This window comes from Henckelia pumila, chromosome 1, assembly GCF_033568475.1.
Source record: "Henckelia pumila isolate YLH828 chromosome 1, ASM3356847v2, whole genome shotgun sequence".
NCBI lineage: Eukaryota > Viridiplantae > Streptophyta > Magnoliopsida > Lamiales > Gesneriaceae > Henckelia > Henckelia pumila.
In genome coordinates, this window is record NC_133120.1 from 45,802,862 (window position 1) to 45,874,950 (window position 72,089).

Genomic DNA, 72,089 nt, shown 5'->3' on the forward strand with positions numbered 1-72,089 from the left:
GAAGAAGCTAAGGCAGATCAGTTCATCAATGGTTTGAACCCCGACGTCTTCACGTTGGTTAACACCAACAGGCCTAGCAACTTTGCGGATGCCATGAATCACGCAAAGGGAGCAGAAGCAGGCTTGTGGAGGCAAAGAGGTAATCAGGTAGCACCTCAGCAGCAGAGGCAGTATCAGAACCAACCATCTCAGTATCAGAATCAGCCACCGTAGCATCAGAACCAGCAGCAAAGGTATGAAGGTGGAAACAGTGGGGGAAACAGAAAGGATCAGTACAAGGCAAGAGGTAAACAGTTCAAGAGGCAAGGAAACAGTTCGTCCAGTTCCAGTGGTTCGAAACAATTTGGTTCAGGACCGAGTTCTGGGTCATCATCCTTGTACTGCAGCAAGTGTGGAGGAAGACACTCACCGGATCAGTGTGTGGGAGTCTTCGGCAATTGTAACACCTGTCAGCAACCGGGACACTTCTCTAAAGTGTGCCCACAGCGTAACAGAGATAGAGCTCAGAGTGGGAGTTCGTCTAGATCTGCAGCTCAGCCTGAGAGGCAGTCTTCTGCAGTGCACTCTTTCCAGCCTCAGCAGCAGAACAGACAGGGAGGTAGTACCAGTGCAAATCAGCCTCCGAGACAGCAGGCACGAGTCTTTGCATTGACAGAGGATCAGGCTCAGGCAGCACCTGATGATGTTATAGCAGGTAACTGTTCGATCTTTGGTCATTCTGCTCATGTTTTGATAGATACAGGTGCTTCCCATTCCTTTATATCTGAGAAATTTGTATTATTGCATGCTTTGCCAACTGAATTGTTGCCTACAGTAGTAGCTGTTACTTCACCTTTGGGTGGGGGAATTGTTTCTGTCAGATTAGTCAGGAATAGTGAGCTCTGTTTTGAGGGAAATTTTCTAGAATTTGACTGTATTGTGCTTGTACTGTCAGATTTTGATTGTATTGTCGGTATAGATGCTTTAACCAAGTACAGGGCAACAGTCGATTGTTTTCAGAAAGTTTTCAGGTTCAGAACTGAAATGGCAGACGAGTGGAAATTCTTTGGTAAGGGTTCTCGATCTAGAATTCCTTTGATTTCAGTGTTATCTATGACTCGTTTGCTACAGAAAGGTGCAGAAGGATTTTTGGTGTATGCAGTTGATGTACTGAAATCTAGCCCAGCTTTGGTAGATTTACCGATGGTTAGAGAATTTGCGGATGTGTTCCTGGAAGATGTTCCTGGATTGCCGCCTATTCGAGAAATCGAATTCAGCATTGACTTAGTGCCAGGTACTCAACCTATTTCGAAAGCTCCTTATCGTATGACACTTGTTGAATTGAGAGAGTTGAAGGAGCAGCTTGAGGATTTGATTGCCAAGGGATACATCAGACCTAGTGTATCGCCTTGGGGTGCTCCTGTTCTATTCGTTCGAAAGAAGGATGGTTCTATGCGACTCTGTATCGACTACCGCCAATTGAATCAGGCTACAGTCAAGAACAGGTATCCTTTACCCAGAATAGATGACCTTTTTGATCAACTACAGGGTTCTTCTGTCTATTCTAAGATTGATCTAAGGTCAGGCTACCATCAGCTGAGAGTGCGAGAGGAAGATGTTCCTAAGACCGCATTCAGAACGAGGTATGGTCATTTCGAGTTTATAGTCATGCCGTTCGGATTGACTAACGCTCCAGCGGTTTTTATGGGTTTGATGAACCGTATCTTTCAGCGTTATTTAGATGAGTTCGTCATCATTTTCATCGATGATATTCTTATCTACTCGAATAACCGTATTGACCATGCAGAGCACTTGAGGACCGTACTGCAGATTTTGCGAGTTAAGCAGTTGTTTGCCAAGCTGTCTAAGTGTGAATTCTGGTTAGATCGAGTTGTCTTTCTCGGTCATATTATTTCTGAAGATGGGATTTCTGTCGATCCCAGCAAGATTGAAGCGGTTATGAATTGGCCTAGACCTACTTCAGTGCCGGAGATCCGAAGCTTCATGGGTTTAGCTGGTTATTACCGTCGTTTCATCGAGGGTTTCTCGTCTATTGCCAAGCCAATTATCCAGCTGACTCAGAAGAATGCGCCTTTTGTTTGGACTCCAGATTGTGAGGCTAGCTTTGTTGATCTGAAGAGGAGACTGACCAGTGCTCCGATTCTTTCTATTCCGAAGGGTACTGGAGGTTTCACAGTCTATTGTGATGCTTCTAACCGAGGCTTGGGTTGTGTTCTTATGCAGCATAAGCATGTGATAGCGTATGCATCGAGGCAACTGAAACCGCATGAGACTCGTTATCCGGTTCATGATCTGGAACTAGCTGCGATTGTTTTTTCTTTGAAGATATGGCGTCACTATCTTTATGGTGAGTCTTTCGAGATCTTTTCTGACCATAAGAGCCTTAAATATTTGTTTTCCCAGGCAGAGCTGAATATGAGACAGAGAAGATGGTTAGATCTGTTGAAGGATTTCGACTGTGAGATCAAGTATTATCCGGGGAAGTAGAATGCAGTTGCAGATGCCTTGAGCCGAAAGCTGTGTGCTTTATCTCTTTCTACTATCGGTGTTTCTCAGTTGATCGATGATTGTTGCACTTCTGGTCTAGAGTTTGAAACAGATAGGAAGACTGTCAGAGTGTTTGCTATTCAAGCCGAGCCGAAGTTGTTTGTTGCAATCAGAGAAGCACAGAAGTCTGAGCCGAGCATTCAGGTTTCAGTAGAGAAAATCAGATCTGGGCATCAGTCAGAATTCCAGGTTAGAGATGACGTCTTGTTTGTGAATAACCGTATTGTTGTGCCTGATATTTCGGAGTTGAGACAGCGTATTCTCCGAGAGGCTCATTGCAGTCGGTTCAGTGTTCATCCTGGAGGTCGTAAGATGTACAACGATCTGAAGAGTCAGTTCTGGTGGAAGAGAATGAAGGGCGATGTTGCGAGATTTGTATCTCGGTGTTTGAACTGTCAGCAAGTGAAAGCAGAGCGGAAGCGACCAGGTGGTCTATTGCACAGCTTATCTGTTCCTGAATGGAAATGGGATCGCATTTCTATGGATTTCGTCACGAAGCTACCACGATCCGTTCGAGGATGCGATGCCATTTGGGTAGTGATCGACCGATTGACGAAGTCTGCGTGTTTTATTCCGTACAGGATGACGTATCGTCATGATCAGATGGCTGAGTTGTATGTTAGCAATGTCATGAGATTTCATGGTGTGCCGAAGTCGATCGTTTTAGACAGAGATCCTAGATTCACTTCTCACTTTTGGCACAGTCTTCAGGGGGCATTTGGTACTCGATTGCATCTGAATACATCTTATCATCCTCAGACCGATGGACAGTCAGAGCGGACTATCCAGACGTTAGAGGATATGCTGCGAGCGGTAGTGCTAGATTTTGGCACTAGTTGGAAGGATTCTTTGCCTCTTGTCGAGTTTTCTTACAACAACAGCTTCCAAGCGAGTATCGGTATGGCGCCTTTTGAGGCTTTGTATGGTAAGAAATGGCGATCTCCGTTGTTTTGGGATGATTTGTCCGAGTCACCAGATTTGGGACCGGATATGCTTAGAGATATGGCAGAGCAGGTTAAGATCATTCAGACCAGAATGAAGTCAGCTCAAGATAGACAGGCGAAGTATGCGAACGTCAGACGTAGACCTCTGAGTTTTGAGCAGGGAGACCGCGTTTTGCTTAAGATTTCTCCGTTCAGAGGCACTGTCAGATTCGGTAAGAGAGGGAAGTTATCTCCGAGATTCATCGGTCCGTACGAGATTCTCGAGAAGATAGGCGATCTTGCCTACAGACTTGCACTTCCTCCGTCTTTATCTGGTATTCACGACGTTTTTCACGTCTCTATGCTGCAAAATTATCATCCAGATCCTTCTCATATCCTTCAGCCTGACGAAGCCGAGTTAGACGAGACTCTGAGCTATTTTGAACGACCGATTCAGATCCTTGATCGGAAAGAAAAGCAACTCAGAACCAAGTCGATCCCGTTAGTTAAAGTGCAGTGGAGCCGTCACGGAGTCGAGGAAGCGACTTGGGAGATAGAATCTGACATGAGACAGCGTTTTCCAGAGTTATTCAGTTGACGTGAGTTCTTCTTACTGTCTTTAGTTCTTTATTCTAGCTTATGAGTTGTGGTTCTCGTTGATTTCGAGGACAAAATCTCTTCTTAGTGGGGGAGAATTGTAAAGCCCCGTTTTTATCTTAATTGAATTTATTTGAGTTAATCAGAGATTACAGAGTTCCCGAGCTGGTTTGATTTTGATCAGGGTCCTTTTTGTAAATTTTGGAAATTTCAGGGACTAAAAAGCAAATTTTTATTTTTATATATTATCTACACATGGATTTTAATTTGGAGAAGCCTCCATCTTCCTCTCCAACCGTGAGCCTCCATTAGAGCCGCCCCTTTGGAGTTTTGAGCTTTCAGATTTCCTCCCGAGCTCGATCCGTCCGTTGGAATTTATTTCTGAAGGCAGATTAGTGATCACTGCAGTGAGAGCTCTGTTATATCGTAAGTTCTTCTTCGATCCGATACATTCTAGTTTTTGGATATTGTTAGAATCGTTCTAGATTCGAGTATGTTGTTCTTGACAGAGTTCTGATCGTTTATTATCTGTCGGTTTTGAAATAGAACGACGTTCGGAATTGTTATGATTTTTGGAAGCCATTTTCGAAAATCATGGTTTTGAGATTTGTTGGGTTTGTCTTGTTGTTGTTGTATTAGCATTGAATTGAGTTGTTATCGGTATTGAACTGCTGTCTGCGTTGCCGGTTTGTTCAGTTATAGCCGTTATGCCGTCGGTTTGAGTTTTGGAGATTTCGAACCGTTTTTGAGTTATGAACTTGTCTTGTAAGTTGATCGTGGTTATTGATCAATCATCTCTTGTATCTGAACAGATTCGTTTGGAGTTTTCAAGCCCAGAGTTAGCAGCTGTTTGATCGTTTCCGAGATTTGAACAAAGAACGGTATAGAGCATTTCCTTGAACCGTTGCCTTGTTGTTGTTAGATTGTATAGTTGTTGATACAGTCTCTTTTGTAGCGTATCCAGAGTTGGAAGATACTGCATTGAAAGGTAAAAGCAGTCATCGTAGCGGGATAGCATACTCGGGACTGTGGTTCTCGAGTTTTCCCTTTTAAATCACATACTTGCATTTACACTTGTTCTAGCATGAGGAACTTGTGTCTTGTTTGATTGTATTGGCTTTTGTTAAATGACTTATGTGTTATATTTATGTTATGCATTCATCTTGAGCCAATCTTGTTTTCAGCGGGCAGAACCGCCCTTTTTGTTTAGACGTTTGGGAACTATGATTGAGTGGCCTAGGTTGTAGTATTTCGCCTAGTGCTAGCATACTCATTATGGTTGCTCAAAGTCTAGAGGAGTGGGATACGTGGCACCACCTCGATTGGGAGAGTCGGTGAGTCGTTACGTGATCTCAACCTCGGGATCCCAAAAGCACAGCAGCAATCCCTCGTTTATCAGATTGATATCCCGGTTTAAAAGACATGCATTCATTATGTTATAATTGATTTCCTTGTTGTATTGAAAGCATGTTGATTGTTGTATTAATTGTTATGTTGCTTTTGCTGGAAATGTCGTTCTCACCGGTTATCTGGCTGTTGCTTTGTTTTGTATGTGTACTTGGCAACAGGTTGGGCAGGATCAAGTCAGAAGAGGCATGGTTAGCTCCGAGGGAAAGTTGTAGCAGTGAGACTCGGTTTAGAAGTCGTGTCAGCATGTCTACCTAGTGTTGTTAAAACATGTTTAGATAACGAACTTCATTATTATGTTGTATTGTCATGCAAGCTTTGCCGTGTTGTTATCGTGGCATATTCTACTTTGGAGTAGTTGTTAGACACTAACACTTCATGTATTAATTGGAGGTTTCGTGTTTGTAATGCATGCTTTCGAGTTGATGCATTGGATTAGCTTTTAGCTTGAGTTGCTATGAATTTTTCTGCTGTTCTGTTTCTGCTGTAGGAGGGCGCCCGAGCTGCATTTTTTAGCAGCCCGAGCGCACCCCTTTCCGTGTATTCCAGTAGCGCCAAGGAGTAGGGCGTGCTCGAGCGGCAGTTTATGGCCGCCCGAGCGCGGCCCCTTTAAAAAAAAAAAATATCTTTTGTTTTGGCTTTGCTTTTAGTTCTTGGATCCTGTATGTTTATTTATTGTTTACTCCTTAATTAGATGTTTAGAACCGAGGTCTCACACGACAAGTACCGTAGAGCTTCTGGAGCTTGTTTTCGTTGTGGAGAGACTGGTCACATCCGGAGGGATTGTCCACTATCTGGGGGAGGCGGTTCTGGTTCTGGTTCAGGATCGGGTTCTCAGGCCACCGTTCAGCAAAGGTCGCAGGGACAGCCTGCTGGAAGTTCTCATTTGAGGCCACGAGCTTCTGGCCAGGTGTTTGCTCTGAGACATGATCAGGCAGTGGAAGAGAATGAGAAAGTCATCGCAGGTACATTTCTGCTTTATGGTATACCTGCTCTTGTACTTATTGACACTGGTGTATCTCATTCCTTCATTTCTGCACGTTTTGTTAAGAGGCATAAGTTACCATGCATTGCACTAGACGTAGTGATGTCTGTTTCTACTCCGACGGGCCAATCTACTTTGGCTAAGCGTCTAGTGATGGGTTGTCCTTTAGAGTTCAAAGGGAACATTCTGTTAGCGAATCTCATGGTCCTGGCGATGGACGACTTTGATTGCATTCTGGGAATAGATATGTTGACTACCTATCGAGCTTCAGTGGACTGCTATCAAAGATTAGTACGCTTTCATCCGGAGGGGAGTGAGAGCTGGTTTTTCTATGGTGAGGGAGCGCGACCTCCGATGCCTTTGGTATCATCTTTGAGAGCCTGTCGAGCTCTAGAGTCTGGCGGGGAAGGCTACCTTATCTATGCAGTTGATTTGTCCGCTGAGAGTATTGGGATAGAGAGCATTCCTGTTGTGGATGAATTCCCAGATGTATTTCCTGATGAGATTCCGGGTTTTCATCCTGCTAGGGAAGTCGAGTTTGGCATAGAGTTGATGTCGGGTACTTCGCCTATTTATAGAGCACCGTATCGTCTAGCTCCGTCAGAGATGCGTGAGTTGAAGAATCAGCTACAAGATATTTTGGACAAGGGGTACATTCGTCCTAGTGTATCTCCTTGGGGAGCTCTTGTTCTTTTTGTAAAGAAAAAGGATGGGTCGATGCGGCTGTGCATTGACTATCGGCAGCTGAATCGAGTCACTGTGAAGAACAAGTATCCGTTGCCTCGTATTGATGACTTGTTTGATCAGCTGCAGGGTACGTCAGTTTACTCCAAGATTGACTTGAGATCTGGGTATCATCAGTTGAGAGTCTGTGATCAGGACGTAGCCAAGACTGCATTCTGTACTCGCTATGGGCATTACGAGTTTCTAGTAATGCCATTTGGTTTGACTAATGCACCGGCTATATTCATGGATCTGATGAACCGTGTTTTTAGGGAGTATTTGGACAAGTTTGTCGTGGTATTCATTGACGACATCTTGGTGTATTCGCGTAATACGGAAGAGCATGTTTCTCACTTGCGGTTGGTACTACAAACTCTTCGGGATGAGCAGTTGTACGCCAAGCTGAGCAAGTGCGATTTCTGGATGGATCGAGTGGTCTTTCTTGGCCATATCATATCCAGGGAAGGGATTTCTGTTGATCCAAGCAAGATTGAAGCGGTACTTAATTGGTCGCATCCGACGACAGTTGCTGAGATCCGTAGTTTTTTGGGTCTAGCAGGGTATTATCGTCGCTTCATTCTGAACTTCTCTCAAATAGCTCGACCTTTGATGCATCTTACCCGCAAGGGTGTGGATTTCAAGTGGTCCTCCGAGTGTGAGGAGAATTTTTGTGAGCTTCAACGGCGGTTGACTTCTGCGCCGGTGTTGGCATTACCATCAGGATCTGGAGGATATGTGGTATATGCGGATGCTTCTCTTCAGGGGTTAGGTTGTGTCCTGACTCAGAATGGGCATGTGATCGCATACGCTTCTAGACAGCTGAAGCTTCACGAGGACAACTACCCAGTCCACGATTTGGAGTTAGCAGCCATTGTGTTCGCTTTGAAGATCTGGCGTCATTATCTGTATGGCGAGAAATTTGAGATCTTCACCGACCATAAGAGTCTCAAGTATTTGTTCACTCAAGCGAAGTTGAACATGAGGCAAAGACGTTGGATGGACTTGCTTAAAGACTATAATTGCGAGATTAAGTACCATCCGGGAGCTGCTAATCTCACCGCTGATGCCTTGAGTCACAAGGTGCGACTATCCGCACTTCAGACTTGTTCGATATCTAGTGCGATCAGTGAATGTTGTACTTCAGGTTATACCTTCAAGCATAAGAAAGGTATGCAGAATATCCAGATGTTTGCGATACTATCTGAGCCAGCTTTGTATTCGTGGATTCGAGATGCTCAGATGTCTGATTCGAAGACCCAGCGTTTAGCTCGTCTAGCTAACGAGGGTAGCTCGTCTGGATTTCATTATCAGCCAGATGACTTTCTGTGTTTGTCTGGTAGGCTTGTGATTCCGCAGGATGAAGAGTTGCGAGAGGAGATTTTGTCTCAGGCACATCGCACTAAGTTGAGTATTCATCCTGGGAGCAACAAGATGTACAAGGATCTACGTACTCGTTTCTGGTGGAAGGGAATGAAACGCAATGTTTATCAGTTTGTTTCGAGATGTTTGGTGTGTCAACAGGTCAAGGCAGAGCACCGACGACCTGGAGGATTGCTTCACAGTCTGCCTATTCCTGAATGGAAATGGGAGTTTATCACAATGGACTTTGTGACCCATTTGTCGGTATCCCCGAGGAACTGTGATGCTATCTGGGTTGTGGTGGACCGACTCAACAAGTCAGCGCATTTCATTGCCTATAGCCGAGAGTACAATGTGGATCGTATGGCTCGGTTGTACATTTAGGAGATCGTTCGACTTCATGGAGTGCCTGTGAGCATTGTCAGCGATCGGGACCTCAGGTTCACTTCTAGATTCTGGGGGAGTGTTCAGCGTGCGATGGGTACTACTCTCAGTTTGAGTACTGCCTATCATCCGGAGACTGATGATCAGTCAGAGCGCACTATCCGTACTTTGGAGGATATGTTTAGAGCGTGCGTCATGGATTTTGGTTCAGCCTGGCAGGATCATTTGCCGTTGATCGAGTTCGCGTACAACAACAGCTATCATACTAGTATTGGGATGGCACCTTTTGAGGCATTTTACGGGCGACGTTGTCGTACTCCACTCTTCTGGGAAGAAGTGGGGGAGAGACAGGCTGAGGGACCAGAGTTTATCCAGCAAGCGATAGACATTGTTGATCAGATCAAGAAACGGATTAAGACTGCACAGGATCGTCAGGCCAGCTATGCTAATACCAAGCGTAGGCCATTGCAGTTCGATGTCGGGGAGAAAGTATTTCTGAGAGTGTCACCTTTTCGCAAGATTCTCAGATTTGGCCTTAAGGGCAAGTTGTCTCCCAGGTTTATCGGTCCGTTTGAGATCTTGGAGAGCATTGGCGATTTGTCTTATCGGCTAGCTTTTCCACCGCATCTTTTCAGTATTCACGACGTGTTCCACGTATCTCTGTTGCGACGATATGTGGCGGATGAATCTCATATTCTGCAGCGGTCTGAGGTTCAGGTGAGCAAGGATTTGACTTATGTTGAGAAACCTATTCGTATCCTAGATTATAAGGATAAGGTTTTGCGGAACAAAGTCATTCCTCTGGTTTTAGTTCAGTGGCAGCGCCGAGGCACTGAGGAAGCTACTTGGGAGCTTGTGGACAGGATGCGTGAAGGCCATCCTGAGTTGTTTTGATTTCATTCTTAAGTTGTATTCAGTTGCAAACTCTGTAAATGTTTGATTGGAATAAAGAATATTTCTGATTTTTGTATTTCATTCGGTACTTAAGATCTGATTTCGAGGACGAAATATCTTAAGTGGAGGAGAATGTAGTAGCCCGTAACCCAAAATCAATAATTAAGAAATTAATCATAATTACTTGGGTAGAGTTCGAAAGCTCCGAAGGTGAGTTCGGAAGCTCCGAACAGGATCGGAAGCTCCGATGGTATTATGTCAGGCATGACGTGTGGCAAGATCGGAAGCTCCGATCACCCCTATTCAAAGTCAACAAGTGATATTTTGACACGTGGCAGATCAGGATCTTTGGAAGCTCCGATGGCAGGATCGGATGTTCCGATCGAGGTTCAGACATTCCGATCGAGGATCGAAGGTTTCGATCGTTGTCTATAAATAGAAGGCCGAGAATTCATTTTCAATTGCCAATTCCGGATTTCCTCTCTACTCTAGTCGTATTTGAGTTGTTCTAGCCTTCCTAGGCTTGCCCCGGGAGTCGTCGAGGCGTTCGATAGTTGTAGCGGAGTTGTGCCCAAGTTCTGGAGGCATCGGCATCAAAGGGCTAACGACGGACGAAGGTATAGCTTTTGCTTCCTAAAAATATTTAGGAGTATGCTTTAGCTTAGTTAAGGCTTTTAGAGCGCTATAATGATAGTAGTATCATTTGGCAGTGTAGAGCAGACTATAAGCGTGGACCTAGAGTTGGTAGAGCTTGCACAGATTTGAGGTACGGAAGTACTGTTCAAGATATCCTGACTGAGTATGCATGTATTATGTGACTACATGATTTATATGTCATTGATTTATGCTGCATTCATTTGCATATTGAGCTATCTCCTTCGAGATGTCTGTTAGTAGGGTTTTTCCCTATCCTGTTAGTGGTTGGACTCCCATCGATTTGGGTCCGGCATATCTACTGGTATTATGGTATGGGAGCCACCTCCTGAAGCGACGGCACATCGTGCTACATACCAGGGCCCGGTCTGTCTCTGTTATCTGATCCTTGACCTCGAGTTTATAGGGAGTTCACTTTGCATGCATGTATACTCATACTCTCGTACTGAGCGTTTTATGCTCACGTCTCGTACTCTGTGTTTCTGGACACCCTATTCCATGAGGCAGGTTTGCGATTGGACGAGGCTGGGGGATCCAAGAGGGGCTAGGCAGTGGTTGGCCAGCTGGAGCTTCGTCTAGGTTTTATTTCTGTTGTTTTGGGTTGATACAGCTATTCGATTTGGTTGTATAATATTTGGATAAATTACGGATTCCTTTCCTTGGGAATGTATTTTTATTTATGGTTTCCGCAAGTTTATTCTGATATCTGTTTTATTAAGTTAATTGCATGCCTAAGTTCTGTTTCGTAGGTGATCCGGGTAAGGGTCACTACAGGTTTGCTATTACTATTCACGTTTTAATATTTCCGCTGCATGTTGTGTAGGATGTTGTCAACACCTAGTGACAACATCTGATTTTGATAATTTTTATGAGCCATGATATCCCTTACAAAGACCTATGTTGGTATAGTGGAGACAATCATCAGACGTTACATTAATTTTGTTCCAAGTTAAAATCATAAAAATTTCACCATTTTAAATGATTATACATGTGCACATCAAATATACAAAACATTAGAATATGTACTTTTTCTGAAGAGTACGTCTTTTGTGAGATGAGTCTATGTCCATATTTACAAATTATAAATAATACTTTTTATGAGTTACTAAAATAAAATATCTATCTCATAAAATTGACACATGAAATCGTCTCACATAAGGTTTTTGTATTTTTTTGAATTATATTCACATAATTTCGAGAGGTATTTGGAAAGATAATTATGAAATGTTGATCATGGAATTTTGGGGGGCAAAAAAAAAATTATTATTTTCTTGTTTTTATTTTATTTCAATGAAAACCAAATGCAAGGTTATATTCATTTTTATATATTTGGAAAAAAACAAATTCATTCAGATATGTATATATAAAAATTAATTTACTAAGATATATATATATATATATCTTAATATAATATATTATTAAAGAAGAATATCATTTATAAACGAATTAGAATTGATTTGGTGAAGTCAAAAGACGACATATCTAAAATACCTTTCACAAAACAGGAAAGAAATCTCTATCTCTATTTTAAACTTCATGTGTCCATGATTTCTATATTTTTTTTTACTTCCATTTTAATTTTAAATTTAAATTTTGTAGAAATAAAAATATAACAACAAAAAAATAATTAATAAATATTCATATTTTAACAACTCATGCATTGCTTGTGTGAATGCGACTAATATATATATTAATTCTCCAAATAATTAATTTACCATGCAAAAATTGTAAGATTATTATTTAATTTACTAACTAGTTTCTCATCAACTTAGAGATTTTTTTTACATAAATATCATCAAATGCTCATTTTTTTAACAACCTATCAAAATTATCTTGAGAAATATCTTATCACTTTTTTCATTATTATTTATCTGTAGGACCGAGCGCTTGCTACTTTACTAAAAACTATAGTTGGTGTTAACGATGTAACTCAAATCTTTTAAACCGCACAGCAGTCCAAGCGCCATTGTTAGATCGCTCTATCAAACATGGACAATTATTGCATCTCAAAAATCTCCCTCTTAATAATTGCACTCCTTGCAATCATGATGAGAATCGAACCCATGACCTTGGCTCTGATACCAATTGTAGGACCGGTCACTTACTTCTTTACCAAAAGTTATAGCTGGTGGTAATGGTGCAGCTCAAATCTTTTAAACCATAAAGCAGCCCAAGTGCCATGGTTCGATCGCTCTACCAAGCATGGACAATTATTGTACCTCAACATTATCACATTTTATCTAAAATTTTAAAATTACCAAATATTTTTTAATCTTAATTTAAACTTTTGAATATTTAATTATCATATCAATCCTCAAAATAACCTAAAAATTAATTAACATAACAATTATGTATTAATTTTTTTTATGTCTATGCATTAATCACATACAAAGATCGTTAATATTAATCAGTGTTCCAAAAAATATCGCCCAGGACCACCCCGATTTTTAGAAAATTGGTTCATCTAGGCAACATTAGAAAAATCATCCGCCTAGGAGGCTCAAAACTCGCCAAGACGTGTAACAAACTGCATGGTTGCGCAGTTCGATTTAATTTTGACTTTTTAAAAAATAAATAATAATTTTTAAAAAAAAAAAGTTGAACAAATTTATGATATTTTGTTGAATACATAATGCACGTAAAATACTTATGCATAACATGATTGAGAAAAAGTAATGAAAATTTTGAGCAAGTTTATTTATATTTCGACTATCTTCGGATATATATTATATAATATTTTATATATTTGATAATTTATAATTGATTAAAATATATAGAGAAAATTGTCTAAACGTTGTCTAGGCGACATATTAAGCGACTAAGAGCCAAGTGAAAACAAAGGTGTAAAAAATGAACTTGATCCTTCAACTTAGCCGAGTAGATCCGAAAAATATCGGTTTAAGATTGAGGGTTTTTGGGTTCGGATAAGATCGGATTGGACTGAAAAAGTAATCAAGATTAGGAATGACAATGAGTCAAGTTCAGACAGGATTCTATGTCTCCGTCTCCATCTTCATTTATTGTATCTACCTCCATATACATCCTCATCTCCATTGGGTATTCAATTTTCATCATCATCCCCATCATCATATCCGTCGGAGGTCGGATATCCATACTCTATCCAAATTTTCTAATACGACCTACAATTGTATTTTTTTTTTTTCAAATTTGAATTATTTTGATCAAATTATGCTTAGTTACCAAATTTTTAAGAAACGATGAGAAAAAATTAAAAATAAAAAATAACAATATGTTAAATTAGGTGTTAAGAGAAGTAGTTTAGACAATCATAAATGTCATGTATGATTTGTCATATAATCATGCTTATCTTGATAGTTTTATACAACATTTTTCACTAGGTCGATAAAAGGATTGACACAATTAACTCATTGTTTTGATAAACAAGGAATTGATAGAATTACGAATGGGCCACATCTCTTCTTATCTCTTTTTTTTTTATTTATCTTGTGTATCTAAACATCATATAAGAAATAAAAAAATATTATAAATAATTTATTCAATACTATTATCTTACAAAAATAACATTAGATTTATAGTAATAAATTTTTTTGACCACCAACTACCATCATTCAAAAAAATAAATTATAATTAACATTTCTTTAATATAAATAAACACGTAAATGTATGTGCATATATATATATATATATATACATATATATATATATATACATATATATGCATATATATATATATATAGTTCTTTTATGGTGCCCACCACTATATGCCCACTTCATGCCCACCATGTACAAGTCAACTAATCTATTGTACCGGTCAAGTCAACTAATCTATTGTACCGGTCAACTCATCTATTGTACATGATGAGCATGAAGTGGGCATATAGTGTTGGGCACCATAAAAGAACTCATATATATATATATATATATATATATATATATAATCGGGTTTTGGGTATGGTATGGGTAGGATGTTACTACATTCGTCTACATTTTCAAACCAAAAATCCTCAAACCCAATTATCCATTTAATCGGGTTCAAAAAATCCTTCCATGCTCTCTTTCAGTCGGATGTCGGATTCTCCGTCGGGTTCGGAGAAAATTATCATCCCTAATCGAGATCACCTGATTTTTTTATATATAACTTTATTTTGATAAATCTTATGTTTGAAATTTTTTTTTATATTGATAGCATAAATTTTCATGTAATATTTATTTCGTAAAATGTTTATCATCATCATTGTCTATACTATATATTAACTATTGGTGAAGTCTAAATGAAAATTATACTTTTATTATCTTCTATATATGTAATATATTAATAAGGTTAAGGAGTTTAGAGTGATTAATTTATTTATAATTTTGTTATTTTTACTATATTTTATTTACTTTTTTAATTTAAAAATTGTTAAATATTATTTCATATTTACCTAAACTTTTTTAATTTTTAATTCATCGTATCACCCCGAAATTAACATATATATATATATATATATATATATAAACTTTTGAATATGTAATTTATAATGTCATTATGAAATTAATATGAAAATTAACAAAAAAACATTATATATAAGCACGCAGCGCATGCAAAGAACATTATTTATTATTATGTGTCTTAAGTTTTCATCTAATTATTTTGTATTTTTTAAAAAAAAAATCAGATCAAAATGTCTTGGGTTCGGAAATGCAAGCGATCTTGATTTCGATGATAACAATCTAAGCTGGATTTCTGGAGAGTTGAAGTATTTTGATGATATCTCATAGCTCGGTGATTCAAATAACCAGCCGCTAAAACCGTCGCACAACCAACTCGAAAATCTACTGGTCATATTTCAAACCAGGTGGACCAATTTGGATGTTTGCTAGGTCAAACCATTGTTTCAATATAGAGGTGGACGAAATTGTAGCAGCAAATAAATTGACATACCAGCTTTGGTTTAATGGCCATATCTCTTGGCTCCATCATCCAAATGGAACGATTCAGTATGAGTTACAAAGCTATCTACAAATCAACTTCACAAGTCAAAGTCTAAATCGGATCTTAATAAGCTGATAAATCACGTTGAAGTTTTTGGTTCTGCACATGTTGCTGATAAAGCTCAATATTGTACACAGTCTGGTATTTCGAGCATATCTCTCTCATAGAAACTCGAAATTGAGTGATTCTTGATTCCATGCAAAGCTAAAACAAAGGGCTATTGCTCACTTTGCCAAAAAAGTTGATGAATCAAGAGATATAATCACTCGACTGGACCACATTCATTCGTCTTTTTTGTTCTCGACTATTTTTTAGCAAGTCTGATAGTGCAAGCATAACTTTCTCATATGAAATCCAAACTGAGTGATTCTTGATGCGTGGGAAAGCAAGACGAAGGGATACAAATTTAATTTTCATCACATTGCCAAAAAATCAACGAATCAAGAATTATAAGAACAAGAACAAACATCATTCACTCATCCATTTTAGCTCTACTCGACCGGTGAAGCCCTACTCGATGGGTGAAGCTCTTCTCGACCGCTATGCCTTCTCAACTTGTTGAGCACTAAGATGTTTTCTTCTCACTTGTTTGTTAAGCAACTGTCCAGAAGCGCAAATATGATTGTTTTGTTGACAGAATTAAATAGTACATAACCTTTTTCAACGATCATATTCTTGTATCTAACGTCTATATCACTCTTAGAGGATATAAATACAATATTTTGTAGATCAAACAAGAGATTTTGGATGCAGATCTAAAGCATGAGTAGATTATACAAGAAAAACAAGCTAGAATGAAAGCAAGCCTGAGAAAATGAGGTGTGAGGAAAAATACAAGAATGAGATTTGAGAGATAAATCTTCCACAACAAAATGAGTTTGTAAAACACTCTTGCATGTTCAAGTATTGAAGAAAACATCATTTGAAGAAAACTCACTCACATAAAAGATATATGTATTTCATAGAATAGTTGAGTGAGAGCCTTTGCATAAAGACATTAAAGAATGTGTAATCTTTGTATTTGGTTGTGAAACTTGTTGTCCCAACCATAGTTGAGAGATGCTAGGAGTTCCGATTTAGGCGATGAGTAAGTCCTAAAATTGGAGTGGATTGTTACGAAGAGTTGTAAAACCAAAGTCTTCTGGTGAAATTTTTTCGGCAACGGAAAAAGAAGAAATGTAGAAGGATTTGGTTTTTGAAGTTCCATAAACAAATTCATGCCTCTTTATTTCATGGCATTTACTTATTGTTGATGTTTTTGAACGGTTTGTTGAAGCATTTTATGTGCTCTCTAAAATACCAATATCTTGCATACAAAGTGTTTGATAAAATGCTTCAATCAAAATTTTTTTTATTATTTTAACTTGCAATCTTTTCAAACGATTTCTAAAATGGTTAATCGGTTTTTAGAGGGTTATGTTGAGTGTCTTCCGCTTGGTTTTGTAACCAAACTCAATACAATATCTCGATGTTCGGTTCATTTTTTGAATATTTCAAGAATTATAGCTCAAAATATTTTAAAAATATATATTCACTGATCTGCACACATTTTTGATACCAAAAAATTGATTCCAGTGCGAGTCAAGTTCGGGTTGAGAAGCATCGAGTTGCTCTAGAATATTTGGAAAACCTGTTTATGCCAGATGAAGCTCAATATGATCCAGTGGTATCTCACATTGTTCCTAAGGTAACTGAAGAGCAAAATTCTAGCTTGCTGGCCCCTTTTATTACTGAGGAATTTCGTGCAGCTCTATTTCAAATGCACTCGGATAAAGCTCCGGGGCCTGACGGGTTTAACCCATCCTTTTTCCAGCGCTTTTGGCATATTATTGGCGAAGATGTGGTCCAAAATTGTTCTAAATGGTTAAGAAGCTGCTCTTTCCCAGAATCATTGAATGATACTATTATTACGTTGATTCCAAAGTGCACAAATCCAACGACGATGAAGGACTTGCGTTTAATTTATTTATGCAATGTTCTTTATCGTATTATCGCAAAGGTGCTAGCAAATCGACTGAAGAAGGTACTTCCCCATTTGATATCAGACTCTCAGGCGGCTTTTGTGCCTAACCGCTTTATTAGTGACAATGTTATTGCAGCGTTTGAAATTATTCATTATATGAAAAGAAAATGTAAGGGCAAAACAGGTGATGTTGCTTTGAAAATTGATGACAGCAAAGCTTATGATCGAATAGATTGGGGCTTTTTGGAAGCGATGCTTACAAAGCTTGGTTTTGCCAACGAATGGGTACAGTTGATGAAGCTTTGTGTTTTTACCGTGACTTACTCAGTTAAGGTGAATGATGACCTTGTTGGGCCGATAAACCCGGGACGTGGTCTGCGCCAAGGTTGTCCTCTTTCGCCCTATTTATTTATCATTTGTGCACAAGGATTGTCTACTCTCATTGACAAGGCTGTCCGACATGGTGAATTTTACATGGAACAAAAATATGTCCTGGTGCTCCGATCATATCACACTTATTCTTTTCCGATGATATTTTTTTCTTTTTCAGAGCATCAAATGATGAATGTTACAAAATGAAGCACATCCTTACTATCTATGAATAGGCAAGTAGTCAGGCAATAAACTTTGGGAAATCTGGAATATTCTATAGTCGGAATATTGACCAAAATTTGAAGGATGCATTATTGGGTATTCTTGAAGTCTTAAGCCCACTATATACTGGCAGATATTTGGGACTTCCATCATTGATTGATAGGAGAAAAAAGGCTGTCTTCAGCTATCTTCGGGAGAGGCTTTGGACACGGTTCCATAACTGGAAAGGTAATTCTCTGTCTATGGCTGGATGCGATGTGCTACTTAAATAAGTGGCTCATTCTATCCCAACTTATTGCATGAATTTCTTCTTGCTACCAAATTCTTTACTAGATGAACTTCAAAAGATGATTTACTCCTTTTGGTGGGGTTCCAAAACAAATGGTGCAAGAGGAATCAGATGGTTGTCTTGGAATAGTTGTGTATGCGCAAGGAACATGTAGTGACCCAGCATTGAATCATCTATTAACTGGCAACTATGTCATGCATTAAACATAATTAAAGCATAAATACTAAATAGAGAAAAACGTGCGGAAATATAACCCATAATTTACATATCAACTTAGTACAAAATTTCCAAGCTTATTATCAGTAGTGATACAATCATATCGAATAAACTTAAGTAAAAACTGTCTGAAATATTATACAGCTATATCGAATTCTGCTGTATAATAAAACCCCTGAAAGCTCTGGCTCTCCTAGTCCTGCCTCAAACCACCATCTCCATCCATCATGCGACCTGCCCCGTGGAATGGGGTGTCCAAGATAACAACTAGGACGTGATCGCTAACGCCCAGTACGTAAACATGAGTAAACATATATATATATATATATATATATATATATATATATATATATATAATTCATGCGACCGTGATGACTGGTAAAAAGGTCATCTGATAAGTCATGCTCAATACAGGTGCCACATGAGTGCTGTAACCTCACGGATCAACCTCTGGATACAACCACACTCGTCTAGAACACCAGAGTATTTAGACAGACATGTCCCCACTGTCGCGGTACTCTCAATGACAGACTATCAAGTATAGAGCTGAGCGGCTCTATAATCAGGGTATAACAAGGTACATGCTCAACATATATGTGCACATGACATATGAATATAGAAAGCGGTAAAACATATATCATGCCACGTAATAATGTCAAGTAAATGCAACATATAAACATGTATACTCGCTGGCAATCTCAGTCAATGTGTACGCACATAACACCAAAGTCTGAACTAAGCTGGAAGAAGACAACCCCTAGCTGTCCTAGGTCAAAGCCCGACCCGACCCGACCCGACCTAATCAGCACCTGGTCAAGACTGACCAGACCTGACCTCTTGGTCCGACCCCGAGCTCTTCCTTCCCGAACTCCCGAGCTACTCTTTCCCGAACTCCCGAGCTACTCCTTCCCGAGCAGAAATATGAAGTGAGATGGAAGTGGTATAAAAATATCAGGGAAATCATGAAAATACCTCTGCCATCAGTTGTCGTTGAGGATGTACGAGTGTGGCATTTTAGTCAGAATGGTTGCTATACAGTCAAATCTGGTTACAATATGCTTATGGAAGATATCACAGGCTCTAGTGGTGCGTCGATGATAACCGGCATGTGGACTCCACTATGGAAAATTTAGGTACCATAAAAAATTAAATTCTTTCTCTGGCGTGCTGTGAGAAATTGCATCCCATGTCGTCAAACTTTTATTTAGTCGAGGTATTGATGTCCCCTCTTGTTGTGTGCTTTGTGGATCCGAAATTCAAAATACATGACATTTATTTGTTGATTGTCTGTATGCACAAACTTGTTGGAATTTGGTACACTTGCTGCCCTTTATGAATGAATGCGCAAATAATTCAGAGTCATTTGCACAATGGTTGTTTCGTTGCATGGAAAAGTGTTCATCTCAAGTACTCCCCACTCTAAGTATGATCTTATGGAGTATTTGGAAATATCGGAATGACAAACTATGGAACGAGGCGTGTAGATCAACAAGTATTAACATTTCCCTCGCCTCGGATCTACTACAACAATGGCTTGATGCTCGAGAACCTCCCCAAAATCAATTTATATTAGCGAATGCAAATGAGGACAGAGTTAATTGGCAGCGACCGCAAGAGGGTTGGATGAAATGTAATATCGACGCAACTAATTTCAAGGAAACCCATTCCATTGGAATTGTAGCTGCCATTTGGGACAATATGGGAGAGTTTATGATGTGCAGTTTTGATCACATGCACCCTAGGGTGCAGGTGATCATTACTATATATATATATATATATATATATATATATATATATATATACGATTTCGATCTCCTGCACACCATTTTTGTGAACTACTGTGTATACCGCTGAGCTGGCATCTACATGTCAGCCACATATTTTAATTTTTTTTTTTTAAAAAAAAAACAAAAGATGACTAATTAAAAAAATGTGACCATTCAACCGTTCTGAAACTCTCTCAACAAGGTCTCCAAACTCTCTGGAGCGATTACCACCATCTCAGCTGCCTTGCCGCTCCGATGGCCGTCCAATCTCCGCCATGGTTTTTCCGTGTCGCCGCACCACTGTTGTCCCCACTTTGATTTTGAATCTTTCAACAAGGTATGCGGGATTACTATTTTTCTATCAGCATGTGAAGCTATATTTTTCAGTTTATTTGGATTAGTGTTTCTCGATTTCTTTAGAAAATCAGTTTTTTTTTTTGTTTAGAATATATGAATTAATCCTTTTATTATATTTTCCATTGGATGGCAAACAAACTCCACTCAATTTCGATTAATTGAAAAATATCGCATACAAGTTTAATCGTGATGTTTTTCTTTTGCCTTAGGAGTTAAAGGTGTAAAATATTAATTTGACATATGTTATGTTCTTTAATACAATCTACCATTCCAGTATTTCCTAAAGTTGATCGTATTTAATTTTGAATGATATAGGACACAATTTGTCGGGTCGCAACAGGTGAGATCTTACTAGAAGAATGTTTTGACAAAGAGGCTGGAATCTGATGGGTCTGGGCTCTTTATGAAAGTGAGAATGGATGGAGCTCCATATCTAAGGAGTATTGACCTTAAATGTATACAAGAACTATTTGGATCTACTCAATGCATTGGAGAACATGTTCAAGTGCACCATAGGTGTTTACTCTGAGATGGAAGGGTACAATGGATCTGAATTAGCACTAACTTGTGAAGATAAGGATGTGACTGAATGCTAGTTGGAGATGTTCCATGGGATATGTTCATTGATTCTTGGAAAAGGCTGAGGATTATGAAGGGATTTGAGACTAAGGGATTTAGATGCTTGTAGATTCGCAAACAAAAAAGAGATTTCACAAGCTTCTCAATTTCATGGAAGAAGAAAAAAACTCTTTTGGCAAAAGAGATCCTTTCTAATCAAGAAATTCAGTTATTTGTTACTAGGAAGAGAGTGAAATTTCAAGATTGAATTTTATGCCTCTGTGGTTTTTTGCTGATATATGGATATATAAAACTTTTTTCTATACCGATTATGTATAGATTGGTAAGAGAAATTGATGCTCTACTTCAATTTTTTATACCTTTTGTTTGATTACTGTAGTAGCATATCTGTATTCAGAACTGAGGTCTGGAAATGGCCGAACATGAGATTTGAAGAATTTATTTCAGCATCCTTTTCTTGTTCCCATATGAAATTGAAATCAACTCGATCCCCCATATCCAGATTCAATGTTCTTAGACATTAATAATTGGTAATGGTGTAATCAAACTCAAAAGTAAATCAAGGGTATACATGACACCTATACCCATCAGATAAAATAAATTTCAAATTTTGTGTAATATTACAAAAAATACAAATTTCCAAAGAATTAATACTAATCAATCTACATTTGATTATTGAAATTGAGTGGGCATTCATAATTATAAGGTTTATACTATGTCATATCCTATTGTGATCTTTTAATGACCTTTTAATGATCTCCAAAGTTGGAAGTATTCAATTAATTGAATCATATAACACAGATGGATTAGATCAATATCCAAAACCAATATAAGAAAAAATAAAATAAATACCATATTAAATTCTATGCACGAGTTATATTAATGTATGAAAATTGCCACTATAGGAATTACAAATGGGAGAACAAGAATGTCTAAAACACAAATGGTAGGACTAAAGGCACAACCAGTTCTTATTGTTGTATTCTAAAAAAATGTGCTGGAAAATTAAGAGAAATCAAGTGATATTGTATCATAGTCGAATATATCTAAAATCATCAGCAGCCCACACCATCCAAAAAAAAATAAGTTTCTTATGCTTCTCCAGGAGGATTAAAGTGCTTTTATCATTATTGTCACCTGTGCATAAATACCAAAATCCAGATTACTAGCAAGAGAGAAACCAAAACAAAGTATTTCAAAGATAGGAATAACAATTGTAATAAAACTATCAACCTCATGCACTATCACTAGAGAAAAGATCAATTGTAACTCCATATAAACAAACACATTTCAGAGTTCGAAAGAAGTGTATAACTAGCAGATCTACAATGCAGCAAGTTTAAAAACAAAAGCAGATCTACACATACAATGAACTTCAATCATTGAAACACACTCCAGTTGTCTTCATGTTGTTAGAACCTGCAGTAATAAAGACAATTATTAATGTAAAAATATCAATGAAACACTATCTTTTAAACAAATGAAAAATTTAAAGTACCAGCTATCGATTCAAAATCTTCTTCATCTGTATTGTCATCATTGTTATGATGATTATCTACAATTGATCTGTTAAACGAAACATTGTCATATTTAAAATAGACAAAATTTGAAATCAATTCGTTCAAAAAATATTAAAATATACAAAATTAATCGACACATACCCATCACACAAATTTGGACAGTTACGTTTGTCATGAGACACACCTCGACGCCCACATCCATGACATAGCCTGGTCTTTGAGGTTGATTTCTCCTTTGATGATTTTAATCTCTTACCACACCCTTTTGTTCTCACTTCAGAAGGATCAATTATACCAAGGGTCTCATCCCTGGTTTTCTTCATTTGAATTCCACTGTTGAATGTTCTACTACTGTTAATCTCTCTAATTTTGCTATCAATATAATCAAATTGTTCATCCAAGAATCTTGTTCCCTCATTAGTCAAAGATGCATTATCAATTAATACAGAAGCTCTATATGATAACTTTGAGTGTCTTGAAATCAAACACCTTTCTGGATCTTCAATGACATTTTGCTCAGGCATATAACATATTGCTCCAACTTTTGCATCTCGTGTCCATCGTTTGAGTATATATTTTTCAGGAAATTGAGACACTTGGTTAATACGAAAAAAGCTAACATATGTCTGCATGGAATGCCATCGAATTCAAATTTCATACAACTGCACGATACATATTCCTTCTATTTATCATGCGTAAGCACCCTTGGCTTGTAGGAAGAACAACTTTGAAAATTTATCACATCGTAAACCACTAACTCAACTCCTATAGATGTTTTCTGTAAATGATAACCATGACTCTCGTTCATTTCATTTTGAAACTCCATCCATTTCTTTTTTGTGTACACTTTAACCATTTGAGTTTCCATTGGCCATATTGTTTTAGTCTTGGGATGCTCATTCATATCAATATGATTGGCAACTAACTCATTGTGCCTTTGATGTCGGAGTGCTCTATTGAAATGAATGATAAAATTCATCAATGAGTTCTTATTTGAGACATACCTCTTGAAAAATGCATGTGAACTTTCAGATCTCAGACTACTTGACATTCCAGCTGAAAATATATGGTTAAAATATGCTGGCACCCACTTGTGTCGCAATTCATACATCAATGACAACCAATCATTTTTCTCCAAGTTAGCATACTTTATAACCTCTTTCCAAGAATTCTCAAATTCATCAGGTGCTATAGAATTTGCAATGACATTCTTTATGCTTCGGTAGTGGTCACGAAAATTTATAGGGTCTAATTTATCAGTGAATTTGTTCAATATATGCCACAAACAATATCGATGCACTGTTTGCGGGAAAACCTGTGCAATGGCTTTCGTCATAGCAGGATCCTGGTCAGTAATGATGATGTTTGGTTTATCTTTAGACATGGCTTCTATGAACTTGTTAAACAATCAAACAAAAGACTCAATTTTCTCGTCACTTAGAAATCCGCAACCAAAAACAATTGTCTGATGATGATGATTAACCCCTACAAATGGCGCGAAAATCATCCCATATTTGTTGGTGTTATATGTTGTATCAAACACAACTGCATCACCAAATACACTGTATGCCCTTCTTGATACAGGATCTTCCCAAAAACACCTAATAAATCTATTATCTGAATCAGTCTCATAATCAAAGAAAAAAAATCTGAATTCTTCTCTTTCTCAAACTCAAATAGCTCAATCAGTGATTCGGCATCGATACCCTTTTGTTCATCTCTTAGAGTTCTCTCAGAGTTTCTGATATCTCTTTCTGTGCAACCTACATGTTCAGGTCCTCCGTACTCTATCTCCAATAATCACATTTGTTGACAAGTTGGCACATTGGCTTCTGAAAACTGTTGAGTTAGTGCTTTCTTTGCTGCCGAAAAATTACGATGTGAGCGTAGCAAATGTACCTTTGAAGGAGTCGAGAGTGGATGATTATGACTTTCCATGAAGGTACTGACAACCCAATTATTACCAGTTTGGTTCTTGACAACTGAAATCTTTGACTTACATCCAGTTCTAAATTCACCACGAGCTCTTTCTTTTTTCGGTTGATCACATTTTACCTGTTTATTTGACCGAGTTTCATCTGTATGCCCTTCTTTAAAACATACATTTTTTTTCCAAACAACTTCATTTGTCTTATTTTTCTTGCTATTGCTTATTCTCGCACTAAATCCAGATTCTTGTGCATATTGGTTATAGAATGAAAATGCCTCCTCTAGTGATGCAAATTCCATCCCAATTTTTGGTTTTCGATCATCTACAACTTGGGGAATGTATAGCTGATCATCACCGCTATTTCCTTCCATTGCTTGAAAAAATGGTTAGACAAAATTTTACAAGTTAAAACCTCAGGCCGTCAAATATTTTTTACAAATAGGAAGATAACAGAATGATTCAGCCCAAATCAAAATGAATATGTATATGTGCACCAACGAATCCAAATTTTTTTTTTAAAAAAAAGAAAATCATACCCAATTTTTTTTTAAAAAACAATACAAATTCAGACAAGTGACGAAAGAGAAAATTAATCAATATTTCATAGCATGCAAAGGAATAGGGAAAAAAACAGAGTCAACAAAGAATTAAAACAGAAAATTAAAAAAAAAAAAAAAAAAGCGAGCCTTTTACCATCTTAGAGTAAACTACCACACAATATGAGAGTCTAACTCTATCATACAGTAAACTACCCACATCCAATCCCCCTGCATACCTCGTTCAAAAATTCAACTTGTATGAAATATTTTTCAATTAATCGAAATTGAGTGGAGTTTGTTTGCCCTCCGAAGGAAAATATAATAAAAGCATTAATTCACATATTCTAAACAAAAAATTTAAAATAAAAATTGATTTGCAAAAGAAATCGAGAGGCACTAATCCAGATAATCAAAAAAATATCGTTTCACATTCCGATAGAAAAAGAATAATCCCGCATATATATATATATACATATATATATATATATATATATATATATATCAATTTTGATCTCCTGCACACCATCTTTGTGCACTACTGTGTATACCACTGAGGTGGCGTCCACATGTCAGCCACGTATTTTAATTTTTTTAAAAAACAAACAAACAAAAGCTGACTAATTAAACAAACGTGACCAAGAAGCTTCTGAAACTCTCTCAACAAGTTCTCCAAACTCTCTAGAGCGATTAACACCATCCCAGCCGCCACGCCTCTCCGCCCGTCGTCCAATCTCTGTCGTGGTTTTTTTCGTGTCGCCTCACCACTGCTGTTCCCACTCCGATTTTTTTATTTTTCAACAAGGTATGCGGGATTATTCTTTTTCTATGGGAATGTGAATCAATATTTTTTTAATTATCTGGATTAGTGCCTCTCGATTTCTTTTGCAAATCAATTTTTATTTTAATTTTTTTGTTTAGAATATGTGAATTAATGCTTTTATTATATTTTCCTTTGGAGGGCAAACAAACTCTACTCAATTTCGATTAATTGAAAAATATTTCATACCAGTTGAATTTTTGAACGAGGTATGCAGGGGGATTGGATGTGGGTAGTTTACTGTATGATAGAGTTAGGCTCTCATATTGTGTGGTAGTTTACTCTAAGATGGTAAAAGGCTCGCTTTTTTTTTTTAATTTTCTGTTTTAATTCTTTGTTGACTCTGTTTTTTCCCTATTCCTTTGCATGCTATGAAATATTGATTAATTTTCTCTTTTGTCACTTTTCTGAATTTGTATTGTTTTTTAAAAAAATTGGGTATGATTTTCTTTTTTTAATTTTTTTTTTTTGGATTCGTTGGTGCACATATACATATTCATTATGATTTGGGCTGAATCATTATGTTATCTTCCTGTTTGTAAAAAATATTTGACGGCCTGAGGTTTTAACTTGTAAAATTTTGTCTAACCATTTTTTCAAGCAATGGAAGGAAATAGCGGTGATGATCAGCTATACATTCCCCAAGTTGTAGATGATCGAAAACCAAAAATTGGGATGAAATTTGCATCACTAGAGGAGGCATTTTCATTCTATAACCAATATGCACGAGAATCCGGATTTAGTGCGAGAATAAGCAATAGCAAGAAAAATAAGGCAAATGAAGTTGTTTGGAAAAAATTTGTATGTTTTAAAGAAGGGCATATAGATAAAACCCGGTCAAATAAACAGGTAAAATGTGATCAACCGAAAAAAGAAAGAGCTCGTGGTGAAGTTAGAACTGGATGTAAGTCAAAGATTTCAGTTGTCAAGAACCAAACTGGTACTAATTGGGTTTTCAGTACCGTCATGGAAAGTCATAATCATCCACTCTCGACTCCTTCAAAGGTACATTTGCTACGCTCACATCGTAATTTTTCAGCAGCAAAGAAAACACTAACTCAACAGTTTTCAGAAGCCAATATGCCAACTTGTCAACAAATGAGATTATTGGAGATAGAGTACGGAGGACCTGAACATGTAGGTTGCACAGAAAGAGATATCAGAAACTCTGAGAGAACTCTAAGAGATGAACAAAAGGGTATTGATGCCGAATCACTGATTGAGCTATTTGAGTTTGAGAAAGAGAAGAATTCAGATTTTTTCTTTGATTATGAGACTGATTCAGATAATAGATTTATTAGGTGTTTTTGGGCAGATCCTGTATCAAGAAGGGCATACAGTGTATTTGGTGATGCAGTTGTGTTTGATACAACATATAACACCAACAAATATGGGATGATTTTCGCGCCATTTGTAGGGGTTAATCATCATCATCAAACAATTGTTTTTGGTTGCGGATTTATAAGTGACGAGAAAACTGAGTCTTTTGTTTGGTTGTTTAACAAGTTTATAGAAGCCATGTTTAAAGATAAACCAAACATCATCATTACTGACCAGGATCCTGCTATGACGAAAGCCATTGCTACAATTTATCACATCCAATAGAATAGTGTCACATCATTGGTGGGCATGATAGGTGGGCACTTGAAAGAAACTCTATATATATATAAAAAAAATTTCAGTTGCCCAACCAATGATGTCCAACTCGTCTCCAACCACTAAAACCCGGTATCGTGTTTTAGTTATGCAAAAAATAAAAAAAAACTAAAACCCGGTATCGGGTTTTAATGATCGGGGACGAGTTGGAGAAATAGTGTTGGGAAGCTGAAAAGTCTTATTAGATATATATATATATAGAGAAGTTTTCAACTCCTCAACAATTCTTGCCCAACTTGTATCCGACCATTAAAATTCGATACCGGATTTTAATTTTTTTTTTTTTTTTTTCATATCAACATGGTACCGAATTTTAGAGGTCGGAAACATCTTTTGTTGGGCATCTCAAAATATATCAAAATTTCTATATTCTATACATGTATATACTGCAAAGTGCAAATCTGGTTTCCATCGCTCGTTTGGCTTCCCTTTGACATCTCGTTCTCGCTTCACCAATTTTTCTTTCTTCTTCGGAATTCCCTAAATTAAAAACGTAGGACTCCTTTATCGATTTTTCATGCGTTTACAGTGAATTATGTTGTATTCATTATCATTATCATTATCATAAGAATAATTATTATTACAATTTTTTTGGTTTAGTGTGTGTGGATGGCTTCATCAGTCAGCTCTCTTGCCTCTTCTGCTCCCCTCCATCTGCAAGATCATGTTAAGGTATAAACTTATTCTATTTTGCTCTATTGAGGGATACCCTTTTAATCTGCTGAAAGTAGATGACAAGAATATTGTTCAAATATGTCTTTATTATCATCAATATGATTTGGCAGGCAAATATGAGTCTTGGAACTTCCAATCGGATCAGTACCTTCTCGGGGAAAGATTTTACCAGGGCAAAGGTGTGTTTAGGCCTTTACATACCATGTCATTCTGATTATTTTTTTTCAAAAAATAACAATAATAGCATGTTGTTTGTGCTTCCGTGCATGGTTGTGGTTGTGAATTCTTCTTTTAATGTTTTCCTTTTCCATTTTATTAGCTCCATATGAAAGTAATTACTTTGGAAAATTATCTTTATCGACCAGATTAGATATGTACTCTTCTCTTAATATGTTTGCTGCAGCGCATAAGTTGTAGCTATTGAGTTGTGATTTATGATGTTTGATTGATTAACTCGTGGGTGGTGTATCTTTGTGTATGCGTGTGTCAATCGAGTGGATAATGGAATTCGTATAGATTAAGGGCATCGGGACAATACTTTCTTCAAAGACATTAATTTCTATCATCCAGGTGCAAATGATTAACAAGAAACTAACCTTCCAGATATAAAACCTATAATCTAAGAAATCTGAGAGTTACACTCTTTCAGATCTCAATGGAGCAAGAAATCAAGAAGTTTGAACAAAAGATAATAAAAATAAATAAGGATGAATTCTTTATAGAATTTGGAAAGTTGGGATTAAAAGGAGACATCATTGACCAAAAAGACATGGCACCTATTAATTTGAAATTAACACCTAATCATTCTAAATTTGAACGATTTTAATTGGTTGTGCCCGAACCATTGGAATGGTTACGAACCTTTTCGGCCCTTACACGCACAGATATCAGCAGAATTTCATGATATATATGACAGTTTCAGCAGGAATTTCATGCATCGATGCATACCCCTTTCTTTCCACGTCTCACTCTCCTATGTTATATTTCTACCAGTGTTTCAGTCGGACAAGCATGACTATTGCCGTAAATGCTTCCCGATTCAACAACATAACAATGGCCCCTCCTGATCCCATTCTTGGAGTTTCTGAAGCATTCAGAGCAGACTCAAACGAAATGAAGCTTAACCTTGGCGTGGGTGCCTATCGCACTGAAGAACTTCAACCATATGTGCTTAATGTTGTTAAGAAAGTGAGCTCTTTAGTGTATTTTGCTGCATAACTTTGTTGCAATCAGTGTTTTAACACACATTTGATCATAAGAAATACTTTTTGACAACACTTTTTTAAAAACATTTCTGTAGGCTGAAAGCCTCATGCTTGAAAGGGGTGAAAACAAGGAGGTATTTGATTAAACATAGATTATTAAGTAGCATTATCTTCAGGATTCTAGATCACTTACAATCATAAATTTCACTATGCAGTACTTGCCAATCGAAGGTTTGGCTGCATTCAACAAGGTTACAGCAGAATTGTTGTTTGGAGCAGATAATACTGTGATTCAACAACAAAGAGTATGAGAGATACAGTTTTCTTCTCTATCTGAAGAATTATTATGTCTCTACAATTATTTGAGTTGGTTTAAGAACTTGATTTATATGTGGATCTCTTTGCTCGGCACAGGTTGCCACTGTTCAGGGTCTTTCAGGAACTGGATCACTGCGGCTTGCTGCAGCTTTCATAGAGCGATATTTTCCTGGTTCCAAAGTTTTGATATCGTCTCCAACTTGGGGTATTTGTTACCATGCTCTCGAACTTGTCTGAAAAATATGTTGGCATTTGCACTCTAACAAATGTGTTTTTGAAGGGAACCACAAGAATATTTTCACCGATGCTCGAGTTCCCTGGTCCGAGTATCGCTATTATGACCGTAAAACTGTTGGATTGGATTTTGTTGGGATGTTATCTGACATAAAGGTTATATTGCCACATCTCAGCTCCTATTGCAATTGTGTGCTCTCTATAACTTTGTTCATTGTATCTTTACTCCCATCCTCTAGTGTCTTCATGTGACTTAGTATTCTGTAGATTTACCATGTGAATCCATCCTTTGTCTGGCATTTGTAAATTATTTTTTGTGAAACTTGTCCTAGAAATTTGTTGAATTCCATCAATATTTCACAAAAACCAGTGTGGTGCTTAGTCCTAGGTGTGTTTCCCATATCAGCCACATATTGTCTTTTCCATGGCAAAATTGGATCTTTCAGACATTATTGCATTGCATCCCCTACTTATCGAATGAGACGGTCATAGTTCTAACTTCCTATCGCCTTGACTGTAGGAAAAATTATAAACTACAGCACGGTGAACAAATTCGTGCCTCAATAATACGTACAGTACTTTTTCATGATTGCTGATTTCCTAAACCTTGGCTCTATTGTAATATAAACCTATCATTTACTGCATTTTCTGATGTGTCAAATGAAGTTTATGAAGTTGATTTTTTTTTGCTGTTGGGAAAGCATGTGACAGCTACAGAAATATAACGTGTTAAGAGTTTTCTAGGCGAAAACAATTTGATTATCTTTTCGGGCCAAAACAAATTGGGCCTATAAAGTCAGCATTATCAATGGTATCTACAAGGATGAGGAAGAGTCATGTGGGAGTTGTGAGAGTGAGAAATGTTATTCATTTTGTGAGAGTGAGGTCTCTACCATAGCTATGGAAAAGATCATATGAATCTTGTTGGACGTGAAAAGCAAACACGAATCTTGATGAAATCGCGCCCTCGATTGATTGAACAAAAGATCAAAGTGTTTTTCCCGATCTTTTAAACCAGTAACAAGTTTGTGAAGTTCACCTCTAGTTTAAGAAAACTAGTAACAAATAATCATGATAAAACAATTGAAATCAAAGGAGCCTTTAAAAGAACCAGCTTTTGACAATCCACAATGATAATCAATCGACAAATGCCACAAAGAATGAACTTTGATAATTTTGATTTTTGAACAAAGCAAAAGCTTCAATAAAATTCTAGAGAGAATTTTGTATAGAAATCAGTAATCAGTCAATAATCTAAATGAATTTTGAGTTTTACATGTTTATAATACTTAAAAGATAACAATCACAAGTTTCCAAGTCAAATAAGACTATAAAAAAGGTAAATAAGAAATTTCCTTCCGCGCGTCAGCGCTGCGGTGCCAGAAACAGGCGCCTAGTCACCGAAGCTTCGTAAGGGAAGCGTTGAGGCGCTTATGGTTCGTGATGACCAGCGCTTAGGCGCTTAAATGAGGCGCCTAGGCTCCTGGTCTGGGCGCAGGGGTGCCTGAAATGGGCGCTGGGGCTCCTGCCATGCTGCTCTCTTGATATTTTAGCACTTGAATCATGTTGAAATGACATCCAACTTGGTTTCCAGATTTCCAAACCCTCCGAATCTTGTAAGCACTTCTTGAGAGTTCATCATGAGTCAAGCGCTTCCTTAAACTTCTTGTTCCGTCCCCTAGTTATTGGTCCTTGCGGCAACTCTAGCGTATCTTATTTTGTTTTAGCTTGATTACTTCGAAAGCTGTCCATGATCGCATCAAAAGAGAGCATCACTTTGTATGGAGGATCACCTGTGGGATAGTGTTTTCATTTAATGCAATTATGCTTCAGTTTCCTTCATTCTATCTTTTGTTTCCTTCGTTGATAATTTGTTAGGAATTTGTGGTTGCAACATACATATTCTGTTCCAATTATGTTTAATGAAACCTCATATTTTTAGGGAGCTTCAGAAGGATCTTTTGTGCTACTTCATGGCTGTGCGCACAACCCAACTGGCATTGATCCCACACCAGAACAGTGGGAAAGAATTGCTGATGTCATTCAAGAAAAGAACCACATTCCATTCTTTGATGTTGCCTACCAGGTAATTTGCTTTCGTAAAGTTCACATGAATTTAATTTTATTTCGGGGGATTCGAAATTAGAGTTAAATAATTCTGTGGTCATCTCTTTCTTTGATGGGATTCCAAATCAGGGATAGTGAATATATAAAAGGAATTTCAAAATGATGTATATATGTCAGATGAAAGCCTGGTTAATATCAAAGTTGGTGCATTTATTTGTTATGAATACAGGGTTTTGCAAGTGGAAGCCTTGACAAAGATGCGTCGTCAGTGAGAATGTTTTCTGCACGTGGCATGGAGCTTCTGGTTGCTCAATCTTACAGTAAAAATTTGGGACTTTATGCTGAAAGAATTGGAGCAATCAATATTACATGTTCATCTTCTGACGCAGCGACAAGGTACGATTAAGGGGTTTGTTGTTCTTCTTCGCTAATGACCACTTGGTCAAATGGCATAACCTCTCCCAAATTTGGGAAAGGTCATAGGTTCTAAACCCACAGACCCCACCCCCTTAGTCCCCGTCACCCAAAAAGAAATGATTCGTGTTTTGCTTCTATAAACAGGGTTGGTGTTTCTGTGGTATCGATGTGAAATCACATATCTATTATAGAAAATAACTTAGCAGAGATTTAAGTCTTAGCCGGTAGAATTCTAACAAATTGTTTACATTGTGAAACAGATATATTTTTTAACTGTTGACTCAAAACAATGAAACAAATACATGTATTATTTATAACTTTAGAACTAGTTGCATGTCCATCTCATGACTTGCAAAATAATTTTTCTGTCACCTAAAGAAAAGAAATTGATAAAAATGGAGTAATTGATAGAAATGGAGTAAAATCAACGTCTTTAATACTTCCGAGACAAAGATCGATATATTCAAGGAAGGTAGCAAATTAATAATCATGTTTAATATTTGGAGTGAAACCTGTTAGCATTGTTTCACGGAATACGTTTTAGTATTGAAATAAGCATTGAACTTAAGTGTCAGTGCTCGTGTAAAAACATTAGTTGCAATGATATGTGAGAGTAATGATATATACACGTATCACCACTGAAGAAGATTCCACACTCCTTAAAGTTGATAAATATTACTCAGTATTAAAAGTTGAAGCGATGATTCCAAAAAATGTTTAGAGTGACCGATTTGGGTGTTAGTGCAGAGTAAAAAGCCAATTGAAACGACTAGCGAGGCCAATGTACTCAAATCCTCCCATACACGGAGCCAAGATTGTGGCTAATATTGTGGGAAATCCAGAGCTTTTCGGCGAATGGAAAGAAGAAATGGAAATGATGGCCGGAAGGATAAAGAGTGTGAGACAGAAATTGTTCAACAGTCTGTGTGCAAAGGATGACCGCGGGAAGGACTGGTCTTTTATCCTCAAACAGATTGGCATGTTCTCATTTACAGGATTGAACATAACTCAGGTACCGTATTGATGGATCTTAATGTTTTTCATGGTAGACCTCGTGTTGATAATATTCACTTTTTGGGACAGAGTGAAAACATGATCAACAAGTGGCACGTTTACATGACCAAGGATGGAAGAATTTCCTTAGCTGGTTTATCATCGGCCAAGTGTGAATACCTTGCAGATGCCATAATCGATTCATGCCACAATGTCAGCTAATTTGGCCATCAATTCTTAAATAAACGCTTGGGCCAAGGAGTTTTTTTTTTTTTTTTTTTTTTTTTTAGTACTGGGCCAAGGAGTTTTGGTGATACGGATGGTGTGTATTTCAGAAAATAAGCATTTCTTGTTCTATCACTATGTTGCAGTTATTTAAGAGATCGAATCCACTGGAAGGTCTCATAATGACATTTTTTTGCAAAGATCAGAAGAATTCAAGTTTATTTCACAATTGATTCTAACCCCTTTCCTCTTCTCCAAGCTATCAGTTCTAGAAGTCTCTTGACAAGTGGATAGCCCAATTTAGCAAGGCTCATGATGATAACCCAACTTTACTTATCCAGCACATTATTCTAAAGTACCTAACAGTATTCAAAATTTTATACATCGACGTTTTTTTAAAGGATTTTGTACATAATTTTAACTGAAATTTAATATTTTTCCCAAATGATTTAGGTAGTGTTTGAGAGTGTTTTTAGGAAGAATTTTCAGGAAAAGCTTAGAAGTGCTTTTTAAAAACTCTCCTAAACACTACCTTAGTATGTTTTAATTCTAATTTCTGGATGTCCTTGACAAAAGAATACTTAAATAATTTATACATACAAAAATAACTTATTAACTGATAAATATCCAACAAATCACTGAGTAAAACTTATCTATCTAAAATCTATACCAATAATAAAAGTGTGAATTAAGGTCAATTCATTGTGTATGTTAACTTTATCCTTGATTTGTACACAATTGATAAATTCTGTGAGGAAGTCTGACATGATCGAGTTCACTTAAGGTAAACTGCTCTCTAGACAGTGCTAAGAATAACTTTAGCAATTGACCCCTATATCTTCGAATTATAAGTTCAGTTGAGGTTGGTCCACTGAGTTATTTTTTTTCTCGCGTGTCGAAGTTAATTGACCAATTAGATTAGTGGGGAATGAGGTCAACTAACAGATTGAACTACTAGGTCAAATGGTTAATCAGAGTGGTGAGTGGGTGAGTGATAGACTGAAAGTAAATTTGCACAGGGAGTTGTTTATGGATGTTCGGAGATTTCAAAGACTCCTACGTCATCCCTTATTCCACCTCGGAAAGATTCACTCTAAAAGAATTTGACTATTACAATCAACTTGCAACAACTCACTCCAAGACTAGGACTTACACTATTCGCCTATCCCAAAACTCCTAGAAGCACTTCAAGTATACAGTTCGCGACTGCTTCCTGTTACAATGAGATTTGTAGCACCTCAACTAATAACACTGAAATTACAACACGTGAATTACAACTCATCACTTTGCACAATATGATCCTTGCTGATCAGATATGCTTGTTGCTTGTTCTTGTGTTCTTCGACTCTTGATAATGAGCTTTAAATTACTTTTGCTTTCCTCGAACTTGTTTATATATGGGTAAACTGAAGATGTTTAGTTTACCTTTGATTATTTGAATATATGTTTGCGAGAGTTCTTGCGAGTCGGATGCCTTGAAATGTCCCAAAGATGGGTATTTATGCTCGGCGGGTAACGACTCATTTGAATTCAAATCAATGTTGTTAACTTCTTTTCCGCAGACATTCTATGACACTAAGGTACACTGTTGTGTCTCTGCTTTCGGCGCTTGGTCTGAATGAAAAAGTATATCCACAAGAGTTTCGTTGATTTGGATTGGATCACTCAGACTCTTGATCAGTTTCAGTCTCAGTTGAGTTAGAGACTGACTGATTCAGTTTATCTCTGAAACTGAATCGAGTTGTTTTCATACTTTGAGTTGAGCTCTTCTCAACTGCTCTGATAGCTGAGTGAGACTGATTCTTTACTAACGGAGTTCAGTTTATCTCTCTGCCTTTGATATGCTAAGGTCAATGGTCAACTCAGCTGATCTCTTCATTTTGGCTTGAGAGTTTTGGTCAGTTTATGTCCTCTAGGCGCGATGCTTTAGCTTGCAATCATTGATCTCTGATATTTAATTGGTTTCAATGATTTTTGCGTCGTTCAATCGTGAGAAGGCTAGGATCATATTTTCGGAGTTCAGATTTTCATACTAAGCAAGATTAGGGCAAATTTTAAATGCTTTTGAAACCACCAATTGAGAATATAAATATTTTGATATGAAATTTATGTGTAAGTTATGTATATTGTATTGATTTTATGAGTTTTTGATGAGCATGATATAGAATTGTGAAACGTGAATCGTTCTTCATGTTTTGGTTAAAGATAACGTGAATCGTTCTTGATGTTTTGGTTAAAGATTTTTGAGCAAGATGTTAAAGATTTTTGAGAAAAGATGTTTGTATATGAGAAATTTCTATGTTTGTATTTTTAGTTAAAACTTTTGAGGTTGAGGTGTTTTTGATCGAACTCTTTAAAGTTTTGAAGATTTTTCATGTGCGAAATCAAGGTTTCAATGATTTAATATTTCGTTTATAGATTTTTAAGATTTGATGAAAAGTTGGGCGAATATGAGAATTTTGATGTGTGTATTTTGAATGAAAAGTTTGGATGAAAATCTTTTGAAGATGGTTGTTTTCGGATGAATCTTTTTCGAGATTTTGAATTTTTTTTTTCATGTTTTTGATAATAATTTTCAATGAGTGAGTGAATAGCTTCGAAAAGGACCGAAAAGAGAGCAAGATAGCGAGAGTCACGCCCTGCACGCGACTGCCTGCGCGTGCACGCAGCCGCACCAGCGCAGGTGCAATGCTGTTGCAGCGCACCCGCGCCTGCACTAGCGCAGGGGACCCTGCATGGGCCGTGCTACTTGAAATTTATTCCTACCCCGTTTTTGAATCCTAAATTCATGTCTGTGATATTTGAAGGTGTTTTAAGTATTTTTTATGCAAAAAGTTTCAAGTTTTGATGTACGGGACGAATAGAACGAATCACGTGGATCGGTTTAGTTATGTAGTGCATTATATGCTAGTATGTTTTCATGAAAACTATGTTCTCTATGAAAACATGAAATGTTATGAAAGATTTATGGACGTGTTTATCTTTATTTCTTTTACATACATGATTTTCAATCATGAAATGATTTTAAGAGCATGACATGATAAGTTTCAAGTTGTTTTCAAGGTTTATGATGACATGATGATTTTAAAATATTTTTAAGTATGCTTCATGAACGACAAAAAGTTTTATGATGAGAATGTTTTATGATAAGAATGATGAAGTTTACGACCATGAAGTTTATGATAAGAAGGTATGATGATGGATGTTATGATGATGAATGAAAAATATTTTGATGTTGTATGTGCTTTTGTAGTGGCAATACCGGACTGGTACTCCGGAATGAGCTCCGGAAGGGCCTTTACAAACTATGTGCTCACGAGATGGAATGATACGGAACTGGTACTCCGGGATGAGATGCGGAGAGGCCTTTCCAAAGAATGAAAGTTTAAGGACCGATGTCATATGTTTGTTGTACAACGACCGTGATCACGGTAAACAATGATGCGCTCTTATGATGGTTGCCACAATTGCATGTATCTCATCACCTTTATATGACAAGTTTTTACTATATGTTTATGTTATGCTATTGCATTAATTTTTATGTTTTTCCTATACGATATATGTATGTATATTCTTGTTGAATCTTTAAACTCACTATAATTGATTGATGCAGTTAGATTTGAGATGTAAATGAATTAAAAGCTTTGGTGGAAAGGCTGAAGAGTATTAAAGGCGAAGACATTACATGACACAACAGTTTCAAAGCTCTGACGTTTTGAAGCAAGAAGTTTTTCATATGTTTATTGTTATTTTGTTAGTAAATTATTTGATGCACGACCGTTAAGAGTTAGTGTTAAAGAAAAGTTTAGATTTTAGTATTTTCAATGACGATCTCATGACGACGAGTTTTATTGATTTTAAGTTTTTATCCTTTATTGTTTATTTCTTTATGATAGTTTATGCATGGTTTCAGAAATGTTTTAAAAGGTACTTTCTGCACTAAGTTTATTTTATCGAAACTCACATTTCGTTTACTTTTCCAAGATTTTAATTGGCAGTTCAGATTTTCTTTGTTAGTAGTAGTTTTGGCGTGCCCATATTGGAATCGATGGCTGAATGTAGGGTTGCATGTATCCTTTGTTCAAATATTTTTATGCACGATAGAGTCATTATTTTTTTAAGTGTTATTTATAGAATTTAATTTCAAGCACGATTTATGTAACTTGCAACTGCGATGCATGCCCTGCACTGTCATTTTTGAAAAATTTCCCCACACTTTTTCGCATCGTATTTCTTGAAAATGTTTAAAAATACGAGACGTCAAAACAACGGTTTCATTTTTGATGTATCTAGATCATTATTGTTGATTCAGTTGATCTTTTATCCAGTGACATTGCTTTGCAGATAATTTGATTATTGCAACACACTTTCATTTCACTATTGGGAACAGCTGTTGTCTCTTACTGTTCTCATGGGTAGCGCATGAGTAACACTTCGTATCTTCATCTTTATCTATAAAATATATGCTCATTTACTTTGGTTCTCAGTAAGGTGAATCATGGAAGTGCTTAAGAGAATTTATGAAGATGAAGTAGCAACAAAGATAGAGTTATTGAAGGCAAAAATAAAGCTGCTACAAGAGATTCTTGCTACTTTCCCACAGGAAGAGAGTAGTAGACTGGAGAAATACAAGCAGCGATTGTGTACAACCAGGTCTGAAGATGTATTCAATCCTGATGACATCTACCTCCTTTCGCTCATAAAGGAGCTTCAGTCATTGAATAAAATTACTACCTATCCAGAGTACCAGGAGGCCTCAGCTGGTGAGCTGGGTCTTTGGATGGATCTCTGGAAGATGACAATTCAGAGGCAAATATGTAATACTAAAAGACAAATATAAATAAACTATGTTTCTATTTATTGTATTGCACCTATTTTTCTTTATTTAATCAAGACTGATAAACTATGAGCAATTTAATAAATGTGAATGATCACTAAGATTAAATGAATAAACAAAGGATAGTAAGTGAAGGCTTAGTCTGATGGTTGAATCAGTTGATGTCTTCAAGTTTCGGATTTTCTTATGCAAAACTTTTGCTCAACTGATGTTCCCCCTCACTTCATGATATCTTTGAGTCATCAAAATTATTAAAGTCAGTTGATCTCATCAACTGACATTGCTTGTGAAATTTTACGCTGTACTATTCGTATAATCAGTTGACCTCTGCAACACATTCCCTTTTTAATGAGTAAGTTGTCTGCAAAAAGGTGTGTTGGAAATCGTGTCTTCTCTTCACATTCCTCTGTGTACAGTTGATGTCTTCGTCAGTTGATCTGTCTTTTGTATGACTTTGTGTGGCTGATGTTTCTCCCCACTATGGTCTCTCCTTCCTAAACTGATGCTTTATCAGTTGGTCAACTTCATTTTGGCTAGACTGACTTTTCTCCTCAGTTTATTATCGCGACAGTTTAGGATAAACTGTTAGTTTAGCTATTTATGCTAAACTGATCCCTTGACTTCCTTAGCTCTTTTTCTCCTGCAAACACAAAATCAAACTGGACTATGGTACCCAATTTACGTGGGTCCTTGATTAATTAGCCTTTAGGAGTCCATACCTGAATCACTCTAACTGATTGATTTTTGGATGGATCCCACAAAGTTCATGATTTCTTATTTGTTTGCTTGTGAGATAAATTATATGCATTAGACAGTGAGTGATGTACACTATGCATGTTATGAGGTGGATGGTGTGTTCGTGAGTGTGCTAGTGGGGTAGTGTGAATTTTCATCCTTCCTCCATTGTGAGTTCTTCTGTTCCTCCTTGGACCAAGCCATCGGTAGAGTCTATGGTTGTGGTGCTCCATCGTCGAGGTGTGTTTAGCTTGACTGTCTTTGTAGTCTTGCTTCGCACAAGAGCTCTCTGGCACATATCCAATTCCAAACTTTTGGACATTGCTCCAAGTCTCAACAGTTTTATCATTCGATAGGGTTGGACTACTCTGCTCACATCCTAAAATGGACTTAACAAAGTGAATGTATTTCCCTTTGCATGCATTCAGTTTAGGTTGAGTACTATTCTCAGTTGGTCTGCAATCCTTATCACTAAATTCGAGACCAGTTTTGTCTCCTATTGATTTTTGTGACTCATGCAATTATGTCAACAACTCTGAGGACTTATTCCAAGTTTGAATCAGTACAATCATCTTCAGATTTTCTGACTTCAACTGCTGACTCTCAACTTGTAGCTTGTCATTCTCAGTCTTAAGCTTGGCAATCTCTGCTTCTAGACTGATCTTCTCAACCAAAATATCCCAGTTAGGTTCAGTTGAACAATTTGGCAAGTCATTTTGCTTAGCTATAAATTCTTCGAATGCTAAGCACAATCTCTGATACTCATTATCCATGTCGTGCAATGCTTAAGCTAACTCCTCTTGTGTAAATTTATTAGAGTTAAAATTAAATATTTGTCCACTTGTGGAAGGTTGATCGGATGTTTGTTCCTTACTAAGTGATTGGTCTTCATGAGCCATGAAGCAGTTTTCCTCATCATTCTTTGTAAGTTCATTCGAGCACCAGGGTTCTTTAATAAGTTTAGTTGATGTGCTCCTGTTTTCTTCAGTATCGGTCTCCTCATTGCCTATTTCCACAAACCGTTGCCAAAGATTTCTGGCTATTGAACATGCCTTTGAAGTTTTGGCATTGCAGTTGTCAATAGTTATATTCCAGAATCTTTTGGCCATAATTCCGAATGTGTCTATATTACCGAGTTAAAAAACGAGAAGAAGCCTTGCTCTGATACCACTTGACGGGATCGAGTTCACTTGAGGTAAACTGCTCTCTAGACAATGATAAGAATAATTGTAGCAGTTGACCCATATATCTTCGAATTATAAGTTCAGTCGAGGTTAGTCAATTGAGCTATTTTTTTCTCGTGTGTCGATGTTAATTGGCCAACTATATTAGTGCGTAATGAGGTCAACTAACAGATTGAACTAATAGGCCAAATGGTTAATCGGAGTGGGTTAGTGATAGATTGAAATTAAATTTGCACAGGGATTTGTTTATAGATGTTAGGAGATTTCAAAGATTCCTACGTCATCCCTTAAATCCTAGAAACACTTCAAGAATATAGTTCACGACTGCTTCTTATTACAATGAGGTTTGCAGCACCTCAACTGATAACACTGAAATTACAACACGTGAGTTACATTTTACAACTCAACACTTTGCACAATTTGATCCTCACTGATCGGATATGCTTGTTGCTTGTGCTTGTGTTCTTCGACTCTTGATGGTGAGCTTTAAAGTACTTTTGAATTCCTCGATCTTGGATATATATGGGTAAACTTAAGATGTTTAGTTTACCTCTGATGATTTGAATATATGTATGCGAGAGTTCTTGTGAGTCGGATGCCTTGAAATGCCCCAAAGATGGGTATTTATACTCGACAGGTAACGACTCAATTGAATTCAGATCAATGTCGTTAACTTGTCTTTTTCGCAGACATTCCCTGACACTAAGGTACACTATTGTGTCTCTGCTTTCGGCAATTGGTCTGTATGAAAAATTATATCCACAAGAGTTCCGTTGATTTGGATTGACTCGCTCAGACTCTTGATCAGTTTCAGTCTCAGTTGAGTTAGAGACTGACTGATTCAGTTTAGCTCCGTAAACTGAATCAAGTTGTCTTCATACTTTGAGTTGAGCTCTGCTCAACTTCTCTGATAGTTGAGTGAGACTGATTCCTTATTAACGGAGTTCAGTTTATCTATTCTCCTTTGATATGCTAAGGTCAATGGTCAAATCAGTTGATCTCTTCATTTTGGCTTGAGAGTTTTGGTCAGTTTATGTCCTCTAGGAGCGATGCTTATTGCAATCAGTTTATCTCTGATGTTTAATTGGTTTTGTCAATCATTAAACTGAATCAAGTTGTCTTCATACTTTGAGTTGAGCTCTGCTCAACTTCTCTGATAGTTGAGTGAGACTGATTCCTTATTAACAGAGTTCAGTTTATCTATTCTCCTTTGATATGCTAAGGTCAATGGTCAAATCAGTTGATCTCTTCATTTTGGCTTGAGAGTTTTGGTCAGTTTATGTCCTCTAGGAGCGATGCTTATTGCAATCAGTTTATCTCTGATGTTTAATTGGTTTTGTCAATCATTAAAACATCGAAAGTTTCAACAATGTCTTTGTAAAATCAATTATCATGATAATGCCAAAATTGGCAAACTATGTGCATATTAGATAAAGATCCAGTTTTCTAAAATATTGAAATACCAAAATAATTTGATTTTTATTTACTTGTAGATAAATTGAATAGAATTTTTCAACAAATATTTTAAAGATTTTTTTCCACAAAAATCTTAATTAAGTATTTATCGAGTTTTCTAAAAAATTGAAACAGCAAAATTCTTTAGTTTTTATTTGTTTTTAGAAGGAATGAACATATTCTTTCCACAAAAAATCTTATGTATTTTAATTTGTGTAAGGACATATTGAGTTAAATAATTAAATCATCATAAAACACATGTGAGACGGTCTCACAGGTCAATTTTATGAGACAGATCTCCTATTTGGGTCACCCATTAAAAAAATATTATTTTTTATGCCAAAAATATTACTTTTTATCATAAATATGGGTAAGGTTGATCCGTCTCACAAATAAAGATCCGTGAAACCGTCTCACAAAAGACCTATTCATAAAAAATGAGTTCATAAATATATATTAATAGAAAATTTCATATTTGTAAACGTTATTGATATATTTATATATATATATATATATATATATATATATATATCAAATTACACACCGATGTTGAAATAAATCAATTCAAATCGAGTCAAGTTTTAATCCAAAATAATAAATAAAGAACACACCAACACCACATATCATATAAGTAAAAATTAAAATTATAAAAGTTAACAGTTTTTTCTCCTCATAAAAGCTTAAAACTATGAAAATTATTTTATGAGATGATCTTGTAATTAACGAATGAATATTTTTACAAGAGATTGAGATAGATAAACTGGATATATCTTACTGTAACTTAAAAATACATGTTTTCAAAGTAAATTTTAAAAAAAATTTAAATAAATCTTTACAAAATTATTCATTAGCATTACTCATTAAATTTCCTTATGGCTAATAATAAGAAATCTTTAGCTCAAAACAACGATGTTCGCAAAATTTGTGTATGGACCTATTGAACTAAATAATTAAATAATGAGTTCATAAATATATATTAGAAAATATCATATATGTTAACGATATTAAAATATATATATCTGAATTAAATTATACATCGGTATTTAAATAAACGAATTCACATGGACTCAAGTTTAATCCAAAATACTAAATAAAGAACAAAGAAACACACACACATCATATATGGAAACTTTGAAATTAAAATATGTGACTATTTTTTCCTCCTCATAAAGTTTAAAAATATAAAAATTATTTTATGGGATGATCTTGCAATTAACAAATGAATATTTTTATAAGAGAAGATGGATAAACCTGTTATAGCTTTCCGTAACTTAAAAATACATGTTTTGAAGGTAAATTTTTGTCAATAAATCTTTACAAAAAATATTCATTAAAATTACTCATTACTTCTCCTTATGACTAATAGTAGGAAATTTTCGGCTCAAAACAACGACGTTTGCAAACTCTTCTTGTATATATATATATATAAAGACAACAAATATATGATATGTATATCTTCAGTAGTTTTTAAAAAAACAATAAGATTGATATTATTTCCTTTAATTATTCAAGTTTGTAATCTACTATAGACTAGGCAAAAAAAGTCTTAAAAAATTATGGATGACACATCAAATTAAAGATTTTGAAGAAGATTATCTTGATGAAAATTATCAATCAGATTAATAATCTACAAAAGGTATAATATTATTTATTATTCAATTTATTTTTATCATTTCACGAGTAAGATTTTGAATATTTTATCATTGAAGAAAATTATTTATAAATGACACTTATCAATCAGGATTTAATTTAATCTAACATATATTACATATTAACAAATATAGAAGAAATTATATTACTTCAAGGCATACATCCATGAGATAAAAAAAAAAATAAGTGAAACCATGACAGAAGCATGTAGTAATTGCTCAAGAGATCAACGAAACAATGGAAAATCCGAGCTCTAATAACTGGATAAGCTTCAATATCAATTTTGTGTCAAGGTAAAACTTCATTAAACATTATATCTATAAGCTTACATGAGTTATTGACAAATTTTATCTTAAACTGTTAATGTATATATACACAATGATGACCGTAATGATGAACATTGAAGTTACAAGGGTTATATTGTTTGAAAATACTGCAAATGTTTTTTTATTAGTCACAACATTGAATATTATATTGATTACATCACTAAGACATATAAATAATTCTTTCTTTCAATGAATATATATTATTACCAATTATTAATAAAATCTATTTTATCTGTAGGACGACAACATTTCAATATACTGCAATTTCAATATATTGCAAGCTTTTAGAGACATCAAATAAATAAGAATTTACATTTCTTCTCAAAATGGATTAGACACTTGAAATAAAAGACGGAATATTAGCATTTGTAATTGAACGCATTCAAAATTCAAGGAAAAAACAACGAAATCATTGGAACAATAGATTTCGAACAAAAGAAATTAAAAATAAAAGATAACGTCAATAACATCATTGATCATTAACAAACTACGATATTAACTTACAATTAATAGAAAACAATAACACAATAATGAAGATTGGAGACAATAAAATTATTTATACTATTGCAAAGAAATATTTTCAGCATAAAAAAAGGAAAAAATAAAAAAAGAGACCATCCAACCAAAAAAAAAGAATAAAGATATAAAAATGCAAATAATTGATGAAGACGTCATCATAAGAATTGCTATAACATTTGACGCAATTATTAAATTTAAGGTTTATAATGCATTATCTATATTTTTTCCTCATAATCAATAGAGGTAAAATAAGTTTTCAATACAATGTATATTTTTTCCCCAAATTTTATTTTATTAAATATTTCATTACATCAAATTCTATATTTTTTTCAATGCATGTTGTAACGTTCCAAAACTCGAGGACGCTGCTAAACATACTAACTTATTTAAAAACAAAATTCGTGAAAAATAAAACTTTAATTAAAATAAAATACTGTGCACCAAACATCTTAATAAAATATTTCCCAACAATGTTTCGTCAATATAAAAAATTTAAAAGTAAAAACTTGTTTTTTTTTTCACATAAACTTAAAAGATAAACGACAAAAATGTTCTTCTAACAGCGCGCTAGTGCATCTTCTCCTCGTCGAACCGGCTACTCCACTTCCTGTCCCTCTACATAATCATCAATAATCTCATTCGCATCATCAATATTTGCACCATTCAAGTACAGTGAGTCTAAAGACTCAACAAGAGTATACATATCTTAAACATAACAAAACATAATGCATTGGCGTGTCTAAACATAACATATCATGTAATAAAAACATATATAATTAATAAAATTCTCCATTTGGGGTGATGTATTATGTGTAAATGTGACAAACATTAGTGCTCTTGGGTCCCGTGATCACGGTCGTTGTACAACAAACATATAATTTGGTACAACCTATACCATCCTTGTGTCAATATGTGTACCATCCCATACCGACCATCGACGATATGCACATTAACTTTCGTTCTTTTGGAAAAGCCCTCTCCGAAGCTCATCCTGGGGCACCAATCTCATACCGCCACCACAAGTCCACACAAGACATCAAAGGTTTTCATGCACATAAAACAACATAAACATCATGCTTCATCATTCACTTTCATAAATATCTTAAACTTCATAAACTTTCATCATAAAACTTTTTTTCGTGTCATACTCTTTAAATCTTTCGTGCTCAAAATCATGCATGCTAAGATGAAATAAAAATAATCACGCCTCTAACATTTCGTAAAATTTCATGTCTTTCATAAAAACATAGCTTTCATGAAGAAGTATAGCATATAGGTGCATTACATAACTAAACCGATCCACGTAAGTCGTTCTTTACGTTCTTAACATCAAAACTTGAAACTTTTTGCATAGGAACTCTTAAAAATACTTCAAATATCTTAAAAGATCATAAACATGAATTTAGGACCCAAAATATGATTTTTTTTAAAAAAAAAATGCTGCCCAACCCACGCAGGGGGCAGCGTGCGCATGGGTTGCCCAGAAATTTCTACCCTACGCGAAAACTGATTCTGCACGCACCGAGTTCTTCCAAATGCGCTCCAATCGACATCCAACAATAAAAAACCTTGAAAAACACTTCAAGTGACTCTTTTAAACAATCACCTCCCAAGATTTAACCCAAAAACACATCGAAAACCTCAATCATCTACCACAATCAAACTTGGACTCTTTGAAACACTTAAAAGATGCAAACTCTCAAAACATGATCAAGAACTCGTCGAGAGCAACCTGCGTTTCATGAAAATAAACAATCAAACATCATGCTCTTCAAAACTCTTCAAAATTCATGCAATATACAGAACATATACGACAATATGCAAATTTCTACTACCAAAATACCTATATTCTTGCATGATGGTTTCAAAAATCATTTAAAACTTTTCCGATCGTTGTAGGTTGGAGATAATCGGTACTCTTCTAGCAATTCTAGCCTCGAACGAACAAGATGAGGTTCCTGCTAGCTCTTGGTGGGATTTTGAACGTGAAAGGTAGGAGGCTTGTGATGAGAAGAGAAAAGTTTGAGAGAAGAGATTACACGCTCAAAAATTTGTAACTAATGGGCTTGAAATTCGGCCCATTAGTTGAAAACGTACACAAACTTTTAAAATTAACTCTCTCAACTATTAAAATAACGCTGCGCCAATTTTAAACTTAAAATAAACATGAAATATTTTTCTTAACTCGTTAGAAGATTAGTATCGTTTCTCAGTCCATAATTACTCTCAACCTTAAAACATTAAATTAATTTGCAACATTAAAACATCAGGCCCGCATAAACATTTCATAATTGTTAAATTCCATAAATAAAATACATAAAATCATTAAAAATATCATTTTAAAAATATCGTGAGTGAATTAGTGGACTTCTGGACCTTACACATGTCTAATTTATACAAAATTATAATATTTATTACAACTATGGTTTCCAACAACTATAAATTCAATCAGATTTGTAACACATAAATTTTTTTAACAAAATATTATTCAAAGCATGATAATGTACCTAATAATAAATTCATCTTCTGCATGATATCAAGAGTAAAAGATGTATTTCTAAAATATTAACCTACAATACATGAAAATATAGTTAGAAAACATTAGATATTAATAGTTAATTGATAGTGTTATTTTATCATGCATCAAACACTTACGAGAACATGGATATATTACACTAAATAGAAAAACGATTGTATGCTTTATAAAATTCAGAAAAGCAATAGCAGGTGAAAATATAGATCAAATTATTGATTTTCGTCTCAAATTTAAGTTACTAGAAAATTAAAGATAATACAAATAACATAACAATTTCTTATTTTAGACCAATGAACAACAAAAATTGTAGAAAAAACTTTAGTTAGGCTGCGTTTACTTGCCTTGATAAATGAAAAATTACATAATTAATGCCGACTAATCCTATGTTTACTTGCAAAATTGAAAATGGGTATAAATCTTTCGGCCAATTAATGATAGGATTCACAGATGATTTTTAGTCCTAAATTTTTCATGGGATTATAAATCTTTACAAGGTGAGAGAGTGAAAAAAATTTTAATCACATATTATTATTTATCCATAACCACTGTATATCCTATCAAATTATCTTATTAATTATACTTTAATATATCTTTGCTCAATCCCGTCATTTAAAGTAAACACAGCCTTATAGTAAAAAACTATCTTTACTAGACTCTACAAGAAGAAGAGGAATAAGAGAAGTTAAGAGTGATTAACAATCAGTTAATACATAAAAAAAAAAATATTATTGAAGGATGATTTTTCAATGAGCAGGAGGTAATATGACATGAATTGATATTGAGAATTCAATAATTACTTTCTCCAATATGAACAAATATTTATAAATATAAAATTTCATAATTCTATAAAATATATCTCGTGATTATATTCATATCTACAAAACTTGTGACCTTTAATTTGGTTTATCGGTATTGTACAATTGAACCAATGTTTATAACCATAGTTTTGTGGAAAAGTGAGATGTAAGTGATGTAACAAAGTTTATTACTGGTGTGATATCGTGCTAAATCACTCTTTTTGAAATAATATGAATTAGATAGTGATGTCGAAGAATATTTGAGATTCATACGTTTTACAACATATAAAGAACATATATCATTATTTAAAAGCAATTGTATATAAAGTAGATAATAGAAAGAATAAGTGATATAAATAAACACATTAATAATTTGAAATCAATTACTGAAATAGAATAATCAACATATTAATGTCAAAATAAGGAAAACTCAGAGATCGTTGGTGACTAGCACATCATAGGCATCGAACTTGAAGATAATGAAAGTACAGATATGTCAGCAACATCACCGAGAAAAAAAAATGCAAATAAACAATAAGAAAGGTCAAGAATTGTAAGTCATAAATATTTTTTTTAAAAAAAAAATGAATTTATGGATATTGTTAGCCGTATTTGTCTTACTATTATCTCATTTAATAACTAATATGATGCACGCAAAGTGCTTCCACATGTGAAGCATGTGTTCCTTAATAGTATTTTAAAAACTAGTGAAACTACATACTTGTTGCCTGTGTAATATAGTATATAAATTTTAATATAACACGTTACTTTTTTAATGATTACTAATAATCGAGCTACACACGATGTAAATAAAAGTTACGTAAATAAAAAATTGAGAAAGATAAAAATTAAAAAAAATGTGGAGTGGAAAGAAGTTGATAAGAGGTTCATTTAAATTTTGAGATGACAATAAATAGTAGAAATAGTAAATTCTGATATCGACATATTTTTCTTTTATTAATAAAAAATGAATGAGTGTTTTTATGGGATAAATATGTAATTTGATGTTACTGAAACATTGACGGACCAAATCAATTACTGTAGATATTTTAAACTTTATATATATATGAATTTAGTTTTTTTTTAAATAAAAAACCTCAAGAACTAATTATGCAAGAATACAATATTGATGTTTTTGTATGTAATGAAAAGATTGTTGTTTGGATGTGCACTTTAAAAATATTTTTAGTATTTTATAAGTGAAAAAAAATTTAAAGTATGTGTTTGGATAAGATTTTTATACATGTTTTTGAAAAATATTTTTTTAAAAATGTTTTTCAAGTATATTTTTTAAATAACAATTGAGATGTTTTTTTAGATGTTTTAAGAATGGAACTATGGAAGACAAGAATGAACAACATTATTTTTGAAATGTTAAAATATTTTTATAGAATATTTTGTCTAAACACATATTTATTCATAAAACAACTTTTAAAATTTTTTATAATTTTTTTAAAAAAAGCATTGTTATAAAAATATTTTATAAGTATTTGTCCAAACAGAGTTTTAAATTTCAAGAAAAAATAAAAAAAAACATTAGAATCATATTTTACTAAATTTTTTTAGTTATGTGTATAATTTTAGAGAATTATTAGTTTATGATGGGAACATAGATGCATATCATATCATAATCTTGCAGAAAATTATTATTTTATCAAAATTATTAATCTAACAAGCTATCCCAAGTGAGATACAAGAAAAAAAATTATTTTAATTTACAAAAATTTTACCCGATGATAAAAAAAAATTCCAAGTGGATTTAATTAAATAGGTTTAATGTTATAACGGTGATAAAATTATAAATGTCCAAATTGGAGATGTGAATAAATGTTTGGAAGTGTCTTCCTCTTATTATTATCAATTTTTTTCAATCAATGTTCTACCTCGACAATTAACTCAGTCTTGCTTAATGCACCTTGCATCGATCATCATGAAAATGACTCGGTCTTGCGTAATGCACTTTGAATTGATCATTATTAACGGATGAATGAACGTTAGTTACGTGACGTACGTTCCATAGTGCATCACGTAGAAATACACATTATTTTTTCTCTTTGTAACTAATAACTAGGAAATCAAATTCTGCAAAACTTCTTTTCCCTTTTTGGAATTAAAAACCAAATATTCCGAGAGGAATGGTCTGCAATAGGATATATATTCCTAATAAGTACGGTCCGTGAATAAATCACAACGAGACACGATGAGACTCAACGACAACCTTCACTCGCAGAACCAACTAAAAATGGTATATCAACTTCAGACTTACAACATCCGTACCTAGTTTTAACATCAAACCCACAGGAAATGGCAGGGAAAGTGCCATGTAAAGGAAGACTGCATAAGGCACTTCATCTTCTTCGCTTTTTTCCAGCCTTAGTTTCACTTTCTTGAGACTTCACATTATCTGGCGATTTCCCTTTGACGGATTCTTGTGATTTTGCCAAGTCGGTGGTCTTTCCCTTAATGTGATCAGTTTCTTTGAACTTTGACGAACTAGATTTTGCTATCCCTGTTCCGTTGACACTGCTGGATCTGCCACTTTGTGGAGTCTTACCTTTAGAATTGGCAATTCGGTGGCGGTCTGGTTTCGAGTGGCTTGAAGTTTTCGCAACATCATCTCTAGATCTACCAGATGTCTTGGCAGAATCCTCATGAGGTTTGCCCCTGAGTTTCTGAGGAGGGGTTTTATCCTTGACAGAACCTGCTACAGATTTCCCACTGGATTTTGAGTTACTTTTGGACTTCAACTCTGCTTTGCCATCATCCTTAAATTTGCTTCCAGATTTCCCACCAGACTTTACATCTTTCAGTTTACCAGAAGAAGTGGACTTGCTACAAGCCATTGATTATTAGTATAATTTGACCTTTAAATTTTTAAAAAAAAATGTACAGGGAAACTGAGAATCATAAGAACCACCTTTTAAGTGAACCATCCATCTTCCTCTGCTTGCTTGACAATTCAGAAATGGCATAACCTTTCTTCTTCCTTCGCCTGGTAAAAGGAAAGAAATAATCAGCATAACCATACACAAAATGGGTCCAAGAGAATTTCTTGTCCATCAAAATTCTCCCCACTAAGGAAGTTTCCTGGTTGAATTTCACAAATTTTACCAAGGTTTCACTGCAAATCTAGGAATTTGTTTTGGTATTGGATAATCGGTTTAAAGATCCGCCACTATATGATTTTGAAGGTTTTATATCATTTTCCCTTCTTTCAAGATTTGAAAAATCCAAGTTGACGGAAATGTTTCCATACCCCATTCCATCTCAAGATGGACATACAAAAGTTCACTGTAACAATTAGTTCTCCTTTGCCGAAAAGATTCAACAAAACATAAAACAATAGAAACCAAAATTACTCCTGCATTACATATTACCATACTATGTACACAAGCAGCAGTGTCCTGCTGGATTTACCTTTTAATTCTAACATCCCACATACTATTTAGCCACATCGTTAAGATTGATGAAGGGAGAAACATAAAATAATAATATATTGATCTATGGACTGACGCTGACAGATGAAACTGGTTACGGGATGAAGAACATAATTCCAACAGGAAAATGCAGATGATCCAGGGATCTTCCCATTGATCCTGCACTAAAAATTTAAATCTCATCCCTAGATCCCAGACAAAAGACAGTTCAAGGATGGATACCCAGCTAAAATAATTTTGACACAGTAGATATAGCTGCAAGTCTCCAAAATCGAAGATAAATGCCTTATTCCTCATGAAGGGATACTAGGAAGTAACAAAACACGGAAGATGTAGCAAATGGAGAATAAACTTACATCTCTGAGGATGCATCATGACTTGACTGCTCAATAGATTTGCCCTAGTCACACACATTGTAAAATATAACATATAAATTGAGAACGTTTTAATAGGAATTAGAAACCAGTAAATTTCCAATTCTAACCATGTCAGCAAATGAATCATCTCCAACCAATTCCCATCGCTCCCTTACTAGATTTAGTACTTCTTCGTCGCCATCAATATACGACACCTATTTTTCAGATGGAAGCCAATTTACAAAGAATCAAGTTTTAAATGCATAACAAACAAAACAATGAAAGGAAGAAAGATATTTTTTCCTCACCATATGCTTCTTCTTGACAGGATCAAAAGAAGAAATAGCACCTTCATAAAACCTGACAGCAACGGAAGCATCATAAAAAAGTAATTTCCTTCATAAACAATTTTAACAAAGTGGAATGTAGGATGACTTACATATGATCTTTTGGCCACCAGACCTTAACTTTTGAACCAACCAGCTCCTCCCCGTACTCTTTAGTCTCGGATGCCTGACACAAAATAACAATAAACTAATCTGAATCAACTAAATATTAGATTGTTGAAAGTTTGGTCGTGCAGCTTCTCTGAATGCCAGTGCAACAAAGCAGTCTTCCATGTGTTTCAACAGTACATTTCAAGCACAAAAACAATACTCAGATGCGGTGCATCCGTTTTTTCAAAGGAAAAATAAGAAAACAAACTATCCAAAAAAGGGAGATAGACATCCACCAATACTTGATGGGGAAACTAACCAATTTTCTCATTATCCAAAACCTCGGGCATTTTTTGACATTTTTTTAAAAAGAAGCAACTGGAAATCTCTCCCACCAAGCATAAATAAGAGAGATAATAATGTCCTTGATTTGTCCAATATCCAAAACTAGACTCAAGGAATACAGGTGCAAGGAACATCAGGCTTTAAAGTATGATATGAAATTCGAATGGTACAAAAAGAAATGTCATGATACGCACTTTATCTGTGCCTGGAGATCGTTTTCTCTTATTACTCATCCTTTTAATTTCTTCCACACTGTCCTCATTTTTCGATGGTTTTAAAGGAGTCCTTGGTGAGGCAACCATGTCCTAGAGATGACAAATAGAACATGTGTTAAAACAAATATATATATATATATATATATATATATATCAGGAAAAGTAACTGAAAAAAAAGAACTAAAGAACTAAAAAAATCCATAGAAAACTTGATTACCTGTCCATGATCATCTTTGGAAGAAAATTTCAAAACATCAGGTTTCTTTTGTCCACCCTTTTTCCCTTCTTCTTTCTTGGACAAAGAGGATCCATCCTCCACCTTGTTACTAGCATCTCCCAACTTTTCGGTTGGATCTAGTGATCTTGCCTCTGAATCACTGCTCATACGATCATTCTTGGATGAAACTTCTTCAGCCAAAACTTTATCCTTGTCATATTTCTTTTTCAATGAGCGGCGCTGCTGCTTTGCTTTTAAAATATCCGTTCCTTCAAGTGCCTTCTTAGATGCACAATCATCATATGCTGTCTCTTCTGTATCCAAGTTCTCCTTCCTTTTTGCTCGACCAGCTTTCTTAGATTCACTATCGGCAGGCATGCCAGGGCTTTGAGTTGAAGATGCTAAATTTACATCCCCTTTCTCGATTGCTTTTAATTGTGGAGAATGAATATTAATATCATTAACATTGTCCAAAGATATGTCAGCTTCAACAGCGGGAATCTCATCAGGTGAAACATCTTTAGCAGCAATGTCTTGGTGACACGGCACTTGCTCAGCTGGTGTCTGATCATCATGAAGATCTGAAGAGACAGCTAAATTTTTCTTAGGTTTAAACTGTCTTCCCTTTCTCTTAGCATTGGTTTCCACTTTAAGCCCCAATATCTCTGGTTTTCCAGCACCCAAATCATCAGATACAGTTTTGGGCATTGATTTGTCATCGATATGTTGGCTAGAATCTGCCATGTTTGAATAATGTGCATCGGGAATTGTTTCTTCAGTCACGGTCTCATTAATACTGCTGATTGACTTGGGTGATTTTGTCGCAGAGGTATCTTTATCCAGCACAGGGGTCTCAGCCGAACCCTCTTTAGCCACCTGTTCAAAACCAATAAGATCAAACAATCACTTTTATAACAAAGGAGAATGATGCCTTTTCCGACAGAGAGCGTAGCTGGTGAATATTCACAATCCACCAACTTGATTAGTCGTATGTGATCCTACTGCCCCTTTGGTGAAAAGAAATTCCGATTAACAAAAATATTTTCGAATTGAGGCTACCCATGGTCTGTGTCCCCAGAATTATCGATAATTCATTTGTTTCATTGGTACATTTTTTGGTGTGAAAGAAAAAGTTCCTGTGTAAACAATGGCTAGCAAAGCTCATCATGGTTACCATGAATAATAATTAAAAAAAAAAGAGAGAGAATAACATGCAAGTTATGCTTGCAAGATTTTAACCCTTATTAGGCTTCACAATAGCGCTCATGAGAACTTTATTTCAGAATGGCCAGGGAGAAATAAACAAGTATGGCATGCGAATAAATCACAAGACATGACGGCAACCATCAATTGCAGATCAACTAAGCATGGCATTTCAACTTCAAACTTACAACATCCATGCCTAGTTTTGTCCTCAAAACCCACAGGAAAAGTGACCATTTCATCATTCAGCGCCACAAATAAGGAATCCACGGATTGATAGCTGAACGATAAAACTAGCTTATCTTATTAAAGACAAGTTAACAGAAGCAATACATGTAAGCTTTTAAAAAATAGAGGCAATACACGTATTGAAAGGAAGCCAAAAAACAGAATCTTACAGTTACAAACCAATTAACTAAATGCCTACTAAAACCTAAATGACAACAAAACCACAAAAATGCAACAACACTACATATAAACATACTACTTCTCTAAATATTTAAATTCGGAAGAAAGTAGAAGTGACATCACAAGTAGAGTCTGGGGCCTACCAAACCAGAAAGCAAGAACTCGTAGATAAGATGATTTGCAATAGAACAGAAACCATACCTTCTGGTATTTGGAGATGTTTTCATTATTGTGTCCAACAGTACTAGCATTTGGCTCGCATGTGGAAGCTACAACTTCGCTATAATCATCAAAATTGGTATCTGAAGTTTTTAATGCTTGCGTTAAATAAGGTCTAAGCTTCTGTGCACAATTCTGAAAAACTTTCTCAGCTAATTTCTTTGCAATTGGAAGAACCTCCTGTCAAGCATCTATTAATTAGCAAAAAAAGAAAGGAGGGTTCAAAAGTTTGAATAAATGTCTAAAAATTAACCTTATTGTTCCTTTTCAAGGTATCTAAAATGGGATTGAGTAAGTCTGAAGAGATATCTTCACTTTCTTCTATAACAAGAGTCATAACGGTCTCCATGGAGGCAAAAATGATTTCTGAATGGTGAACTCTGGAAGTATCACATTAACAATACTTAGCAGTTCAGACTGAACACTGTCATAAAATAGCACAGCTTTCATGTTTGATCCTCATACAATCCAAAATCAAATATGCATTAATTCCCATCCCTTTTCAACTATGCTGCAGTATCGTGTTTAACAGTTATGTGGATGACCCACCTAAAACTCCGAAATTCGAAGGCATCAGCTTTTCCTAAAGATTCTCAAAATTCATTTGCTAGTAAATTCTTTCAACAAATCCAAAATCAAGTTCCCTTCATCAACACACTACGTAAATATTAATCTCAGTTTCAATTCTTCAATTGAAATTCTCATCGATTTAATAGGGTATCTCATGACTAATAATGCTCGATGTCACCAGAAAAGGATTTAGGTTCAAGGTACAAACCACAACGCGTGGGCAGCAAAAACTCAACAGTGTGCCATATCTAAGAAATGCGCCAAAAACAAACATACAATTTGAATTCAGGTAGGTTGGCCAATATCATCTAATAATTTTCTACTTTTGAATAATTGAAGAGGAAAACTTTCATAAGATTTTGATCAAAATTTTGAAATATTTATCAAAAGATTTCATATACTTACAGAACTCAATTTTGCACCTACAATGACAAGGAAAAATCAGTGGGAAGTTGGCTAATATGGGCTTGAAGGAATGTGAACCAAATAAAACCTTATTAAATAACTGACAACACTCAATCAGTAGGAAGTTGGCTAATATGGGATTGAAGGAATGTGAAGCAAATAAAACCTTATCAAAGGCTAGACATTAAACAACTGACAACACTCAATCAACACATGCCAATCTGTACCTTATAGCTTTAAGAAAGTGCTGAAACATCTCAACGATCATCTGATCACATTCTAAATCCAACATGATAACACAAGACCTGACTTTAGCCACCGTTTCAAGAATAGAGGCCCTCTTATGATGAGATCTGCTAGATGTGTCCGACAAATCCTCAAAAGATGATACAATCAAGTGAAAAACATCCTGTATCATGCCCATACGAAACGTTATGAAAACATCCGAGGGGAAAACACCCATGTAGAGAGAGATGGGGTAAAGAAAGATAATCACCTTCATTTTGTCATCATCATATGGTGCATCTGGGGCAGTAATTCTGGTGATCTCACTGATGCAAGAAGCCACACCTACTTTGACATCAACATCAGGATGCTTTAGAAAATCTTCTGTAATCAATGCATCCATTAGCGGTGAAAGGGCATTTAGCATGGATTTGGCAGGTGACTGCTCCACTTTTGATAGAAGTTCCTCAATTCGCTTAAATCAAATCAAACGGACAAAAATATAAGAGGCAGTATACCGAGGATTAATTAGCAAGCACAAAAAAATTGGAAGTGATTTTTTTAATCTCAATGAATTTAAGGATTGTTACCCCAATTAAAACAAAGAAATATGATGGGTGTGCTACATGCTTACCATCACAGAAACTCTGCAAAATAATGCCTAAACAAGTTTCAAAGATAAATCGAAAGCTCAAATTTTAGTTGATCCACGGCGACACTTATCCCCCATGAAATAAAAAAAGTATTTGGTCGCTAATGAATCTTCTTTTGTATTCTTCAGTGACAAAAACAATGATCACGTGGCTCCAACAGAAAATATATGTACATAATTACACGAATAACAATGGTTGATTTCTGGCAAAAAAATAAAGGTAATTATTAAAAAGCACCTTGTGATGTTTATGATTTTTCTATCACCCAAATTACAGAGAATCCTTTTAGAAGGTTAAACTACAACAAACTCCAAACAATGGTTCCAGTAACCGAGTGTCACGCCTTCCAATGTTGGGCAAGAGTTCAACAAAATTTGCAATAAAGCATAATTAAAATTTGCAATAAAATATCGATTATAGCAAGAAAACGTTTTTTCTGAAAAAAAATCACACGAGAAACAGATTTCAAGAGATTAATTGGGTGGGAAAGATATAGCTTACATCGAGGAGACGTAGGAGCTCATCGAGAGAAGAGGGGGGCTGAGAAAGACCGTTCCCAGCTGCGGTGAGCCGTTCTTCCAGCTCCATATCTGAAAGCGGCCGCATAATTTTCTAGCAATCTATCAAACAGATCGTTCTACACAAATAAACAAATTGCAGCTCTTTTTGACAGCATCGAATAACGTGGACTCGGGAACCCTAAGAACGACGGGTAGGGAGAAATTTTAGTTATTTCTTTTCTATGCAATATATTGGCTAATTGCATTCACACCCTCTGCGAAAAGTCTAAAAGATATAAAATTTTTTAAGAAATATTAATACCACCTCTGCAAAAAGTCTAAAAGATATAAAATTCCCTAAGAAATATTAATAGGCTAATGCATCCCTCAGTTTTTTAAAATGTAGCACATTTTACCCCTATGTTATACAAACTCGGGCACATTTATATCCTCTCATAGGGGTTTTTATGCTAATTTTTTTAAAACATAAGGTCTAACATGCTATTAATTTTACACATGGTGTTTTATGTCTTTTAGACTTTTCACGGGGGGTGTGAATGCAATTAGCCCGCAATATATATAATAGGGTTAGTCTATGCTACATCGGGAGTGTTTCTCCTCCTATTTCAATATCATTAGATCACGTGGATCCATATATTTTTATGAAAATTGAAATATGTATTGATGATCTAATGATTGATATTTGACCACATCATGAGGGAGAAAAACTTCAGGTGTAGCATAGAATAATCCATATATAATATATGAAAATTGAAGGAGAATGTGTAAAATCTATTGTATTTTAAAAAAAGATCGGATCTTTAATTTACTTATATATATATCCTTACGTTTAACTAATAAAAAATAAAAGATATTTATTAAATTTTAAACTTAAAGTCATTCTTTTCCATAATTTTTAAGCTTAGATCAACCCAAACAAACTTGCTTGGGTCTACCCAAGTTTCTCCATGTTTGGGTTGACCTAAGTAAGGCTCTTGGGTCGACCCAGAGCAATTTTGGGTCAACCCAAGCATATTATGTTTGGGTCGACTCAAGCTTGTGTTGCGGAAAGAAGCATTGTGCGCCGCAGAAAAAAATCATGTTTCATTTAATTCGAGATGTGAAACATAAGGAATTGGGATGACTATCAATTCCATAATACAGGTTTGTTTGTAACGCATTTATTTGTATTTTTAACATATCTGTTTGTCAAGAAAAATTAAGCAGTTAAATAATTTTTTCGCTGCTAATTTCACAAGTTTGATCAATATTTACATAATTTTGACCCGTAATTACATAAATTTGACATATAATCGCATATATTGCAACATATTGATCCACTAATTTCACAGTTTGTTCTATAATCGTACACATTTTAACATATGAATCCATTAATTTCACAAGTTTGACCGATAATTACATAATTTTGACACGTAATTATACACTTTTGTCCAATGTTCATTGATAATTGTATATTTTTTAAACAATTTATCCACTAATTTCATGAGTATGTTTTATATTCGTACATGTTAACGTATTAATCCGCGAATTTCACATGTATGTTTTATCCACTAATGTTGACCGATAATCGTACATGTTTTAACATATGAATCCACTAATTTTACAAGTATGTTCTATAATCGTACATGTTTTAACTTACGATACGCTAATTTCACAAGTTTGACCCATAATTACATAATTGTGACCCGTAATTACACAATTTTGACCGATAATCGTATATGTTTTAACATATGAATCCACTAATTTGACAAATATGTTCTATAATCGTACATATTTTAACATATGAATCCACTTATTTCACGAGTATGTTGATCTATAATCGTTCATGTTTTAGCATATGAATCCGATAATTTCACAAGTATGTTGACCTATAATCATACATATTTGAACATATGAATTCACTAATTTCACAAATATGTTATATAATCGTACATGTTTTAACATATGGATCAGTTAATTTCACAAGTGTATTATATAATGATATATGTTTTAACATATGAATACACTAATTTGACAATTACAGCTAATTGTTGACCCAGCTTGGTCAGACCCAAGCATGTGCTTGGGTCGACCCAAGATGGGTCTGACCAAGCAAGTGCTTGGGTCAACCCAAGCACATGCTTGCTTGAGTCTGACCATGCTTGGCCAGACAAGCAAGACCAAGCATGCACTTGGGTCGATGGTAGAACCCAAGCACTTGGGTCTGACCAAGCTTGGTCAGACCCAAGTAAGTGCTTGGGAGTGCTTGGGTCGACCCAAGCACGCTAGCAAGGGCGCCTAGGCGCCATGCATGACACGCGCCTAGGCGCCACCTTTGGAGCCTAGGCGCCGACCAGGAATAGCGCCTAGGCGCCTCGGATGGCGCCTAGGCGCTAGGCCTGTCTAGCGCCTATGCGCTTCCTGTGGCGACTAGGCGCCTAGTTTTTTTTTTTTTCCTTTTAAAAATAATTTTTTGACATTCGAAGGGTATTTTTATGATCTTTTAAGCTATTTTTATATTTTGAAAATATTTTATATTTTCAATTTTGACATCAAGAACGGAAGTAACAACTCACGTGGATCGGTTTAGTTATCAATTACATATATATGTTATTATTTCTTCACAAAAGTTATTTTTTATGAAAGTCATTAAAACTTTATGAAATGATAAGAGCGTTGTTGATTTTATTTCATTTTTTTTGCGTTCTTATTTTTTACGCTTCTTGTTTTACGCTAAGTTTTTTTTTTTTAGTCTTACAAACCCGGTTCAACTATATTTTAAAATATTATATATTCCAATTAACCCAAAGGGTCCTAGTACACCTCCTAAAATATGACATTCTTAATACGTTCTATTATAATTATCTTTTATCGTAGTTGAAAATCCAAAATCTCAAAATGATGGTACTTTCGCATCGAAAGCTAATTTATTTAGACTTGCTCATTCAATTGAAAATGGTAGAGTTTACTCTTATGCTAAAATATCATTGTTTTTTCATAATATAATTTGCTAGAAGGAAATCAAAATTCTATCACTACTTGAAAATTTCAAAGTGGAACTGAACACTACATGAAATCATAAAACACAAGATAATGCCCAAAAATAAAATATTACTTATAAAAACAAAATATCAATTTAGTGGTGAGGTAAAAACTTTTATTAACCTTTCAACGTAATCAATCATTAATCGCATAATATTTATTTGGCTACATTCTATATTCAATTTCTATAATAGTAAATCAAAAACCGATTTCACAAACTTATCTCAAGCTTCCATATATTGTTCTTGTTTAAAACTAGAAATAATTCGTCACTTATCAAACCAATTTTCATCTTGTCGAAATCTTAGGTTAATTCATAACTTACATGAACACTTCCATATATAAAATGTTTTCAAGACTTAGTTGTATAAAGATACCAATCCAAAAAATTCAAGAAGCAAATCAAAGATAAATATGATATTTCTCTCCTAACTGATGTCTTTTTACGTTGTTTTTTTTACACACACATACAAATAAACCTGATAGAAAATATATAAATATATATACCCAATGCAAAAGCCTCAACCCGTCATCTTTTCAATACAACAATTGTATAGTGGGAAGCGAGAAGGTGACAGGTTGAGGATTAGGCATTGGGTATATTTTTTGTTTTCTATCAAGTGTATTTATGCGTGAGAAAAAAATTAAGGTGAAAATATATCACTTCAAAAAAATGTTGTCGTAGAACTAAAATACATGCACATACGAAAATGGTTTTAAACGGCCCAAAAACACGCAAATAGCCAATGGTTAATTAAAATTGTTGTCTTAGTTTGAAAACCGTTGTATTTGACACATATAAAGACAACATTTTTTTAAAAAACCGTTGTCTTTTTTCATTGAAATAGGACAAACAACAACGGTTTTAGTGAAAACTCTTTTCAACGGGTAAAAAACAACGGTTTTTAACAACAAACTTGAAAATATTTGGATAAAATATCTTTAAAATACTAAAAACACCTTAATATTGCATAAAAATTCCATTCGACGTCAAAAAAGTGGTTTAAAAAACAGAAGAAGCGCCTATGCGCTAGCATGGGCGCCTAGCGCCTAGGCGCCGTCCAGGAATAGCGCCTAGGCGCCTAGACACACAAGCGCTTAGGCGCCTCTTTTGACGCCTAGGCGCTAGTCCTGTCTAGCGCCTATGCGCTTCCTGTGGCACCTGAAAGAGTGGGTGCCCGGTTAGCCAACTTTTGGCTAAGGGCTTTTATGACTCTATGTATAAACAATCTTTGTTTAATATAATTTACATTCATTAATGGCATTTTCTTTATCTTTCTTCATATTGTTATATTGTGATATACTATTGTTGTTTTGATAAAGACCTTGAATATACTATAGTGTAAGTAAGATGAGATAGTGAATAAAGAGAGATCACTATTATGAAACACATCTTATAGTCACTGTATATTCTAAATAGTTCCTAGTCAATTGAACCGTCCGCTAATAAGGATAAGGATCGCTCGAGATTGAGACTAGCATTTGTGATGCCAAGTACCACGTTTCATTGGTAATGAACATGGAGATGTTCAAAGCATGCAAATGGATATTCATATGATGAATGATTGAACTACCCTATTCGGACTTTCCAAGTGGTTATTATTATTTGAGTGGATAAGTCCGCGGTTTTGGTTGTACACCATTAGTCCTTACTACTTGAAACATCATTAAGACTCTATATGCTAGTACTGTACTTTGACTCGTTTACCGACTCTATGGGGTCATCAGGTGTCGGGATTGGGTACAGTTACGATACATATAGGAGTCGATGCTTTGTTGTCAAGGATTCACCACACGCTTGCGAGTGTGGATATCCTATGCGATCTGAGGAGATATTAGTGTGACAATTCTCTGGCCAGAGTACTCGATGTGATTTAGGTTACTTGGTTTTCTAGTAGCACATGCGATGTCACTATTTGATCTTCAAGATGCGTTGCATAGTTATCGAATCTCAAACGACTCTCGATGTACCAATGGTTGTTGATTCAATCGGGATATATGGATGAAGGGACTGTACTGTATGCTAACCAAAACTTACTGGTTCTTGCAGGCACTATCAGTGATACCTAGGGAATCATGGGGCGATGTTGCTAGTGAAAGAGTGGGTGCCCGGTGAGCCAACTTGTGGCTAAGGGCTTTGATGACTCTATATATAAACAATCTTTTGTTTAATATAATTTACACTTTTATAATGGCGTTTACTTTATCTTTTATCATATTATTATGTTGTGACATACTATAAGATTTTTAGATGAAGACCTTGAATATACTATAGTGTATGTAAGATGTGGTGGCACATGGGGATGGCTATCATGAAACACATCTTATAGTCACTGTATATTCTAAACAGTTTCTAGTCGATTGAGCCGTCCGTTAATAGGGATAAGGATCGCTCGAGATTGAGACTAGCATTTGCGATGCCGAGTACCACGTTTCATTGGTATGGAACATAGAGATATTCAAAGCATGCAAATGGATATTCATACGATGAATGATCGAACTACCCTATCCGGACTTTCCAAGTGGTTATCACTTATCGAGTGGATAAAGTCCGCGGTTTTGGTTGTACACCATTAGTCCTTACTACTTGAAACATCATTGAGACTCTATATGCTAGTACTGTACTTTGACTCGTTTACCGACTCTATTGGGGTCATCAGGTGTCGGGATTGGGTACAGTTACGACACATATAGGAGTCGATGCTTTGTTGTCAAGGATTCACCACATACTTAATAGTGTGGATATCCTATGCAATCTGAGGAGATATTAGTGTGACGAATCTCTGGCCATAGTACATGATGTGTTTTAAGAAATGGTTTCTTAGTAGCACATGCGATGTCACTATTTGATCTTCAAGATGCATTGCATAGTTATCGAATCTCGAACGACTCTCGATTTACCAATGGTTGTTGATTCGATCGGGATATATGGATGAAGGGACCGTACTGTACGCTAACCAAAATATATTGGTTCTTGCAGGCACTATCAGTGATACCTAGGGAATCATGGGGCGATGTTGCTAGGCGCTCTTACCATGATTCGATGTGCAAGTCGGAAATTGTTGTTCCGAGTCACAAGGAGTTGTGAGCCCACGGCTAGCTGTATCCCTGAACCATTGAGGGTCACACAAGTAATGGATTTTTAATCCCCGTTGAGATAATTAAATTTAAAGAGTTAAATTTAGTGAATAAAGAAGTGGGACTTCTTATATCAGAGTAGAGGAGTAAGATTTCCTAAAATGACATAGGGATGGCATTTTTGGAAATCACTGAATTCGGATTCAGAAAATTTATCTTGACTTTAAAAGATGCAGAAATGATTTCTGTGCACATTGGTGAAATTGGTTCATCAATCTGAGTCACGATGAATTTTATATTAATTTCTGAACATGCGGGCTTTGCTTGTCAGGCTTGAACTTATGACTAATGGGCCCTAAGCTGTTAGCAGCCCATATTATAAATAAGTTATTGCAGTACAGAAATTATACAACAGAGGTCACAATTTTTGAAATTAACTAGGGTTTTTGAGACCTAGTGGCCGCCGCCCCCTCTCCCTCTCTGCTCGGAAAATTCCAGCCTGTGAATTTTGAATTTGCAGTCTGGTTTAACGGATCAAATTCGTTAATTCTCTTCGTAGAAACTTCTAATAGATTTTCTAGTGCAATCTATCAGAGGGATTAAACTTCTGTTCGTGGACCTGATTGAAGAATTGTTCGTCCATCAGTTCCTGGGATATACAACAAGAGCAGAGTAATCTGTTGGTGTCCATAATCTCGTTTCGAGATTCAAGGTAAAAATTTAATTGTTATTTAATTTTTACACGCACAATTTAATCGTAAAGTTTTGATACCCATTATGGAATCGTTCCATATAAAATTTTTAAACTTCCGCTGCACCGGGTATCAATTCTGATTGATCTGATCACCGTTTTCCAACAGCTAGACGCTCTTACCATGATTCATTGAGTAAGTCGGAAATCGTTGTTCCGAGTCACAAGGAGTTGTGAGCCCACGACTAGCTGTATCCCTGAACCATTGAGGGTCACACAAGTAATGGATTACTAATTTCCGTTGAGATAGTTAAATTTAAAGAGTTAAATTTAATGAATGAGAAGTTGGACTTCTTAACTAAAGGGAGTGGAATTTCCTAAAATGACATAGGGATGGGCATTTTCGGAAATCACTGAATTCGGATTCAGAAAAATTATCTTGACTTTAAAAGGTGCAGAAATGGTTTCTGTGCACATTGGTAAAATCGGTTTATCAATCAGAGTCATGATGAATTTTATATTAATTTCTATAATAACAGGCTTGGCTTGTTGGGCTTAAGTTATGGACTATGGGCCCTAAGGAGTTAGTGTCCCAATAGAGTTATAACTTAATCCAGTCTAGAAATTATATATATATATGTGTGTGGGTTTCGAAAATCACAACTTTTTCATCAAGCAATTTTCGAAAATCACACTTTATATTATAAGGGGAATTTCGAATTCTCCTCTTCCCCTTTTGAGAAAATTCGGTCTGTGATTTTTCTGAAAAGTCACTTTCTGAATTGACAGATCAAATATGTTTATTCTCTACGATAAACATCTGATTGATTTCTAGTGCAATCAATCAGAGGGTTTCTGTTTTCTATTCGTGGACCTGATTCCGGAGATTGATCGAGCGAGTCATCGGTTCTCGAGATTTACAACAAGAGCAGATTAAATCTGTTGGATTCCACTCATCAAGCCATTGCTTGAAGAGGTAAAAAATATTTAATTGTGATTTTTATTTTTACTGGCAAGATTTTAATCGTTTGGATTTGATATCCACGATATGGAATCGTTCCATATCGAAAAATAAAATTTTTAAACTTCCGCTGCTCCGGGTATCACATCCGTGTGATCAGAGAACGCGTGTTCCAACAGCGCCTAGGCGCCTAGTTTTTTTTTTCCTTTTAAAAATCATTTTTTGACATTCTAAGGGTATTTTTATTATCTTTTAAGCTATTTTTATATTTTAAATATTTTATGAAAATATTTTCAATTTTGACATCAAGAACGGAAGTAACAACTAACGTGGATCGGTTTAGTTATCAATTACATATATGTTATTATTTCTTCACAAAAGCTATTTTTTATGAAAGTCATTAAAATTTTATGAAATGATAAGGGCGTTGATGATTTTATTTCATTTTTTTTTGCGTTCTTATTTTACGCTTCTTTTTTTACTCTAAGTTTTTTATATCTTTTTTTTTAATCTTACAAACCCGGTTCAACAATATTTTAAAGTATTATATATTCCAATAACCCAAAGGGTCCTAGTACACCTCCTAAAATATGACATTCTTAATGCGTTCTATTATAATTATCTTTTATCGTAGTTGAAAATCCAAAATCTCAAAATAACGGTACTTTGGATTCGAAAGCTAATTTATTTAAACTTGCTTATTCAATTGAAAATGGTTGAGTTTACTCTTATGATAAAATATCATTGTTTTCTCATAATATAATTTGCTAAAAGGAAATCAAAATTCTATCACTACTTGAAAATCTCAAAGTGGAACTGAACACTATAAAGATACCAATCCAAGAAATAGGTCAAGAACAGGGCTTGCTCTAGGTAGAAAAAATCATAAAAATAGCAATTCATTGCTCAAATCGAAGCTACGGGCGTAAGAAAAAAAAAACTCAACTCGTTTGAAGTTTTGACGCCGGATGAAGGATATAAAAGCCAAATACTACAGTTTTATAGTGGGAAGCGAGAAAGTGACGTGTTGAGGCTTAGACATTGGGTATATTTTTTTGTTTTAAATTAAGTGTATTTATGTGTGGGAAAAAAATGTAATAATACATTAGTTAGAAAAAAACGTTATCATAGAGCTAAAATATACACAAATACGAAAATGATCGTAAACCCCTAAAAAACATGCACATACATAACGGTTAACTAAAACCGTTATCGTAGATCATTAAAGCCCGTCATAGAGAAAAATTTAAAAACTGTTGTCTTTTTTCATTTAAATATGACAAACAACAACGGTTTTAGTAAAAAACAGTTGTCAAATGAAAAAAAAAAACAATTGTTTTGTACTACTAACTTGAAAATATTTTATAAAATATCTTTGTAATATTAAAAACACCTTAAAATATCATAAAAATACCTTTCGGACGTCAAAAGAGTGGTTTTTGAAAAAAAAAAAAAGCCCAAGAGCCTAGGCGCTAACTTAAGGCGCCTAGGCGCTGAACCTCCACAGCGCCTTAGCGCCGAAATTGGAGCTTAGGCGCCGTGCCAGTCCAGCGCCTAGGCGCCGTGCCAGTCCAGCGCCTAGGCGCCGTATTTGACGCCTAGGTGCCAGGACTGTTTTGCGCCTAGGCGCCTGAATTGGCGCCTAGTCGCTAGGCTTGTGTAGCGCCTAGTATATTCTATTTCTCTTTTAAAAACTATTTTTGACGTTCATACGTTATTTTTATGATCTTTAAAGGTGTTTTTGATATTTTTAATATATTTTATGAATATATTTTCAATTTTGACGTCAAGAACATATCTAATGACTCTCGTGGATCGGTTTAAATATTTATTACATTTATATGTTATTATTTTTTTAACAAAAAACTATGTTTTTATGAAAGCCATGAAATTTTATGAAATGATAAGTGCGTGGTTGATTTTATTTCATTTTATTTTCTATTTATGATTTCTTTTTTACACTTTTCTGCTTTTTTTTTTACTCTAAGTTTTATATTTCTTTTTTTTTCGTCTTACAAACCCGGTCCAATAATATTTTAAAATATTCTATATTTCAATAACCTAAGGGGTGCTAGTTCACTCCCTAAAATATGATATTTTTAATACGTTCAATTATAATTACCTTCTATCGTAGTAGCAAACCCAAAATCTCACAATGATGGTACTTAGGCATCGAAAGCTAATTTACCCAGGCTTGCTCATTCAATTGAAAATGTTGAGTTCACTCTTATGCTAAGATATAATTGTTTCCTCATAATGTAATATAATAGAAGAAAATCATAATTCTATCATTGCTTGAAATTGTCAAAGTGAAACTTAAAACTACATGAAACTTTAAAACTCAAGATAATGCTCAATAATAAAACATTATTATAAAAATAAAATCTCAATTCATTGTTTAGTAAAAAAAAAATTTATCCACCTTTCAACGTAATCATTAATGGCATAATATTTATTAGGCTATATTTTATATTTAATTTCTATACAAGTAAATCAAAAATCGATTTCATAAATTTATCTCAAGCTTTCCATATATTGGTCAATGTCCAAAACTAGAAATAATTTTCCATTCATCAAATCAAATTTCATCTTAAGTGGAAATATTAGGTTAATTCGTAACTTACATGAACACTTCCATATATAAAATGCTTTCAAGCTTAGTTTTATAAAGATACCAATCCAAGAAATAGGTCAAGAACAGGGTTTTCTCTAGGCAGAAAAAATCATAAAGAATAGCAATTCATTGCTCAAATCGAAGCTTCGGGAGTAAAAAAGAAAACAACTCAAATCGTTTGAAGTTTTGACGCTGGATGAAGGAGATAAAATCCAATTACTACAGTTTTATAGTGGGAAGCGAGAAAGTGACGTGTTGAGGCTTAGACATTGGGTATATTATTTTGTTTTATATTAAGTGTATTTATTTGTGTGGAAATAAATGTAATAATACATTAGTTAGAAAAAAAACGTTATCGTAGATCTAAAATATACGCAAATACGAAAATGATCGTAAACCCCTAAAAAAACACGCACATACATAAGGGTTAACTAAAACCGTTATCGTAGATCATTAAAGCCCGCCATAGACAAAAATTTAAAAATTGTTGTCTTTTTATTGAAATATGACAAACAACAACGGTTTTAGTAAAAACAGTTGTCAAATGAAAAAAAAACAATTGTTTTTTACTAAAAAATTGAAAATATTTTATAAAATGTCTTTAAAATATTAAAAACACCTTAAAATATCATAAAAATACCTTTTGGACGTCAAAAGAGTGGTTTTTGAATGAAAATAAAAACCCCCTGGTGCCTAGGCGCTACCTAGGTGCCAGGCTTGTTTAGCGCCTAGGCGCTAGACCTCCACATCGCCTAGGCGCCATGCCTGTTCAGCGCCTAGGCGCTCCCTGTGGCGCCTAGGCGCCTAGTATACTGTATTTTAAAAGGTGTTTTTGATATTTTTAATATATTTTATGAAAATATTTTTAATTTTGACGTAAAAAACAGATCTAATGACTCTCGTGGATCGGTTAAATATTTATTACATTTATATGTTATTATTTTTTTTGCAAAAACTATGTTTTTATGAAAGCCATGAAATTTTATGAAATGATAAGTGCGTGGTTGATTTTATTTCATTTTCATTTCTATTAATGATTTCTCTTTTAAACATTTCTTCTATTTTTATTAAGCTAAGTTTTATATTTATTTTTTTTCGTCTTACAAACCCGGTCTAACAATATTTTAAAATATTCTATATTTCAATAACCCAAGGGATTCTAGTTCACTCCCTAAAATATGATATTTTTAATACTTTCAATTATAATTACCTTCTATCGTAGTAGCAAACCCAAAATCTCACAATAATTAAACTTAGGCATCGAAAGCTAATTTACTCAGGCTTGCTCATTCAATTGAAAATGTTGAGTTCACTCTTATGCTAAGATATAATTATTTCCTCATAATGTACTTTGCTAGAAGAAAATCATAATTCTACCATTGCTTGAAATTGTTTAAGTGGAACTTAACACTATATGAAACTTTAAAACTCAAGATAATGCCCAATAATAAAACATTACTATAAAAATAAAATCTTAATTTAGTGGTTAGTAAAAAAAACATTTATCCACCTTTCAATGTAATCATTAATCGCATAATATTTATTAGGCTACATTTTATCTTTAATTTTTATATAAGTAAATCAAAAATCGATTTCATAAATTTATCTCAAGCTTTCCATATATTGGTCAATGTCCAAAACTAGAAATAATTTTCCATTCATCAAATCAATTTTCATCTTAAGTTGAAATATAAGGTTAATTCATAACTTACATGAACACTTCCATATATAAAATGCTTTCACCTTAGTTTTATAAAGATAACAATCCAAGAAATAGGTCAAGAACAGGGTTTTCTCTAGGTAAAAAAAATCATAAAAATAGCAATTCATTGCTCAAATCGAAGCTACGGGCGTAAGAAAGAAAACAACTCAAACCGTTTGAAGTTTTGACGCCGGATGAAGAAGATAAAAGCCAAATACTACAGTTTTATAGTGGGAAGCGAGAAAGTGACGTGTTGAGGCTTAGACATTGGGTAAATTTTTTTGTTTTATATTAAGTGTATATATGTGTGGGGAAAAAATGTAATAATACATTAGTTAGAAAAAAACGTTATCGTAGAGCTAAAATATACACAAATACGAAAATGATCGCAAACCCCTAAAAAACACGCACATGCATAACGGATAACTAAAATCGTTATCGTAGATCATTAAAGCCCGTCATAGACAAATATTTAAAAATCGTTGTCTTTTTTCATTGAAATATGACAAACAACAACGGTTTTAGTAAAAAACAGTTGTCAAATGAAAAAAAAAAACAATTTTTTTGTACTACAAACTTGAAAATATTTTATAAAATATCTTTGAGATATTAAAAACACTTTAAAATATCAAAAAAATACCTTTCGAACGTCAAAAGAGTGGTTTTTGAAAAAAAAAAAAAATCCAAGCGCTTAGGCGCTAGTTTAAGGCGCCTAGGCGCCATGCTTGCTAAGCGACTAGGCGCCTCATTCCGGCGCCTAGGCGCTTTACCTCTACAGTGCCTAGGCTCCGGAATTGGAGTCTAGGTGCCGTGCCAGTTCAGCGCCTAGGCGCCTAAATTAGCGCCTAGGCGCTAGGCTTGTGTAGCGCCTAGGCGCCTAGTATATTCTATTTATCTTTTAAAAACTATTTTTTGACTTTCATACGTTATTTTTATGATCTTTAAAGTTGTTTTTGATATTTTTAATATATTTTATGAATATATTTTCAATTTTGATGTCAAGAACAGATCTAATGACTCTCGTGCATCGGTTTAACTATTTATTACATTTATATGTTATTATTTTTTTTCACAAAAACTATGTTTTTATGAAAGCAATGAAATTTTATGTAATGATAAGTGCATGATTGATTTTATTTCGTTTTATTTTCTATTTATGATTTCTTTTTTAAACTTTTCTTCTCTTTTTTTTACTCTAAGTTTTATATTTCTTTTTTTTTCGTCTTACAAACCCGATCCAACAATATTTTAAAATATTCTATATTTCAATAACCCAAGGGGCGCTAGTTCACTCCCTAAAATATGATATTTTTAATACGTTCAATTATAATTACCTTCTATCGTAGTAGCAAACCCAAAATCTCACAATGATGGTACTTAGGCATCGAAAGCTAATTTACCCAGGCTTGCTCATTCAATTAAAAATGTTGAGTTCACTCTTATGCTAAGATATAATTGTTTCCTCATAATGTAATTTGCTAGAAGAAAATCATAATTCTTTCATTGCTTGAAATTGTCAAAGTGAAACTTAACACTACATGAAACTTTAAAACTCAAGATAATGCCCAATAATAAAACATTACTATAAAATAAAATCTCAATTCATTGTTTAGTAAAAAAAACTTTTATCCACCTTTCAACGTAATCATTAATGGCATAATATTTATTAGGCTATATTTTATATTTAATTTTTATACAAGTAAATCAAAAATCGATTTCATAAATTTATCTCAAGCTTTCCATATATTGGTCAATGTCCAAAACTAGAAATAATTTTTCATTCATCAAATCAAATTTCATCTTTAGTCGAAATATTAGGTTAATTCATAACTTACATGAACACTTTCATATATAAGATGCTTTCAAGCTTAGTTTTATAAAGATACCAATCCAAGAAATAGGTCAAGAACAGGGTTTTCTCTAGGCAGAAAAAATCATAAAAAATAAAAATTCATTGCTCAAATCGAAGCTACGGGCGTAAAAAAAAAAAACAACTCAAATCGTTTGAAGTTTTGACGCCGGATGAAGGAGATAAAAGCCAAATACTACATTTTTATAGTGGGAATCGAGAAAGTGACGTGTTGAGACTTAGACATTGGGTATATTTTTTTGTTTTATATTAAGTGTATTTATGTGTGGTGAAAAAAATGTAATAATACATTTGTTAGAAAAAAAAAGTTATCGTAGATCTAAAATATGCTCAAATATGAAAAATGATCGTAAAACCCTAAAAAACACGCACATACATAAAGGTTGAGTTTTAAAGTTTCACTCTTATGCTAAGATATAATTGTTTCCTCATAATGTAATTTGCTAGAAGAAAATCATAATTCTATCATTGCTTGAAATTGTCAAAGTGGAACTTAACACTACATGAAACTTTAAAACTTAAGATAATGCCCAATAATAAAACATTACTATAAAAATAAAATATTAATTCAGTGGTTAGTAAAAAAAACTTTTATCCATCTTTCAACGTAATCATTAATCACATAATATTTATTAGGCTACATTTTATATTTAATTTCTATATAAGTAAATCAAAAATCAATTTCATAAATCTATCTCAAGCTTTCCATATATTGGTCAATGTCCAAAACTAGAAATAATTTTCCATTCATCAAATTAATTTTCATCTTAAGTCGAAATATTAGTTTAATTCATAACTTACATGAACACTTCCATATATAAAATGCTTTTAAGCTTAGTTTTATAAAGATACCAATCCAAGAAATAGGTCAAGAACAGGGTTTGCTCTAGGTACAAAAAATCATAAAAAAATAGCAATTCATTGCTCAAATCGAAGCTACGGGCGTAAGAAAGAAAACAACTCAAACCGTTTGAATTTTTGACGCCGGATGAAGGAGATAGAAGCCAAATACTACAGTTTTATAGTGGGAAGCGAGAAAGTGACGTGTTGAGGCTTAGACATTGGGTATATTTTTTTGTTTTATATTAAGTGTATTTATGTGTGGGAAAAAA

At 34.8% G+C, this 72,089-nt stretch overlaps 4 protein-coding genes across 6 annotated transcripts; 2 read left to right on the forward strand and 2 right to left on the reverse strand.

The window, feature by feature from the left end:
- Positions 1–22,569: 22,569 nt before the first annotated feature.
- On the reverse strand, positions 22,570–25,015 carry LOC140861947 (protein FAR1-RELATED SEQUENCE 5-like). Its single transcript, XM_073264950.1, has 6 exons — positions 24,614–25,015; positions 23,719–24,110; positions 23,457–23,667; positions 22,856–23,340; positions 22,693–22,760; positions 22,570–22,613 (listed from the first exon to the last, which is right to left on the reverse strand). Exons 1-6 carry the CDS (start codon positions 25,013–25,015, stop codon positions 22,570–22,572), a joined length of 1,602 nt encoding a protein of 533 aa, XP_073121051.1.
- A 1,588-nt stretch (positions 25,016–26,603) lies between these two features.
- On the forward strand, positions 26,604–27,605 carry LOC140861954 (protein FAR1-RELATED SEQUENCE 5-like). Its single transcript, XM_073264958.1, has one exon. It carries the CDS (start codon positions 26,604–26,606, stop codon positions 27,603–27,605), a length of 1,002 nt encoding a protein of 333 aa, XP_073121059.1.
- A 415-nt stretch (positions 27,606–28,020) lies between these two features.
- On the forward strand, positions 28,021–34,007 carry LOC140875314 (aspartate aminotransferase, chloroplastic). Of its 2 annotated transcripts, XM_073278985.1 has the most exons (13): positions 28,021–28,149; positions 28,257–28,328; positions 28,442–28,510; positions 29,325–29,519; positions 29,632–29,670; positions 29,752–29,841; positions 29,951–30,059; positions 30,135–30,244; positions 32,031–32,174; positions 32,385–32,551; positions 33,320–33,584; positions 33,656–33,815; positions 33,859–33,933. In XM_073278985.1, the coding sequence occupies exons 2-12, from the start codon at positions 28,266–28,268 to the stop codon at positions 33,785–33,787; spliced, it is 1,383 nt and encodes a 460-aa protein (XP_073135086.1). In that variant the 5' UTR covers positions 28,021–28,149; positions 28,257–28,265; the 3' UTR covers positions 33,788–33,815; positions 33,859–33,933. The 2 variants fall into 2 exon arrangements, with proteins under 2 accessions (XP_073135086.1, XP_073135079.1); XM_073278978.1 differs by having other exon boundaries at positions 33,656–34,007.
- A 15,958-nt stretch (positions 34,008–49,965) lies between these two features.
- LOC140882695 (sister chromatid cohesion protein PDS5 homolog C) lies at positions 49,966–57,249 on the reverse strand. 2 transcript variants are annotated; one of them, XM_073288849.1, is made up of 13 exons: positions 57,021–57,249; positions 56,138–56,341; positions 55,869–56,050; positions 54,920–55,046; positions 54,649–54,846; positions 52,837–53,712; positions 52,599–52,709; positions 52,062–52,135; positions 51,931–51,982; positions 51,751–51,837; positions 51,623–51,666; positions 50,747–50,821; positions 49,966–50,661 (listed from the first exon to the last, which is right to left on the reverse strand). In XM_073288849.1, the coding sequence occupies exons 1-13, from the start codon at positions 57,123–57,125 to the stop codon at positions 50,178–50,180; spliced, it is 2,619 nt and encodes an 872-aa protein (XP_073144950.1). In that variant the 5' UTR covers positions 57,126–57,249; the 3' UTR covers positions 49,966–50,177. The 2 variants fall into 2 exon arrangements, with proteins under 2 accessions (XP_073144950.1, XP_073144958.1); XM_073288857.1 differs by lacking the exons at positions 56,138–56,341; positions 57,021–57,249 and having other exon boundaries at positions 54,920–55,090; positions 55,869–55,972.
- Positions 57,250–72,089: the final 14,840 nt, after the last annotated feature.

Coding starts and splice junctions, on each gene's coding strand:
- LOC140875314 (XM_073278978.1), top strand. CDS start 28,266: ATGGCTTCATCAGTCAGCTCTCTTGCCTCTTCTGCTCCCCTCCATCTG. Junction 29,520..29,631: donor TGCTTAATGTTGTTAAGAAA/GTGAGCTCTTTA, acceptor ACATTTCTGTAG/GCTGAAAGCCTCATGCTTGA. Junction 30,060..30,134: donor GATATCGTCTCCAACTTGGG/GTATTTGTTACC, acceptor GTGTTTTTGAAG/GGAACCACAAGAATATTTTC.
- LOC140861947 (XM_073264950.1), bottom strand. CDS start 25,015: ATGGAAGGAAATAGCGGTGATGATCAGCTATACATTCCCCAAGTTGTA. Junction 23,668..23,718: donor TCACATGCATTTTTCAAGAG/GTATGTCTCAAA, acceptor TCATTTCAATAG/AGCACTCCGACATCAAAGGC. Junction 22,761..22,855: donor TGTCCAAATTTGTGTGATGG/GTATGTGTCGAT, acceptor TTCGTTTAACAG/ATCAATTGTAGATAATCATC.
- LOC140882695 (XM_073288849.1), bottom strand. CDS start 57,125: ATGCGGCCGCTTTCAGATATGGAGCTGGAAGAACGGCTCACCGCAGCT. Junction 53,713..54,648: donor ACATCTCCAAATACCAGAAG/GTATGGTTTCTG, acceptor GGTTTTGAACAG/GTGGCTAAAGAGGGTTCGGC. Junction 51,838..51,930: donor CTGTCAAGAAGAAGCATATG/GTGAGGAAAAAA, acceptor TCTGAAAAATAG/GTGTCGTATATTGATGGCGA.
- LOC140861954 (XM_073264958.1), top strand. CDS start 26,604: ATGGAAGGAAATAGCGGTGATGATCAGCTATACATTCCCCAAGTTGTA.